Genomic DNA, 72,089 nt, shown 5'->3' with positions numbered 1-72,089 from the left:
CAGGCGGAACAGCTCTGTCTTGCAGGCCCCGCGGAAAGATGTCAAGTCCCGCAGGGCCCTGGTCTCTTGTGACAGAGTGTTCCACCAAGTCGGGGCCAGTACTGAAAAGGCCCTGGCCCTATTTGAGACCAATCTAACCACCTTGCCGCTCAGGACCTCCAAAGTGTTGTTATTTGTGGACATTAAGGTCCTCCCCACGGCATACCAGGAGAGGCAGTCCCATAGGTATGAGGGTCCTAGGCCGCATAGGGCTTTAAAGGTCAAAACCAGCACCTTAAACCTCACCCTGTACTCCATCAGGAGCCAGTGCTGCTGGTAAAGCACTGGTTGAATGTGATCCCATGGCAATTAGTGGTTACTGGCAACATGCTGAACTAATGGTCAGTTCTGAGCATTTTTTTAAAGTAACTGCACATGTAGCCCTTAAAATAATCAACTCTGGATGGTACCAAACCATCCATTTCTATTGTCAGGTTATCTGTAATCATAAGGATTTACAGTTGGTACATCAGCCTAAGTATTGAAAGATGCTCTGTGTCATGGTGGCTACTAGCCTCCAGTGAAAATTCTATACTTGAGCACCCTCCAAACTGCAAACCTGTTCATTTGGAGGAGTGCAACCCCATCTACAACTGACCAAACATTGTTTTTCTAAGCAGATGTACCTTCAGTCTTGCCAGGTTTACATTTTGGATTTCAGGCAACAGCTTAGCACTTCCACAGACTTAGATGTAAATGTGAAATTAGTATGTAATCTATACACTCATCCCAAGCATTGTATTAAATTAAGGACTACTAAGAATAGATCCACTGAAATTAACTTAAGTTAGTCATGCCCATTAATTTCAATGGGTCTACTCTGAGTAGGACTAGCATTGAATACTACCCCAAATCTCATACTGATGTTCAAGAGCATGAAAAACCAAATAAAACAATGTAGAACCCCACATCATTGTGGGACTGTGCCACAATGTGCATCATGTAGTATAATCAGCCTTCCATGTAGGAATGGAACCACTAGAAATCCATGCCTCCAGCTCCCAGCCTCAACAGCTTATTTAGAAGGAAACCATGGTTGACACTGTTAAGAGAAGCAGGGCAATTATCCATCCCTTTCTCCTGGCAAGGCAGTTTCTGTGCCAAAAGTAGGCTTGAAGCCAGGCAGAAATGGGTCTAGGCAATTGGCCTTCTCCAGGAATGCTTGGAGTTGCCGAGCCACCACCTGCTCAATCACTTTGTCTCAGAAAGGAATATTTGCAATGGGAAGATAGTTGTTAAAATCTTCAGAGTCCAGGGAGTCCTCACAACTGCTTCCTTCACAGCAGCCAGGACTCCCTCTTTCAATGAAATATCAATTACCAGCTGGATTCAGCTGGTCAAGACTCTTGTTTTGCCAGGTTGTTGTTGTTTTTTTGTCTTTGTCCTTTGATATGTATTAGAAAGAAACGTATAATGAATTTCACCTCAAATGTCACTTCACAATTAACTCCATAATTTCCATATATTTTAATTGCATTTTGGACAACAATAATAACTGAGGCTAATCTACTTCTGAATATTTTTCCCTGTTTCCCCCATTAAACCCATTATTTGAGAAATGCAACACTGCCATCTATTGTTAAATATTTTAAGTTGGTTTCTTTTAGCCAAATCAATTGACATCAGCCAGGATTCAGATTCAGATAAAATTGGATGGTCACAAGGGCTTCTTCTTCACCATAGAGGAAGGAGTGTTGTGCAATAGTTGTAAAACATTAACCATTTATAATATAAACCAGGTCTTGGAATATTATGCATCCATTGATTCATTCACACAGCACCATCAATGTGCATAATGCATCACAGAGTTTAAGAGGAAGTTATCTGCCCCAAGGAGCTTGTAATCTAAATAAGAAACAGCAGAAGAAACAGAGGAAAGTAAAGGCAAGGAAAGAATACTGCACTGGTCTAAATACAGTACACTTTCTTCCCAAATCTGGCTTGTAGAAAAAATGAGTGCAACCTATAATCATGCTCTTCTAGGTAGAGAACCCATGACTTTTGGGGTGCTGCCATTATTTGGGAGACTCTTGAGAGTCCCATGGACTGCAAGAAGATCAAACGCATCCATTCTTAAGGAAATCAGCCCTGAGTGCTCACTGGAACAACACATCCTGAAGCTGAGGCTCCAATATTTTGGCCACCTCATGAGAAGAGAAGACTTCCTGGAAAAGACCCTGATGTTGGGAAAGATTGAGGGCACAAGGAGAAGGGCACAAGGGGAATGGGATGACAGAGGACGAGATGGTTGGACTGTGTTCTCAAAGCTACTAACATGAGTTTGACCAAACTGCGGGAGGCAGTGGAAGACAGGAGTGCCTGGCGTGCTCTGGTCCATGGGATCATGAAGAGTCAGACATGTCTAAATGACTAAACAGCAAATAGTCAGACCAATATGGGGATCTTTTCTCCATTACGTGTGTTTTGCCTTCTTTACAGAGCACATTTCATTAGCACACAGGAACTAAAGGGATGTTCCAAAGACTACATTGGGGGGGGGGGGGGCTTTCTGCATTCTTGAAAGTGCCATTCAGGGATGAGGGAAGGTAAGATATGAGTCTGAAAGTGGCAGATCCTTCTATGAAGTAAAGCATATCTGGATATGAGCAGCTGACCAACAGGGAGTTTCCTACACATTTGTGGCTCTGCATAGGAAAATGGGATTTAAACATAATAAATGTAATAGATGAGTGAAGTGCTCTAAGGTCAAAAGGAGTCGAGGAGAACATCTGGACCAGTACTGCATGCTCAGAGAAGTCCAAGCAGGCTAGATCCTACTAGATTTTGCAATTCCCCCAAATTCTTTCTGTTCAACGCAAGTTATAAAATTCAAAAACTAATTTTACCTACTCCTTTCTTCTGTGGCCAATAAAGATACTCATCAGTACATCTTTTGAAGGACAGAGTAAAAAGATTTCATCATAGTGAGATTGACAAACCCCTTTCCTTGCAGTTAAAACCATAATAGTTCATGTGTTTGAAAAGAGTTCTACTGCCATCCTGTGCCTGAAAGAGAAAATGTATCACTCCAGAACACCAACGATTAAGCAACCAAGCAGTCTCACCTGTCCTTTAGTTTAGATTTTGCATTAAAGAGAAAGAAATTCTGCAATTGGAATTTACTCAACTGTGCAATTATGGAACCATTGCTGTCCCTTTTTTTAAAGGGCTGAGTTTAGAAAGGAACCGCTGGAAGAATGAGCACCTCAGAAGGTGTAAGGGCACTGTAAAATGTAGGCCTGAGTCAAAGGTGAAATAGCATAACCACTTACACATCACCAAAAAGAAAGAGATAAAATGCATTGTACAAAAAAAAAAAGGACAGGTGAGGACACCAATTCCCATAAAATTGGCACATGTAATATATATATAGTGATGCTATTTTAGAAATAATTACTATAACTTAAGTAGAAATACAGTGCATCTCATAGTGGAGAAGACTGTGACCAGGTGTCCTTTAAACTACACTTGGCCTGGACAGCTCTTCAAGGAGAGGACCTCTGTACAGTCCACCTGGCTACCCTAATATGAAGACAACAGGATAATAAAATGAAGGGAAACTTCCATACTGATTGTGGGACATACAGAAAGACATCTATCTCATTGATGGATGAGGGGTCTTGTAAAATGTTTGAGTTTCTGCTGGATTGACAGTAAGCAGTAGCAAAATAGGCAGTGAGCAAACCAGCAAGGCATTAAGCTGATTTGTGGACAAGGACGTGGGTGGAGACTGCATCCAGGGAGGTGATAAAGGGTAAAGGAAAGCACAGAAGCAGAGACAAGATGAGGCACAATCAAGGAGCAAGCAAAGGACGTGTAACACAAGCTCTGTCACCATAGGAACCAACACAGATACAGCAGAGCTGCAGGACTGGGCATTTAGCCCTGCCCTTGAGGTCACACGGTTGTTGTCATCCCTTCATGTGAGAAGTGGCCAGTTAACACCATACATTTAAACCCTGGAACCTGCTTTATACAGCTTCCCTTTTTAGTTGTTTGTCCATTCCACATGTTTCAGGGCATTTCTCTGTCACTTTCCAAACCGCTAAAAGGCTGCACAAGGGCAACAGAGCCCTTTTAACTAGTTTAACTGTTGCAAACCCTAGGTTCCAGTATGCATTTGAATTCCTTCCACAAAATAGTGACAGACTGGAGGTAACCACCATCTCAGTAGCTTCAACTGATACGTCTTAACTACTATTTTAAAATAAATGCCCGGGGTTGAGAGACAAAATGTAACAATTCTATTGTGTTCTATTTTTTAAAAGAACTGTTTATTAAGACTTTCCATATCAAAGAAAAACAAGGAAAGAAACAATTTAAAAATTGGCAGCATATATACCTATACATTCGGTTACAGTAAAACATAAGAGCAAAACAGGTATACAACAAAACATTTCCATGATTCACCTAGCTTTGACCTCCAATCTGGTATTCCCACCTAATGTTTTACATCGGGATATAATCTACCATTCCACCTACAGGGCAACTTTAAATAACACCCACTTATATACATACATGAACCCCCTGTGTCTTTCCAAATAATTCTCTCTTTTCCAAAATCTAATTTCTCCATCTGAATAATTCTAGTCCAAGATATAGTGCAAAACATGCTTTGCTCTGGACCAGATCTTATTGAGCTCCTGCAGCCTCATAAAGCTTATGGGCATTTATATAAGAAACATATTTCAGGCCCCTATGCATTGTGAGAAAGTATCAGACCATAAAACTGTAGCATTATTATCTACACAAGGCTTACTGTGGGCAGTTTTAGAGTTTACTGGCAGGATTCATGGTTCTAAGACATCTGGCTTTTCAGATGGAAGGATACCAAAAGAAGGGAGTTGCTAATAAAACTAAAAGGAAAAGAAATCTCCTGAATATTGTGATTATTTTCCCCTAAAACATGTGGCAGACGCATGGTACACAATGGGGATGATATAGGTGTTTTATTAAGCCACACATTTCCAATGGCCTACATAAGCCACTCTTGGCTTTACCACAAGCAAATAATGAGCTTGTCTCAAAGAAATGGCAACAAACCTTTTGTGCTCCATCATACATTCTACCTATTGTGTGTTGTGTATTATATGCTTATACTGAGCTTCCTAACATCCATACCATACAATTAAAACACTCTTATACCATTTTAGCAGTTATGGCTTCCCTCAAAGATTCCTGGCAACTGTAGTTCGCAAGGCTGGATTACTATAATGTGCTCTATGTTAGGCAGCCTTTGGGTCTGGTTCAGTAGCTCCTGCTGGTACAAATTGCAGCAGCCAGACTGCTGATGAGGACATCTCATTAATAACACGCGACACCATTGTTAAAACAGTGGCACTGGCTACCCATCTGCTACCATGCCAGGTTCAAGGTTTCTTGTGTTAAGTCCTAAACAACTTGGGAGCAGGGTACCTCAGGGATAGCCTGAACCCTTAGCTCAGGACTCAGCTATGCAGCTGCAAATAAAATATTTTGAATGTGTTGAAAAGTGCAAAATGTAATTGTGACACTAAATCGTCTGCAGAAGCATCCTTGGTCATTCCCCAAGTTGGTGAGGCTCATTTGACAACAAGAAACTGAGCCTTTGGTGTCATTTGCCCAGTCCTCTGGAATACTATGGAATCGCATAGAAATTGGAAGGGGTTAAATGTGACCTTTGATTTCTAAAGTCAGAATCCTCCCTAAAAGTACTGTTCACCACGGTGTGGACAACTGTCCAGAAGTGCAGCATGGTTGCAAGAAGGCTGCCAGTCAACCACAGTTGAGCTTCTGATGAGTGTCTCTGGTGGTGGAACATAAGTAAGCACTTTTCTTCTACTTAAGATTCCTCTGAGAACTTGGCATTTTTTACTACCAACTATTCTTTCAACCACAATGTAAATTGCACTTGTTTTAATTGTGATATTTAATAAAATGCTCTGGGATCATTCAGTGAAGGCTATGAGTGCAAATACTAAACAAAACAGTGAATGAAACCCAGGTATCTGACAGTAGAACTTTACCACAGCAGCATTAGTTTCTTTGTTGTTTCATTTTTAATTTTTTGTGGGGAGGGGGAACCCACCCTCTAGGACTGTGCTTATATAATCACTTGACAGTTTTATAACTGCTGGGAAATCTGTTTTGATTTGTTTCTAGGTAACTGCTGGATTAAAAACACAAGGAAGATCAGAATCAAAAATTGTAAATCTCTTCACAAAGAATATATATGTGCAACTCTGGAAAATTTACAATGGTTGCATTTTGTTATAGCCCTCGAGAAGTAATAAAAGAGCATGAAGCACAGAACTTCATTTATTACAATGTGTCAAATAAACGACCACTTTAATATATTTTAGCTTCTACCATAAGATTTATGGTTCACGTGAACTAAGATTGCTCACCACGCTATATTTTAAAGGAGGCTTCCTTTGCGTTTTGCCTCTCCCCATTCTGGTAAGCTACTCATTTTGCATGACCTCAGATCATCCTCATCCTTGCAATCTCACGTGGAGCAGCCGACTGAAATATATTTATGGAGATGTAGTAGCAAAGGAAACCAATGTCAAAGCATCTCAGAACACATAAAAACCAGTGTTCCTTATCATTTTTCTTCTTCTTCAACGTTACATAAGACAGAGCTGTGTTGTCTAGACAATCACCAGTGTTATCTGTCAAGTCTCATATAAAATCAATGGTACTGCCTTCTTTGAAGATAACGCACAACAAAGCTCTTTGAGGTGGTAATAATTCTAGCTGCTTCTTATCCCACCATATACTGTACTCATGCTCTCTTCCTGCTCTTAGTTCCCTCTCTATCATATGCACTGCTCTCTAACCCGTCCCCAACTGTGATATGATGGCCTCAGTCTGGCTAGCCAACTATTATCACCAACCCCACCACCAGTATTCCTTTGTAGCAGCCAGCCATATTTGGTAACCACATTGCTCCACTCCTGAGGCCAAGTTTCATTATAGGTGAAGACAGTCCTCATATAGTGGAAATGGTTTGAGAGGCCATTTCTTGCATCCCAGGGCATTTGTTTTCATCTGGGAAGGTGTATTCCAACCACTTCCACCACCAGAAGCATTTGGCTGGTACTGTGTACTTGACATCCAGACACCACCATGTGGCATACTGGGAGAAGGGCAAGGTGGTGGTGAAGTTGGCACAATGTTAGCACACGAGCAGGACTCATCAGGGATTAGATCCTGCTCAGTTTGGCTGTGTGCCCCTGTTCCGCACTGACATCAGCTGATAGATGGGGGTAGTTTGGGAAAATGGTCTCACAGGCCAACAAGGACCGCTTGGTGGGCCTAGGTCTAGGCTGCTTGGCCTTCTGAGAAGCCAGGAGAGTCGTGGTGCAGGAAAAATTGTACCACTGAAGAGTGCTTGCGGAAGGCTCTAGTTCAACACACACACACACACACACATTATAAAAAAGAAGAGGGGAACTGGGTGTACAAATATGACATTTCCTAGCATGCTACTATTTTGCTGACCTGAGTTGTTGCCAGCAGAGCACCACTGTTTGTTTGTGGCTAACTCAATCAGCATTATGCTAAACAGCATAATCGGGCCAGCATATATATGAAAGCATGCTATACATTTAAGGGGAAGGGTCATAGTTCAGTGGGAGAATGTTTGCTTTGCATGCAGAAGGTCCCTGGTTAAATCCTCAGCATCTCCAGAAAGGCCTGGAGAGACTTCTGTAAAACCACTGCCGGTCCATAGACAATACTGAGCTAAATGGGCCAATAGACTGACTTGGTATATGACGGCTTCCTACTGTGTATTCCTAAATTCCCTTTTTAGAAAGTTGGCCATTTACCTACAGCATATAGTAGTAGTTTTCAAATTCTGTGCCTTGTGGAACGATTTCCACATTGGATTCACTGCAGAAGCACCATCATCAGCCATATAACCTCTTGTGGGGAATATTATGGGGTATATCCTACAGTACATTTTAAGTTCTAGAGGCAACAGACCAGGCCTATTGGGTCTCACTGTGTTGCAAAACATATCTGACACTCCCCTAAAGCTGACCATTGCAGGACAGTGTTGATAATGGGTGGCCAAGCTCTCTTTCGGAAAAGCTTGTCCTTCCATTTTGACTCCCTTGTGGAGAGTTACCTAGGATCAAAAGAGCCAGGGGTAGGAACATACACTATCCCAAGTCAGACTATTTACCTTGGTGTTGCCTACTCTACACTCACTGATGCTGGTTGTCCAGAGTTTCAGACATTAGTCTTCCCCAGTCCTACTTGGAGATACCAGGGATTGAACCTGGGCTTCTTTGGGAGGAAGTGTGGAATTGAAGATGGATAAATAAATAAAAATAGTCTCAAACTTTTTGCATGAAAAGCATCTGTTTTGCTGCTGAGCTATGACCCTTCCCCCTCAGAGGGATCTTTATTTTGATTTCATTTAATGTGAAAATAACTATAATGTATTATGCATCTTTATTTTTCAAAAGTATATATGTAAATTAATTTGCCAGACTTGGGGAATAAGCAAGTATTTCATAAAAATCAACAGAAACAAAATGGTAATGTAATTAGCTGGTGATGTAATAATGTTGCTTTTGTTGAGGATCAGGGTTTGATGCATTTACGCTTTCCGCTTTATTTTTTTTGTTCCCCAAGGTGAATTAGAGAATTTTCCACTAGGCTCCTGGGTTGTAACCTTTTGACGTGGAGGGGTCGTATTATATCCTGATTTACAAGATGGAGCCAGAAAGATAAACCAGACTCTTTCCATGGAACTCTACTGCCTCCTGAGAATGGTCAATAACAAGCAAAATTTATGGACAACTACAACTCTAAATTTACATTTGAGGTACACCTCCTTAGTTTTGAAAAATGAACTCTTCTATCAGCAGTAAACCAAAAAACAGAGGTGGTGAAAATAATATTTTGACATTTATATGTAAGCTGAGCACTGGGTCATATTACTTATAGAGGTTTCCACATGGAGTGAGTGGAATAAAGTAGAATGTACCAGCATCAAACAATTACAATCTCATACCCGCCAACTTTTCTCTGATGAAAATAGGGACATCCAATAATAATAATAATAATACCCTGCTCATATGTCTGGGTTGCCCAGCCACTCTTGGCTGAACCCAACACATATAAAAACATAATAAAGCATTAAACTTTTTTTTTTAAAAAAATCCCTATACAGGGCTGCCTTCAGATAGCTTAGGGTTCACATAATGCCATACCCTCCAATGAAAATAGGGACATCCTACCATACCCTCAAATATTTCTCCAATGAAAATAGGGACATCCTAAAGAATCCAGGATCAAATCAGAAACTGGGCAGCTTCTGTAAATCTGGGACTGCCCCTGGAAAATAGGGACACTTGAAGGATCTGTAATCTGAAAATTAAATAAAGTCATTGGAAGATAGGAGGCTGCCTTATATTGAGTCAGACCAGTTTGCCCATCTAGCTCAGTATTGTCATCGGCAGTGTAAGGTAAAGGTAAAGGACCCCTGGATGGTTGAGTCCCATTGAATAACCCTGAAGGGTTGCCCAAGAAATCTATAGATTCATTGCATATTTTCAGGACAGATGTGTATCAAGTATAAGATGAATTTTAGGAAGAATATTGTTCAAGATGCTGTCTCCTTATTGGTTTATGCAGGCTAGCTGCTCTGCTGCTTGCCTGATATGGTATGGAATGACTGATGATCTGATTTTAAGCACATTTACTTGGAAGTAAGTCCTGTTGAGTTCTATGGGGGATGGGTGAATTTATTAGTTTCAGATTCTCTCCATTTGTCCTTTTCCCAGTCTTTAGTTTGGTTCTTCACATTTCCACATTAGTGGGTGGGGGGATTAAGTCCCATGAAGATTCCTTAGCATTTTAGTGCAAATTTCTCCTAGCATGCACTTGTATGCAATTTTGCTTAATACACACATTTTTGTAAAGCAATTTCCCCATGTATAGTACATTTCTGCATGCTATTTTCAGCAGCATATGCAAGGTTTTTTTTATGAAGACCCAGAATATGCATTTTTCCACACGTTATGTGGCCAGAGAACTGCATTGCAAACTTCAGAAAGGTGCAAATTTTGCAGGATGGCTGTACTTCAGTTTGTATATCCCTTCAGAAAGTACAAATAAGGTAGGTTTGCACTGAAATGAGAGATGAATCAAATTTCTTTCCCATCCTTGATTCCAATCAATTGTGCCTTCAGTTTCAAAAAAAAAAAAATCCTTCCATGTATGCGCGTGTTTGGAAAGAACACACACACACATATATATATTTATAGGCAAAGCTGATTAAACAAAATCAAAGTAAAAGAGCCATGGAACAAAAGTAGATCTCCCTATGAAAGAAACTGAGATCCATTTTCTTTCCTTGGCAAGGCCAGCACAATGTTAGACAGTTCAACTTTACTTTCCATACCATCATAACACACAAATAAACTCTGAAGCAAAAGATTCCCACAACTAAAAGAATTGCTAGCATAATCTACCGATATATAAATAACACATGTTTTAAAAACATGCACTTTTAAGTAAAAAAACAACAACAACTCCAATATTGATGTTGGAGTTTCTTTATTCTTAAATAATAATAAAAATTTAAAAAACAAAAACAAAAACCTAATAGCTTCCATTTGCATATTTTTTGTTTGGGTCACAAACCACAGTTTTAAGCTCCAAAGCTTTAAACTTTTCCTTAAGATATGACATATGCTTTGTTCAGGCTCTCAAAAATTTAGGAGGATTCTCCCCTATTTCCATGACAATCAGTGTAACTTTTGACTGACTCCGGTAGCCTTTGAAGAAAACGTTCCATGCAGGTATATGCAACAGAACTTAAAGTCCAATACAGTGGTACCTCGGGTTAAGTACTTAATTCATTCTGGAGGTCCGTTCTTAACCTGAAACTGTTCTTAACCTGAAACACCACTTTAGCTAATGGGGCCTCCTGCTGCCGCTGCGCCGCTGCTGCACGATTTCTGTTCTCATCCTGAAGCAAAGTTCTTAACCCGAGGTACTATTTCCGGGTTAGCGGAGTCTGTAACCTGAAGCATATGTAACCTGAAGCATATGTAACCCAAGGTACCACTGTAGTATGAAGCATGTGGGAGTTAGTTGGAGGCTCCTGGGATTTTCCCCCCTTCTATCTTCTTAATTGTAGCAAGCATTCTTGGGGCTGATTGCCTCCATCTTCAGTCTTCTGGGGCTTGACAATATCTGCCAGATAGCCAGGTGAGTATCTGTTCATACATTAATAAGGCTGTGAACTGCCCTAAGATCAACAGGTGAAGGGCCCAAAGAATCTAGAATGCCCTCCTTACTCTGTCAGAGATAATAATAATTTTCTTCCTGTAAATGTTCTGCTCTTCTACTTTTACTTTTTCTCTAGGTGTTATCAGTTCATCCTTCTGGACCACAGGTAAAAAATGTGAGAACAATAGTTATGGCCACCTGGTTTTCCCCTTCTAACTTCTTGTACCTGAATAATAGTTTGTTCCTTGGGCTGTTACGCAGGGTTTCACCCATGTTGGTATTTATGCTTTTTGTAAATATTTCATCTCTTTCTCTTACTTTTTCAGGAACTTCCTGCTCTTACCAGTCTGGTCTGGAAGGATGAGAGCACTTCCCCATAGAGGAGCCAAATGCAAGCTGGCTCTATCTTCTGTGCCCAGAGCGTCAATTATCTCAAAAACATTTACGGTAAGCAAATGCCTGTTTTTCTTTGATTGTACAGCTGGTGGGTTGTCTGTCTCAGTCTTCCCTTATCTAAGACAGGTGGCTCTCAGGTGTTTTCTGGAGCGAGTACGAACTTGCAACACCCTGCAACACATACATCTACAGCTAGTAGCAGTACAGTCCATATATGGCTGTTTGGTTCTTCTAAATGTATAAAGTATTTCTAATTTACTGTGAACAAGGCTATCAGAATGAAAATACTGTTGTGTTCCCTAGTAAAATTCATTTTAAAGAGCACATTCTTTTTTTACTTTAGAATATAGAAATCTGTTCTTCAGGTGAGAGTACAATCTCACTATAGCAATATGTTAGAATTTGCCCTGGGGAAAGTGTATTTGACATAAATAATAACAAATAATATTTCTCCCTGAAAACTGTGTGTAATAATCAGAACAGCATATGAAAGGCCTTCTCAACCCTTACACTTGTAGGCCAAATCTAATGAGGTATGTTTGTGTTGGCTGAGTTTGTAATACATTAAGGAGGTGTCAAGACTAGGTACAAAGGTAGGAAATGGTGGAAATGGCACAGAACACTAATGCCCTTGTTGCAATATGGGACAATGGAGAGTGACACACTTGTTCAAAGTTCAGGGGGACTTGTAATCAAAAGTCAGACTTACCCATGCACAATGACAAGTGGGTGAACCCTCATTAATTAAAGAGAGTGCACAAAAGTTCAAAAAGTAGGCCACAACCTTTCTTAAAAAATAAACTGCTGCTTTCTGATACAAGTTTGTAAGCAAACTCTCCCATAGCTCCTTTTCAGGAAATGTCTGTTGCTATGAAGGCCATAGCTCAGTGGGGAAGCATCTGTTCTGCATGTTGAATCCCAAGTTCATTCTTCAGAATCTCCTGTTGGACTGGGAGTAACATCTGTATGAACTCTAGAGATTCACCATGACTCCCTCAGATGACCTCTTTAATCAGCATTCATCCAGATTTGGTTGCAGAAAGCTTACGCGCAACTGATTATATCTGGTTTTAATTGAATGTTCTCTCTGCTTTGTTTACAGGGTGGTTAAACGATAATGAGCATCCATCCCACATTTGTTCTGAGTTGCCTATGGGGTATTGATATGTCATCCCATTGGCCATTCTCTCATCCCACTCTTTTCAATGCATTGCCCTGGTTCTTTTTTAAAAGTGGAGTAGTTGAATCCCTCCCACAAAATACTGGCAACCCCCTCAGTGTAGACAACATTGAGCTCCATGGACCAATTGTCTGATTCAGAATAAGACATGTTTCCAGTCTTCCTAATGCTGATACGGCATGCCAAGTTTAACTGAATGCTCCCAAAGGACAGAACACAGTCAACTCTTTTCCAGCCTAATTCATTCAATTTGTAAAACCTCTACATGTCCACTGTGGTCACCTATATCGACTACCAGGCAGAAGGAAATTGCAAATGAGATGTGATTGGCTGAGGGAACCCCTTTTGGAGTTCATTCAACAAGGAAGGTTTTGAAAGACCTGGGCCTTGTGCAATTCCCTCCAAACACCAGATGCTGCTTTAAGCTATTTGGCATCTAAAGCACAGGAACACCTGGGTGGCACAGCTGCTGTTTTGCCACCCAGGTACACCTGCCTGGAGTGGCATATGCCAATCATTTCACACAGGGAGATGAGAAAAGTGTCTGAGACCTTCTGTGATGAAATCAAGATCGCTGCTTAGGTTTTTATGATTTCCCACACATTGGCTCAGATCCCAAGATAAGATAACTTAAGAAGGATTGTTTTCCTGGTGAAATGTGATGTGCTTCTGAGAGAGAAAAATAATAAAGTTTGCATTTTTTTTTCATATCCCAAAGCAATATGCTGTAAAGTGATGCTGGGACATGGAGGCCTCCTTGCTTACATTTTACAGTCCTTGCTCCTCTAGCTTCTCACAGTGTCCTGCTGCACAGAAATCAAGATGGCTGAGTGCCAGCATGGAAGTAAAATGATGGAGAAAGCTATTGGGCACCTGCAGCTTAGAACACCTGGATTACACACCTGCTGCGATGTTGAGCCATCATCTGTCATGATATATGCCAATCTTATCACTCATTGAGATGGGAAGAGTATCTGAGAATCTTCTGTGATGAAATCCAGAGCACAACTGAGGTTCATTTCCCACACAGAGTTCTCTGCTCCATAAATGAATGATTGGCAGCTTATGTGATGGAGCACTTTGCCTTCCTCTGAACCAGAAATGTTCTGTTTGTACTCAAATCCTAAACACTTAAGTAACATCTTATAACTGAGAAGGGAGCATTTAACATTGCTGTCCCTCCAAAATCTTCTTCAATCTGCTGTAAGCCACTTTGGAGGTTTACTATTAAGGGGACAGGCAGAATATAAATAGTTTAAATAAGCAAAATACACAAAAATGCTCTCTTACATTATGTCCAACCCATCGATCCTGATCGATCAGTCGATCAGGGGGTTGATCTTGGTCGATCGCGAGCCCAAGGCAGCCTGAGCACAGCACGCTCCTCAATAGCCAGAAAGATAATGGCTCCAAAGCCGGGCATGAAAGAGCTCCGCAGCCCAGCTGGTTTGAGGATAGAGAGATGTGCTGGGTGGGGGAAAGGAGGGAGGCAAGAAGGAGCCAGGTCTCTGACGAGGGAAGGTGGGATCAGAACCAGCAACAGCATTGCCTGTGCAGGGGTAGAGGGAGGCTGGGGGAGAAGGCAGGATCAGCATCAGGATCACCTGAGTGGCTCTCATTGACAGGGGGTGGAGGGAGGGAGGGGGAGAAGGCAGGATTCAAGGAGTCAGTCAGCCATTGCTGTTTTTCAAGATGCTCCATTCCAGTCCTCCCTGCATATATCTCTCCCCCTCTTCCAAGAGACTCAGCCATCACTGAGCATGCTCAATTCTTCTATTGAAGGAGTTTTTCTAAGGGTTTTTAAAATAATAATAATAACAACAACAACAACAATAATACTTCTGCAAATTTTAGAATTCCCCCAAAACTTGTTGACCTCACTTTCTTGAATGTGGATTGTGGCACTTTGATTACAAAAGAACTGAGTGTGCTATTAGGATAACTCGGCCAAGTTTGCCTTATCCGTTAAGCAGTTGGCAGTGAATAGAGTTGAACATATGCAATGTAAGTGATGTAAGGAACACACACATACACACACTTACACACCAGCTGATTGAGATAGCAGTTCCAAGTGGAGATTTAGCTTTCAAATGTATGCAGCTCTTTGCCCATGGAGCACAGGAAGTTACTTGAGCAAATCTGCTTGGCCTTAATGGATCTTTCTGGTCATGTTGAGAGAGCGGAGGATCAGTTTTCACTTTTAAGCTGCCTAAATGGGAAGCAAAAGTGCTCTGGAAAGCCTGCATTGACAATAAACCCCACAAAATATACTGTTGGGACACTACAGTAGGAGAAAGACTTACTGCAAGGAATCAGCTAGGAATCTCTAGAGCTGGCACTGGAAAAGTGGTTTGCCACTTAACCAATCCATGTATTTTTTTATCTGCACACAGATTTGCTCCTTTTGGTACATTTTGCTGTCTTTTCTGGCCTGACTTACTAAAACTAAATGACAGAGACAGGTTTCCAGGAGGAGCCTTGAGCTTCCTATCAAAGGAGTTTGAAATTGGTTTGCGACTCTGGGAGCGCCATCATACAGTCCTCACTTCTCTCCCTTGGCAACCTCATGTGCTCTCCACTTGCTTCACTGGAGAAAGAGTCCTCAGTGAAGTAAGTGGATGGTACTAGATGGTAGCATCTGCCATTAAAATTGGAACTGTTGCTGGATGGAATATGGTCCAGAGTATATCTGAGACTATGGCTATTTCAAAGGACCTGATTTCCAAGACAAGCAAACCCAAGACACTTTGCTGCAAATACATCATCTGCTCCCACTTCATCTACAGATTGGCAGTTGGACATTATTACAGCATTGGCAATGGGATAGCATCCTCCTTTGCACCTGAAAATACCAAGGTAGCTTGGGGCTCATCCACACTTCCTCTTTTCCCTCTGCTTTGTCCTAGGGAAAACTGCTCTTTAGCACTCAAATCGGAGCAAACGGCAATTTGGGTTTTCTGCAGATTGACACTGGTTCCAATTTAGCACTAAAGAGCAGGTTTGCCCTGGGAAAGGGGCAGGACAAGGCATGGGGCAAGTGTAAGTGTGGATGAGCCCTTAGCAGACACAAGGCAAGAACTGGAACTTAGGAAATAGCATAAATTACTGGCTTTAGTCCATATGTGCTTTAGTCCATATGTGCTAGTTTTAATCAGTAGACTAATCCACCTAGGACTTGCCAATCAGAAGGTCGGCGGTTCGAATCCCCATGACGGGATGAGCTCCCATTGCTCGGTCCCTGCTCCTGCCAACCTAGCAGTTTGAAAGCACACCAAAGTGCAAGTAGATAAATAGGCACTGCTCTGGCAGGAAGGCAAACGGCATTTCCGTGTGCTGCTCTGGTTCACCAGAAGCAGCTTAGTCATGCTGGCCACATGACCCAGAAGCTGTCCGCCGGCTCCCTCGGCCAGTAAAGCGAGATGAGCGCCGCAACCCCAGAGTCGGTTACGACTGGACCTAATGGTCAGGGCCCCTTTACCTTACCTTTACCTAATCAGCTAATATTTTTCTTTAACTATAGAGTGTGTGTTTGTGTGTTTGTAATATTGCATTGGATATTAGCTTTCTATGCTGCCTTTCACACAGTTCAGTCCTAAAGGCAATTGCCAGCTGGGGTTTCCTTATATACCTATTTGTATGGTGACATAGGAACATGCACTTGCCATGCATAATTAACAGCATGTAGAATTCATACAAGTGCCTGCAAGGAAGTGGCTTCTGCGTAGGAAATCATCAATATGTGAACTGGTCCTTATTTCTAGATAAGAGTGTTGCATTGTGGCAAATCTCTTTAGAATCAGTGGTTGAGTGCTGAAGTTTGAAGCAGCAAATAGTAACTTCAGTTTAGTTTCTTGTTATCAGTAATTAGATAAAGTGGAAGTGAGCTCACATGTCATGCATACCTCTAAGATATCCTGACTTGTTTTAGAATAATTGCATTCTGAAGAGAGAATATTCCTGGATCAAATTTACAGTCCTACTTTGAGAAATGTATCATTGGATTGGCATGCCTCAGTGGTGCCTTTGCATTTGAATTTCCCCAGCCTATTCTAATGTACAAAAAAGACCATTCACCTACCACTAACTTTTGAATGCCGCTTTCTAAAACTACCTCTATAAACCAGAGGAAATAGTCTAAGAGATAGAAATTAAGCATGGCATTAATATAAAAACTGTAGATTAATGAAGCAATTTTGCAGGAAAGCAGCTCAGGTTTTCCTGTTTCCTTGGCAGCAGATGTAAGCTGTAAGGTTAACTACTTAGACATCTGTATCCTTAGAACAAGTTATTCCTTTGGTAACCAATGTAAACATGAGCATGCAGCTAAGGGCTCAAATACCTCACAATTCAATAAATGCAATTGAATGCAAGGAAATCATTTAATCTACTTTTTAAAGTTTAATCATCTTAACTTTAATGGTAGAGCTTACAATTATAGTTTTTATTTCTTAACCGGAAAGAAAACATGCCTTTGTCGTGACAGAAATTTATTCTCTAGCAAAGGTACTTAGGTATGAATTTGCTCCTTCAGGGCATTGTTTTTGCTGTTGCTCATTAATAATAATATATATTTTACAACAGTTATTAAACAAAACAATCTAAAAAGTTGGGATTGACAATTCCAATGCTGTTTTCAAAGTGTAGCTTTTAATTCTTCTAGCTAGCTGCTCTACAGGGGTGAATGACACACATACATGACTTGTATATTACTATTATTATTATTATTACTATTATTATTAATTACAGTACTATACATAATATATGCCAGCTCACTTATCTGATTTTAGGAGTACTGATAAAAAGGCCTACAGAATGAATAATCCTCTGGAACTGTGAATACCACCAGCATCCAACCTACCACAGAGGCAATAAAAACTGAACACCGCCCCTCCTTGTCTAGCCCCTGTTTGATTATGGATTTATGGTCACCTGTACCTTCAGATCTAACTATGTCTTGCAGCCAGTGCAGTAATAGAAATAACTCTCTCAGTGTGCAACCCAGTTCTTGTTAAGGTTGCTATATAATCAGATGCAGGGGAAGAATTGCATTGGGGTGGGGGGGGAGAGTCAGTTTGCATGTATTTCTGAGCTGCAAAGGTGAAAAATGCAATCCTACACATGTATACTCAGAAATAAGCCTTATTGAATATATATGGCGCTTAGCCCCAGGAAAATGTGCTGTCTGTATGCGGAATGTAAGGAAGAGCTCTTGTTTGTGACAAACAATAGGGTTTATTAAAAAATATAAAATACTGGGGTGTGTACCCAATTCTTCAAGTCTGTTCTAGGTTCTGCAGGCCTTATACATGGGGTCCCTTCCTTCTCCACAATTCCGTGATTCTAAGGGAAAATACTGAGGTGCTTATGGGGATGAGGAAGATCATGTTGCCTTTGCACCTCCTTGCTATCCAATTGACTCTGGAAGACATATGTGGGATTTAGCAAAAGGCTTGACTAGGTAGAAGAATTTGGCAGCCCAAACCAGAGAGTCATTTTTTATTTGCACCAGGAGTGTTGAAATGGCACCCAAGTACATGATGGGTGACTCTGTAGCAATAAAAAGTGTAATGGTAGTAACTCGTGCCAAAAGTGGATACTGCCAGTTTTTCAGATCCTGGTACACGTAATTATCTTCCATGACACTAGTAAAGCTTTCACAATGAAAGTATTTCCCACAAGTACAAAGGCAGATTGATTTTGACTAGCTATCCCTGTACACAGCTGAGAGGTAATGAGTTTAGACATGATTTAAGTACCCTAAGCAATGTGAAATGGCACAGGGGCATTAATGTCTTTTCCTGCTTGCTGAACTTCCCATGTTTGTTACTGTTTCAGTGACCTCAGTTGCATTCCTCTATGTTCCTGGACTACTGCGCGTAGCAGTACATTTTCTCCTCCGTTTTAGATGCCGTTAAGTACACGTGCTTCAAAAAACGAAGGAGGTGTGGATCAGCGGAATGAACTCTTGACGCTGTTACATGTGATCATCTGCCCCAAATCCTTTTGATGAAGAGTGGATTCTAAATTAGACAGATGTTCCCCACTTTCCCACACAGTCGGAAGTTTGAGTGGCAGTGCTTCCTGGGGTTGGCTTCCTTTAGAAGAGTGAGCACTGGAAACTTAAGTTATGTTCACATGGCCACTTATTCTACATGCAATGCACTCCCTTTGCTAGGTTTTGTAGCCACATTCACATGATATTAGGTACAATCCATGTTGATCCTGTACTTACAGTACTTGACAAATATTTCTGTTTGTTGCATTTTTTTCTTAAATCAGCTTCAGCCTGACTAGAAACAGGATGCAGACTTGGCAACAATGTAAACATTTGAGACAGCCATTGCATGTGCACAGATAAGAGCACATGTGCACATGACAGCTTCATGAATAGGAGTTCCAGAGGTGTGTGATCAGCACTGTGCAACACTGTGCAAAGCTTGAAAAGCAGTGAAGGAAATGATCTTACTGCCTTTTAATCTACTAATGTGAACGTAACCTTCATGTTTTTGTACTACCACAAATATACAGTCAGGCATAAACAGAGGAAGCAACACACTGATAGCTGATGAATCCTTAGCCTCACGTCAGATCCCCAGAGAGAGCCACTGCAAAACTCAACATGCTTTCAGCCACTTTCTCTTTGTTAGGGACCCTCTATTGTTTAGTCATTATGATTTGTCTTTGTGTTGGTGTCAAGGTGGCTATCTGTGATCCCGCTTCAATTTTGTTTGTACCTGCAGATGTTTTGGGGTTGACATGACTGTTTATCAGTAACAGCCATAATCCATGCCTATCTACCTCAAACGATAATTTTCCGTACAATGGAGAGCCATTGTTTGAAGTCTTGGAGTAGCCCAAGGTCACCTAGGTTCAAATCCCCACTTAACCACAAAGCTTATGGGATGGCCTTGTGCCAGTCAGTCCCATTCAGCATAACCTGCCTCAAAGAGTTGTTGTGAAGTTTAAAGGGCAAACCCTCTGTGCTGCCCTGAGTTTATTGCAAGGAAGGAAGGGTAAAAATGCAATAAACAAAATTCACTTTCCTGGTAGATTGGAAGAAAAGAAAAAGTAAAAACGAGTCATAATGAGGTGAAAGCTGTTGCCATGATTTTTTTAAAAAGCTGACCACATTAAAAAGGAGCATAAAGTCATAGATCTAGCTCTGCCCTGTTGTTATTTCAATTTGAGCATATGAACTTTTTCCTTCCTTGTAACCTGTACTTGCTTTCTGTAGCCAACTTTAGTTTTACAATGCCACCTGCTTTGGAACAGCAACTTGTACTTGGAACTTGGCAAAAGGAAATGTTTCTATTGCCAATTTTCAATTATTATTTTTAAAAAAAGTTTTGCGTTACTTCTTCAAGGCAGCACAATAGAATATCCTTGCAATTTTCTGTAGAATTGGTCAATCCTGACAAGAAAACATGATGATTTTTTTTCTTCCATTAAAAATCATACTGGGTTTTAATTGCAAACACAATGACTTAGTTCACATGTCATGAAAGAAACCACAAAATAAACCACGAGCCCAGATTTGGATGACATGCTAAACCAAGCCATGTAGGAGAGGAGCAAAATAGTTGCGATCTCCTCTCCAAGAACCCACAGGCTTGTGTGTTTACACTGAGCTATGGTTTGGCTTAATGGTTTATGTAAACAAGATCAGTGTGTATTGGTTGCCTGGATTAGAACTTTTCTGATTTTGCAGACTTCTTAAATATTCTGCTGGACTTTTATGGAGCAGGATTGGCTGATTCCATCCCAAATTTAAATGCTCTGTAGGATTGTCCCCTCATATGATTAAGTTACTCAGGCTCTCCAGTAGAACCAAGGTTTAACACAGCAGCAGCCATCTTGTCTGGATAACTGAATGAGAGGTACATCGTTATGTTATGCTTTTTAAATTTTTGTAAATTGCTTAGAGAATTTTTATGTAGCAAGAGCCTAGTATATTGGACGAATAACTTCTATTCATCTTGCCTTACTAATGTTTCACAATCCTTCAGCACCCACTGGGATGCAAGTAGGCTTCCCAACTTTTAATGTCAAATGTTGTGGCACAAGTGCAGGTCCTGGGGGCAGAACCTAGGTCAGAGGGCAAGGCCCAGTGGACATTTCCTTCATGCCTGTGGCTTGAGCAGGTGGGTATGGTCAGCTGAGCCTATGCCTCCTCCTTCTTCTAGGGTGAGGAATTTGTACAGAGGACTCAGGATAGCTACATAGCCAACTTTAAAGAGGACAGCCATCTCTTTTAAGGCATCATAGGAAGGGCTGTGTGGTGAAGCCCAGTTGAAGACAAAGAACCATAAGAAAAGAGGAGGGGCCTTGAAGTTACCCATCAACACCACTTGGACAGCAGACTGAGCAGGCACACAGGTCACCTGAACACAGTTCGTCTCCCTCCCCCTAAGCAAAGCATTTCCTCCTTTATTAAAAGCAAATGAGATACAGCACTACATGAGACTTGCAAGGACAGAATGCACTGAAGTACAAAAAGGTCCAACTTGGCCTGATTACAAAGGAGAGGCCTTAAATTCAGTTCTCCGTCTACTCCATCTACAAAAATAGTGCTTCTCTGTTGGTGAAGACCAGCAAGGTTAAAGCTCTACGGAAGTATTACTCACATCTAGGGCACAGCTAAGTACAGCCTGTGACGTTGGGCTTCTTTCTTTGGCAACCACACCATGCGCACATTCATTGTATGGAATGGCCAGTGTGCAAACTTCTCTACACATCAGAACATCTTTGTGTGATCAGAACATCTACCCAACCCAGTGCTCTGATCACACAGAAACTCTGATCACACAGAAACCTTACAAGAAACAAGCTTATGTTCTGGTTTTCCTGTACGAACAACCACACTCAGTACAAAGTTGCTATAGAAAAAAGACTCAATGTTGAGTGCAGGCCTGAACATGCAGCCCTGTTATCAGGGCTGCCCTACACGCAAGTAACGTGTGCATACTGCTACTGGCAGCAAGGCATCCTGTGCATAAAAGCACATCGCAGCAACAATATATCCATTTTTACAGGATAACGTCTGGCTCCATAAAATAATTCATTTAGTTGATCCTATTTGTATGGTTTGGAGGCAAGGATTGATATTTTGAATCTGGATAATACCATATGATTGCTTGCTCTACTGAGACGCATTAAAAGCATCTGAGAACTAAAGTACAGTTGTAAAACAGACCAGGCTCTGCCAACCCAGGTTCCTGTGGGGTCTTTTGTTTTGCCAAAAACCTGTCATCAGTGCACCTATCCCAAGCAGGGGCATGTTGCTGCTAATACTTCTGTGGGTCTGGTTACTGCACATGCACCAACAATGGTTTTTCCAGAATGGCAAAACCCTTCCTAAAAATATTGAACATAAGCTGAAATGCAAAACCTCCTTTTCCTGCTTGCGCCCACCTATATTTCTAAATGATTCCCATATGCTTTGGGATTCACAATTGTTGCCGGAACACAACAGTGGTGTGATTGTTGAATGCACTGCATCAGGGCAGATCAGGTCAAGCTGGATGTGTCAAATTATCTCAGGTTTCCAGCCAGAAGGCAAACTGTTCACTTTTCCACCTACATATATGTTCTGCTTGTCCTCTGCTGTGGTGACTAATGAGTGAAGAAAAGAGTGTATATAATTCTACCATCATGCTTTTATGTATTCACTGGAGAACATATTTTCAAGTAAATTCTAAGTCTAATGAATTTCACAGATCGTAAACTGTACAGATCTAAATGGGAAGTTTTCTTCAAGTTGGCTATCATGTTGTTAACTCTCCCCATCAATTTGCAGTCTGCTAATGTGTGGTGCTCGTGTTTCCGCCTTCCTTCATCCTCACGTTGAATCTATAGAATCTATACATTCACAAGGATAAGATATTAGCAAAAAGATAACATGATGCAATAGCATTTTTTAAAACTTGGTGCTGTGACCTCAGCAAAGGGAAACATTCCATGCTCACAAAAACTTGGTTGTTAGAAGTCTAATAATGCTTGTAGAATGAGATCCAAATCCACTTGTATCTTACCCTCCACATGTTGAAAATACAGTTTGGGATATAATTTTGAGGAGGAAGATGGTTAGAAGGAAAAGAGTTTAGTAGCTGATCCACACTCAGCATTCCAATGTTCTACATTTATGATTGGGAATATTCCTGTTGTCATGCCTTTAAAATTGCATTTTCTACCAGCTTTTGAAAACAAGAACCTTTATTTATGTAAGAAAAAGATGAAGCTTATTAAATGACAAAAATTTTCTAAGGCTTCTTTAAAAAAAAAAGGAAAACGGAAAAAATAAAAATCCTGACTCATGAAAACTACAGCAAAGTAATCAATAAAATATGAGGATGGTTATAAAAACTATGCACAACTAAGGGAAAGAAGGCGCATTTTTTTTTAGCAGTGAGGCTAGTCCAGAAGTGTCTTGAGCTTGTTTAGTACAAATAGGAATTTTCTCTTCCAGATAAACTGGATAATAGGTTCTGCTGAGTTGCAATATTATTTGACTTGGTGAAAACCTGACTGAAACAGGTCACTGATTGGCTAGCGCACATAACATTGCTACAGCTCCTTAAAAATCCCTAAGTTTAGTATCTGGCTTGATTTTTTTTTTTAATAAAAGGCAGAGAAAATATGGTGTATAAATTTATATATATACTTTTTAAAATTATTAGGCTGCTGGAAACATGAAAGGAGGAGACTGGTGTCTGAACCAGCATTGAATGGATTGATATGTATGTCTCATGCAAACTGAAAAGTGTGTTCACATGTGGGCAAAGAACTCCTCTTGAAATACTGTATCTGTCTTCGCAGCAAGAGATACTTCTGTTTTGCTCACAAATGGTCTGTTAAAAACACCAGAGTTTGTGTCCATGGAACATGTTGATGAAGTGTCTTCCTGACAAGGTTCAGTTAATCAAAGGAACTTAATGTTGCAAAATTGTTCATATGGCACCAGCAGAGATTTGCAGCATGATGAAAGCTCCATTAAAAAAAGAAGTAACTTTGCCACTTCAATTAACCTTAAAATAACTTAATTGGTCTCTAACAGGCCAAAAATGTGAGAACAAAGAGATGCTTGCTGAAAGTTAATTTTGTTATAGTACCACACTGTGCCGCGAATATTATGGTATACATTTAAACTGGAGTTCCACGCCTCATTAAGACAGACACTTAGACAACATTTTACAAGGCATTTAATCATTTAAGAACCAGAAGAAACCTCAAAGTTATGAAAGTTACAACAATGTAGAATGTACTTCACCAAGCAGAGAAGCTGAGCAGGAATAATTTTCATAACCATGTTGCAAAATTGGATAAATACTTTATGAGCTGAAGATGAGTGAAGTTGTATTTTTTATTCCAGCAGAGACATGAATGTGCATTGAATTAAGCCATGAAATGACTTCTTCTCAAATAGCTGAACTTGCCACGGTGAGGAACAATTTCAAAATAAAGCGCTTGAAAAATATAGGATCACTGGATTTTTTAAGTTGGAGTGTAACACTGGCTCCCCTTATACTATGCCTTGCTCTAAGCTGGTCCATGAAAGAAACTTGACATTCAGAATCTTGGACCCCTAGAATTAAGCAGTTACCCCTAGAATCATGTGCTTCTATGTAGATTGATGAGGAGGTGTGAATGTCAAACCTTAGTACAGTGGCACTGAAGTGGTTGGTTCTCTGTTTTGCCCATACTTGTGCCATCCACTCTCCTGAGACTGGGCAAAGAATTTAAGTGAATATAAACAAACCACAGTTCCCAGGAGGCAACAAGATCATCTCCCCCCCCCCTTCCAATGACGCTATGTTTTCAGTCTGGTGCCACCTCCAGCCCTGTTGCCCATCCTGCAGTGCGTCTCTGGTCTCTTGCATCCAACAGGAGATGTTCCAGCCTCTTCCAGCTGGTACAGTATTCAGATTTGCTGCCTGTGTTTGTGGCCAATCGTGGGCTACATGGCTGTGAGTATGAATGAGCCCATTTGAGCAGAAATTACAGAATAATCCTGATATGCTTTTTTCCAATTCTGTCTGTTTCTGAATAAAATTTTGTATTTAACAACTGTTGGATGTTTGCACTAGAGAAAACTCTGGAATTATGATCTCTCTGTGTCATGCTCACTAAGGGGTCCCCACTCGTCACACATTCCACCTAGCAAAATCTCACACAGAACTAAAGTAAAGCAGAGATTCCTCCAGAGTACCATAGTACATACTTTCAAGGGTAGCCATTAAAATGTCCCTAGGGTAATCTACCAGCAAGTTACTTTTAAAGTTCAGATTTCAAAGGCATCAGTGTACAAGAGATATGAGCACTTGTTACTGTTAAGTGCATCAGCTAGACTAAACAAATCATGAGAAAATAATGTTGCAAGGCTCTGACTGGAACTGTAAATTAACGAATAATGGATGTGAGGCCAAGATCTTCCTTACCATTTATCAAGACTCATTCTGTTAAAGTATAAATGTTCCTTGAAAGCATCATAAAGGGCACTGCTTTCCATTGCTAGAATTTTACAACTAGTAAACATGCAAGCTGGAAGTTAAGAACTTGAATACAAATACATGCCCCCCCCCAAAAAAAACCCACACATCAGCCTATCCAACTGATAGTAGGCGAGATTAGACCTTTTGGCTATTGAGGACTGCACACTGTGCCTCTTGTCAACCCCTCAACCATGCCAGAAGACAATCTTAACAACCTTAGATTTGTTCCGGCCACCACCAACCTGCGTCACATGTAAGGACTTCTGACGTCAAGCGTGCTCAGTACATCCAGAACAATTTAAGAAGCTGTTGTTTTAAAAGAAGGGCTGGAAAGAAGATGAATGGAACCAATGGGGAAGGCTATAAATATTATTTTGGTATGTCAGTGTTTGCAGAGATGTTTTACAAGTATTGAAAAGGTTCCATGGATTTCCCGAATATTTGAAGCTTGGAGGACACCATCCAAATGTATAATGGAATATACAAATTGGTCTTGTTTTCTCCCACTTAAAAGGAAAAGTGTGACAGGAAAAGCCAATTCATTATGAGCATTGCAATCAATCAGACTACTATGCAATAGCCACTTGAAAATTTGGGTATGTGAATCCACTCTGAAAATTAAGCCTGCTGAGTCCTTCCAATTTTTCCTTCTGTGTTAGAGATTAAACAAATTTCCTGCAGAACTGAGCCTGTGAGAGAATACTTTTCATGAAAGCCATCACTATCTACAGAAATCACTGTCTCCTCTCTTAGTGATTACTCAGAAGGACTGAAAACAGGGCAGGGGCATGTTTGCCTATTCATAGTGTGTAGCAAAATCTGATTGGGTACATTAAGTTGTGATGTCATCACATTTATAAGACTGAACTTCTGATTGACCTGGATGAGTGGTCCAAGCAATCACAAGATGATGGGTTTGCTGTTGTTGTTGCTTAAAAAAAGAAACACAGTAAACAATGTAAGAAACATGGGCAAGAGCACTTTTAGTGAACTCTCAGGACTGTTCAGAAGCATGCATTAAAAATGATTGCTTGTTAGTATTTGTCAGTGGAATAGCTTGCTTCCTAAATTTATCCCCTGCAAACTTTGATGAGGAATCTTCTGCAAATATTTGATATTCAGCATCAGCAAAATATTCCATTTGAATGTTCAAAGGCCCTCTTGAGGGGTTTTGTGTGTTCGCAAACAACATGCTCAAAGAATCTGACATTTCTGGAGCAAGTACCAAGCTCTTTACCTTTCCCTAGTCTGGTTACAACAATCAACAAGCATTTCATCAGGAGTAAAAAGTTATCATTGTTAAATAACTTCTATGCAAGCCTTGTTTACTTGGCAATAAGGAATGTCACTGAATGTCCAAATCCTAATAAAGGAATTTTATTTTGTTTCATAGTTTTTGCCATTATCATATACTTTTGTTTCTCTTGTGATATTAAATATAACTGGGTACTCACACTCTACCCCACTTTTCTCCTTCTGTGTGTCCCCCCCAAAAAACAAAACAAAATGCATATGCTTCCAAGGCCGATATTGATCTAACCTACACAACTCACAGGATTGAGAATTAAAAGTGGAAGGGGGTCCTGAATACCTGTGGTGGTTCTGAAACTTTTAGGTTTTACATTTTATTTGTTATGATTTCTAGGTTGTGATATAGTTGAGCAATGCTAACTTCCAGACTCATCAGCTCGCTGGCATGGAGATATAGGGTGAAGGGAAGAAGCTAGCTCAGGGCCAGCCCTGTGATGAGGCAGAGGGAGGCAGCTGCCTCAAGCGGCAAATACTGAGAAGTAGGGAGGAGACAGAACTGTGAGTGCCATGTAGCCTGCCCTATACCTGCTATGGTAGCCTACTGCCCTCAAGTGCAGTGGAAGATATTTCCCCTTTATCAGTACTGGAGTAAGATTCAACTGTCAGTCCAATTGGCATCTATATGTACCTTGAGGGAGGGCAGCATCTTGTCATTCACCTCAGGCAGCAGAATGTCTTGAGCTGGCTCTGGGTCAGTTCATTTATTCCAAAAAGGAACTGAGGAGAAATTTATTTTCATCATGACAGAGGGCCCTATTGTTTCAAGAGGACTTTACCATGAGTTATACTAACTAGTTCCTCAAAGCAAATAAAGTATTTTATGATGTGGCTTAGTGGTTCCACTTATGCTTCTTCAGGAAGTCAAAAGACCACAATACAAACCTTAAAAGAATTAGGGTGTTTTTGATTAAATGTATGAAGCTTGAAGCTATGACAAGCTTTTGTTTTGTTTTTTTAAAAAAATTCTTGCTTAGCCCTCTAAATTACATTCCAGAGACCTATTTAAAATGAACATTTCCAATAGAAAAGAAGCCACGAGAAAAGGGATCTGAAAAACCAGCATGTGTGTTCATGCTGACTGATGGACCAGGATTATTTTATTTTTCTAAATGTTTTAATAATTTCAGGTTATATGAATAAAGATATGAACATACAACACAAAAGAAGATTTTTTTTAAAGAATAATGCAATTATGAGTACTGACCAATAATAACAGCATACTCTTAGTTCCAGACACTGATAAACTGTCTAATTTTCTTTTTTTGCATAAACTTGCCATCTTGTTTGCCTGATATAGTTTGTATGTTCTCACATGTTGGCGACTTCCCATGATTATTTTCATTCATGCACAAATGCTGTTTAAGGACACCAAAGAGCAAAACCAAAAATGTTGATGATGTTTATATGTACTACCACAGAGCCTGTACGTTTATGCTGTTTGCCTGTTAGTTCACTTAATTTATATCCTTTAATGTGTTCAAGGTGACTAATGAAGTGCAAACAAATTAATCTAAATCAATACATAGAAACTCCCTTTGTTGTAGGAAACTGATGGTGTCATGTGTCCTCAGCAATGATCCAAATAGGCAGCCATTCTTAGTTCCTTCCCCTATGACTAGAAGCTGATGTTTCTGTGCCAGTTTCAGGGTTCAACAAATTGTTCAAAAAAGGTTGGTTTTTGTGCAGTAATGAAACTTTCATGGTAGGATAAAAGTATAAAGAACACAATGATATTCACAGAATGGAAGAGACACAGAGAATGGAATAAATAAAAAAATTCCTTCCTGTAGCACCTTAAAGACCAACTAAGTTAGTTCTTGGTATAAGCTTTCGTGTGCATGCACACGAAAGCTTATACCAAGAACTAACTTAGTTGGTCTTTAAGGTGCTACAGGAAGGAATTTTTTTATTTTGACTATGGCAGACCAACACGGCTACCTATCTACTACAGAGAATGGAATGGTTCTTAAGAACGATGATGGGACAGGTATGAAAACAATGTGCTAAAAGCACTTTCCATGTAATGAAGATGGCTCAGGTTGTCACCTTTCCCTCTATTCAGCAAATGTAGATGTAAACCAAAGCATTCATCCCATACTTATATACATTAGGAAGACAGATTATTTTAACATCCTGCAATTCTCTGTAGACAGAGACATTCTGGCTAGAATTGACAGGTATTATTTGTATTAAGGCACAGGCAGTAATCATTCTTCTTTCAAGGGGTTGTCGTTATACAAGAATTGTTGTTGTTGTTGTTATATTAAGAGAAGCAACAGCATGTTTCTATCTTTTAAAAAATCAGAAGGCAATTGTGATGAATAGTAACTCCCCATTTTGGCACAAAGCAGAGAACAGTCTTGCTTTACACTTTCCAGCCACAATTTACAGGCACACTTTCTAGGGCTGCAACATCAGTTTCTTTGGTTGTTGCTTTGCCCTGGCAAGCCATGCTCCTAGTGATTCACAACATCAGAAAAGTTTACCTAATGAAATATAGCACATATTGCAAGATAATTCATCAACAATTGGAAGATGTTTCAATACTACCTTCCCTGTACCCATACACCACTCAGGGTAGCTTGTAACAATTTTAAATCACAGTCCAATGAAAATATATTAAAATACAAAGAACAAAGCAATAAAAATACATAAATTCAACAAGAAATAAAATGCACAGAGTTAAAAAACCCATTTAAAAGCATCATCATCACAGGTAACAGGAAATAAGTTTATTTTCTTAAGTCCTAAGTAAATGTAGGTAATATTGTAAATCCAGATCCATCCAGTACTCATGCAAATGGAACATGCTGTCTGAGTCAGCAATCATCTCTTCACCAGTCCCAATCTGATTTCAAAACACTCAGAATTAGACGTTATCCTTAATTGCGGGGAACATTGTGTATTCTTTCCTACTAATCATATTTGTGTTCTCCTTACTTGCCTTTAGCTAGTGCCCTGGCTAAAAATACAGCATGGGTTGCAGTTTAAAGAGTGTAACAAGCAACAAGCAAATTAAAGCATTCAGTTTTCCATTCTCATTAAAAATCATTCTAAAAAGGAATGACATGCAATTCCTTCCCCCCCCCCCTTTTCCTGTTATATATCAGCACATGGTTTCTCAATGGGTGAGATGCTCTGTAAATCATAGCATTAACTGTACTTTGCTATTTTCACTGGTTCAAAGGATGAGAAAACAGGTTATGCCATGATTCCAGTTTTATGCCCTTCTAGCACTTCATTTGTTGCAAAGGTCTCATCCCTAGTTCCCCAGTCAGCCTCTTCCGCCAGCAAATCCTGGTCTTCAGGATGCATTTATGTGATCAAAGAACCGGGTGGGTTTGTTTCCCATATTTGATTCCACATGGCCTTTGATCATGTACAACAAACTCCACTTAGGACAAAAGAAAATTATCTTAGTTGACAACACAAAGAGTTGACGCTACTGTGGCAATTGACACTGAAAACAGCTGTTACCACAGCAAATCCAAAATATAACTTCATTCTAAATCAAGACTGTTTGCTATCTTTTAAAAGTATATTTCCAACACATGTTTCAGACTATGCAGCCCCTTCTTAGGAGTATTTTTAATATAATTTGTATCATGAAGCTCACAGCAGAATATTTGGCTATCCAAGACTTAATGGTTGGCCATGATGTTGTCACCTACTTCCAGGGTCTGGGCATCTCTGGGAAGTGCCAGCTCTGCCTAGGTATTCCAGGATGGATTAATGCTATACTCAAATGACTCAATGGTCCAATGGCTATTTAAAATAATTTCTCGATATATACGGTATTAGGCTGGTGCAAAAAAATAATACTGTGATACTACTACTAAAAAATGTCAAAAAAAAAATCCATATCTGACCCTCAATAACTTTTGAGAGAATGAAAAGTCAACTGATTTTGAGGGACCGTTTATGCTTAAGTAAACAAATATTTACACTGACATTTAGAGAAGGAGTCTGAGTGTAAAGTGAAGATTTTTAGGACTGCTACTGATCAGATTTTATTTAATCTGTGGCATTGTGCTTTTAAATTATTGTGGTAATGGTTTATTTGTTGTTTTGTTCATGTATAAATTGTATATCACCCTGGGTTCCCTAAGGGTGGCTTCATAAATATAATGAGTAAATAAATATTGCTGGGTATTCTTCATTTGTCTTTGGATTTTATTTTACATAATGTTGGGGGGTTTTCAACTTTGCTTAAATTAGAAACCAGCAGCTTTGCCAAATAATCTCAATGCATACAAAACTATAATGGCACTCCTCAAGGTAAATTGTGCTGATGTACCATGGTGCATCAAAGGTCACAGCAGAAAGTTTAAACCATTTCCCCCTTCCACTGGTTGTAAATATATATTGTGATTTGTTGATAACAAGAAAAGCATCATGCCTGCATAGATGTTTATATACTAAAATTATCTTTGCATAATAGCTGATTTCTAATTTGAACTTTTGGCATGGTTTTTATTGTATGGTTTTATGTACAATTGTTGTAAACTTCTCTCATTCTTATAAACAGTGATATATAAATATTTTAATAAATAAACTAAAAATAAAAATGAATACTATATATCATGAAACAGGGGGGGAAACTAAGTTGAAAATTCTTGTTCTCCTATCAATTTCTGCAAAGCTAGCAAGAAATTCATGGTAGCTTTTAAAAAGCATAATTAAAAAACATAGTATAGAATGTTTATAATGGCACCATGTGGAAACTCTTCTCTTTCCATGTCTCTTGCATATTATATTTTAAGTTCTCTAGGTGGGTCACAAAGTGCTGCTTCTCCTAGAGCAGTGAATGGCTGCAATCGTGTGAATCACTTACTTGGAGATAATGATCCCATGAAACTTCGCTCAGAGGAAATGGTCCATGAGTTGCAATGTCTGTTCCATGGCACAATCTAATGCCACATGTAATTCTTATTTAGAAACACCTGCTTTTTGGCTTGGTCATAGCTTCCCCATAATACCATTGTTTCTAACCTGAGTAGGAGGAGAGGAAAAAATGGAACCATTTAAAAATATTTATCAGAATTATAGCATTCAGGTCGTAATTGAAATAACTGGCTTCCCAGAAGCAGGAGATATTCAGCTTAGGATATGATGGTGATTATAAGGCCAAATCTTACATTTAATGCACTCTGCTGACTTACTGGATTTCCTTTCTGTCCATCACATTAAAGTCTGCTGTTACAATGAAATAAAACTTTTCTTACCTTGCATGTACGTCAATGGCAGGAGATCACTTTTCAAAACCTGTTTCAACTCCCTGATGACTCAGCCCCTCAGCATTTTAATGCCCACATAATGAAAGGAAGTAATCCCCCAAGTAAACAGACAAATTGCACCAAATTTATACAATAACTCTCATTTGACATGGTTTAGTATTAACCTGAGTTATGACTTCTCTCTTTTTTTTGTTTACAGTTCATGACCCATTCACGCTGAAAAGTATAATCCATGGGGAAATGTTTGAGCTTAGAAAAATAGGACATTTCTAATATATATGTGTAGTGCCCTATGCAGGAATGGGACAATGATAATAGTAACCCTAACAATTATAATTTATGTCCCATTATACTCGAAGTCTCTGACACTGATTGCCTGAGCTGAGTTGCTCCGGTAACAAAACAGCTTGCTGCAAAACCAAAATGAAGACTGAATATTTTGAGAGTACCAAAATGGGCAGATCCATCCATCCCCAATGACAAGGAAAAATATGAAATGCTTTATTCTTAATATAAAACAGGCAACAAAAGAGTAGAGGTAGTTACTCAACTTTACATAAAACAAGCAAGTCTTGGAGACTAGGACAGGATAGAGCAAAATTCAATTGTTAATGCTGGTATGCCCATCCATACTCATTTTTACATAAAAATAAGTCCAATGTTTTAAATGAAAATTATTTTATTATTATTTATTAAATTTGAAGATGTATGGGTAGCATAAAAACCTGTCTTCCAGGGTAAGAGGTAAAAGGACCCCTGACCATTAGGTCCAGTCATTCACAACTCTGGTGTTGCGGCGCTCATCTCACTTTACTGGCTGAGGGAGCCAGCGTTTGTCTTCAGACAGTTTTTCTGGGTCATGTGGCCAACATGACTAAGCCGCTTCTGGCGAACCAGAGCAGCGCACGGAAATGCCGTTTACCTTCCCGCCACAGCGGTACCTATTTATCTACTTGCACTTTGACGTGCTTTCGAACTGCTAGGTTGGCAGGGGCAGGGACTGAGCAATGGAAGCTCACCCCTTCGCAGGGATTTGAACCGCCGACCTTCTGATCAGCAAGCCCTAGGTTCTGTGGTTTAGACCACAGTGCCACCCACGTCCTTCCAGAGTAGCACAGCCTATATTACCTTCCTATCACAGCACCAGATATGTGTTGGAGGCGTAAGAGGGTTAAACTGAGGCTGTTGTTTAATTCCAGAATTCCAGAGAGAAATTCAAGTAATTATTAAAGGAATAGCTAGTTGCCAGCTGTAACTGACCCCAATGACAATGGCTCTGGGATATGTAAAACATCAGGTTCAGAGTAATATACAAATTTTGTCCATTAATCTGTTTACAGAAGCACCTTATATTGACTGCAAAGGTTTGGAAAACTATTGAACTAATTCTTCCATTGAGCTTTATTCTTCATTGGAATCAACATTATACAAAAGAATCTCCTTTGATGGATATTATAGATATAAAATGTTCTTATTTGTTATAATTGTAATCATTTTAATTGAATGAAACTGAACCTTACAATCATATTAAACCCCAGTTTCTTAATGGAGGAAAATGTTACATTGAAATCAGTGATGCTTGTTTCCAAGTGTGGCGTTTGCCCTCCTAGGTGTGTGACATCACACTGGGTCATAAGGAAAGGGTTAACTAAGTGTAAAATGATTAACCAATAGGAACCCAAAGGGAGGAGATAGAGTTAGAGTTAGAGTAGGAGTTGTTAAGAGGTCAGTCTGGAGTTAGAGAAGGGAGAGGTAGGATAAGTCTGTGGGTTGGGCTAGTTTGATGTGAGAGAGTGAGAGAATCTGTTAAGAGGAGTCAGTTAAACAGTTGGGATAATCTGTAAGAAGGTATTAGGAAAGTATAGGCCGGTAAAGAAACTAAGATTAAGAAACTGACAAGAAAAATTATCTGAAACCATAAACTTGTTAATGCTTATAAAATAAACTTGTTTATTTGGTTTAATGTTAACAACTGTCTGGACTCAGTGTGTACCCGAGAGAAACGGGTTGGTGGCAGCGGGGAAGCGATCACAGTGGTGGCACAGGGATCAATAGACCGTCAAATGTCCGGGGACCCTGTGTGATCGCCACACCAAGCCACAATCAGGATCCAGGCAAAGTTAAGTACATCCTATCAACTTCAGTGGGAAAGGTTTAAGTAAGTGCTCTGCCATTAGTATTAGTGGAACTTCAACAGCATAATCCTTTGCCTGCCTACTCAGAAATAAGTCCATTTGGGTACAATAAGACTTACTCTCAGGTAGGTGTGTAAGCTGTAAGAGATCTCTCTTGTTCATAGGGAATGTGGCGAAGTAATTAGAAGCACTAAGTCAACACTAAATTGTTTCACATATTATTTACAATTTGACAGGAAGGAGGAGGAGGAAGAGAGGCGGAGAGAAGGAAAGAACGGTTTCCACCATATCCCAAGATGCCATGAACAGCCAAGGGAAACATAGATTGTCAGTCAGTTTGAAATGTTTTGAGTAATTTCCATCTTCTTTTTACAGGCCACACATTTAAGTAAGGTCCATGAAAGTCTTACAAATATTCCATATTTAGTGTAGCAGGGAGCTTTCCATTTCAGTTATTTTGTATTAATTTTCATATTAATTCATACCCCAGCTCTAGGTTTCAAGACGGATGGCTGTATAAATAAATGATCCAAAATAAATATTGGATTAAATGAAATGTATGCTAAAACTTCAGACCCACTAAGCATAGCAGATGGAGACCACAACAGGAACTAGTACAAACTGGGCAGGCTACACAAGCCAAGGAAGCAATGCCATTCAGTCTGCAGGTTTCTTCTCTTTCAGTCGCATTCCTCCCGAACATGTAGTTTGGCATGACTTCTTTCTTTCATTCTTTTTTCTTTTTTTCTTTTTTGCTTTATAAAATGTATTCACTACCTTTCTGTCAAAAAGGATAAGGTGGCAATGTACAATAAAACATGGCAGTATTAAAACAGTAGTCAAACAATAAACAAAACAAAATTCAGCCCAACAGTGTAAAGGGAAATGTCTGAACTAACTAAAAATAAGCTCCCAGTAAAGAAACATTCAAGTACTGAATAAAAATCGAAAAGAATGGGGAAAATGTAGAGATTATCTTAAAAAGCAGTGTTCTCAGATTAATACCTGGACTTGTTTTGATTAACTTTTGCAAAACAAATTATGCTGTAAAGGTTTAAAATAAAAAGAAAAGGGGGAGAAATGAAGTGAGAAGGAAATAGTTTACTAAATATGAAAGCAGACCCACATTGTGGACGAAGGAAGTCAACTAGAAGAAAAGAAGAAAATATGGTTATATGTTCATTATTTGTTTCGTACTTGTTTTTGGATTTTCTTTTTAAGTTTTCTTTTTTTAATGTTGTGCTTGTGTTGCAATACACACACATACACACACACACACACACACACACACTCAAGTACTGTACATAAAAAAAGTCTTATCAGTCCATATAAATCTGAGCAATGGGAAGGTTGGTGTGTGGTCCATGGACTAGTGTAGGGGTCAGCAAATTTTTTCAGCAGGGGACTGGTCCACTGTCCCTCAGACCTTGTGGGGGCCGGAATATATTTTTTTTGGGGGGGGGAATGAACAAATTCTGGGAATCAGCATGTTTTTACATGAGTAGAAAGTGTGTTTTTATTTAAAATGCATCTCTGGGTTATTTGTGGGGCATAGGAATTCATTCTTTTTCTTCTTCTTTTTTGTTCAAAATAAAGTCCACCCCCGCCCACAAGGTCTGAGGGACAGTGGACCAGCCCCCTGCCGAAAAGGTTTGCTGACCCCCTGGTTTAATAGGTTCTCTCCATGAACAATCCATGTTGAGGTAAGCAGCAAATTCTGCACTAGTTGAGACTTCCCAACTATTTTCAAGGACGACCCATTCCAGTAATTAACCCACAAGGTTAATATGGGAATGAAAGACAAGAGGCTAGATCTGTCCGCAAAGAATGGATGCAGCAGTTTTATCTGGTAAAGGGCACTCTTTGTCGCAGCAACAATCTGTTCATCCAGGAGTAATGCTGGTCCAAGAGCATTCACTTTCTTTCAGACATGTAGCTATACACATACAGGTGCAAATCTGATTTTTCAAGATGATTACTCCATTTATAGTTAAGGACATCTCCCTCAAACCATGTGAACATTCGTTGTGTCCCCTCTGAGATCTGTCTGGCATCAACTTTGCTTTCATTTTGACACCAGGTTAAGTCCTGGTTATTTGCTCAAGTGTTCAGAAATTGTTGATCTTACAACTTTATTGATTGCTGATTGCATTTCACGGTTTTCTCTGCTCTGGATTTTATTTTATTTTATTTTTAAAAACTGTCATTGTCATTTTAATTGTTTGTGTGCCCTGTCCTGAGATCACAGGGCAAGTTGTAAATATCTTGACTAAAATAAATAAACTGGTTGAAGCTGCTATGTAGATATGTCGTTGCAGTAAAAGTACAATTCTCTGAGAATAACACAAGGGCAGCTTCCCAGAGAATTGTGTCCCTAGTTTTCAGACGTCATCACATTTTCAGAAAACATTCAGCTCCCTAGAAACTTCTTGGAATTGGTTAGGACACAAGCCTCATTTGTACTTTTCTCTTTTTGAACTTGCTTCCTCCACTCTACCCCTCTTTCTTTCTTTCTTTTTACCACAATCCTCATGAGAAAAGAGAGATGAGTCATCACAAAAAGGGACATCTCTTTCCCTCAAGTATTGCATGTAAAGACACATGCATGGTATGGCAATGGCCTCAAGTGGCTTCTTTCTATCATCACATGATGTGAGTTCACTAGTAACAGCTTGAAAAAGCACCAGCCATATAATTATGTAAATCAGATCAACAGCTTTCATAAGACTAAATGTTGCCAATAGATCATTCTGTCCATAACATAACATGTTTAATATGTCTTTGGTCACACTGGTTATATTATGTTAGGTTTATCAAAACTGATTCGAATTTAAAATAGCACTCTGTTAAAATTGAAGATTTTGCCACTGTAATGGGAAGCTATATTGATGGTTTCTGCTCTCCTAAAGCTCTTTGAGATACTTTTGCCACCATTTGCTGAAACTACATAAATGAAATAGACCGTTAGAAGGGTGATTTAACGTTAGTGGCTTATGTGTAGATTCAAATGTGGTTTTTGTAAAAATTTGGTTTTGCTGACTTCAAATCTAAGATTTAACACTACCTAAAGCCTGGAATAGTTCAAAGGCTGCTAGGCTGAGCAATGGATTTGGAACGAAGTCAAAAATGCAGATGGGATGAAGCCAGACCACTAGTAATTGATTCCAAGTACTTGGTGTAGCAAACTCAAAAGATGTCTCACACTTCTTGCTATCATGAACATTTGATACCCAAACTCAGTAAGGACACTGCACCTTTTCTAATGGCAGCGAAGATATCTGGCACCCACCAAATACACATGTTCATCTGTGGCATAATGTATTTTCTCTGCTACGTTACTGGGGGGGGAGTCTCTTTTTCTAATTGTACTTGCAAAGTTATGTAAAAATTCGATTTTTAAGAAATAACAGTTTGAAAAATAAGTAACGACATTGCAGTCTTCAAGTCAATCTGATACCTATTGTTTAAAGCTTTTTATTCAGCTTCATCTGACTTGTACAACAAAAGATATCAATTCATGCTTTCTGCAGTTACATTCCTTTAATTTAACTTTGCTGCTAAAAAGGCAAGGATAATCCAAAACATATTATCAGAGAATAGCAAATAAGCAAATCGAGTTATTTTTCTTTGTTATTTAAAGGAGGTTTACAGGCAACAGCCTGATTCACAGCTATCCAAATATACTTAGAATAGAAGGAATTTCCATTTGCACTTTAAAACTGAATCTATTCTTTTAACAAACACACACACAAATTCAGAAGAGTTTTGCTAGGCAGGAAATCCATTATGGAAGCATGGATGCATTTCCACCAAAATAGAGAGTCCTAAAGTACAGTGGTACCTCGGGTTACATATGCTTCAGGTTACAGACGCTTCAGGTTACAGACTCTGCTAACCCAGAAATAGTACCTCGGATTAAGAACTTTGCTTCAGGATGAGAACAGACATCGTGCTCCGGCGGCACGGCAGCAGCAGGAGGCCCCATTAGCTAAAGTGGTGCTTCAGGTTAAGAACAGTTTCAGGTTAAGAACGGATCTCCGGAACAAATTAAGTACTTAACCCGAGGTACCACTGTATGTGATGTTTTTGTAGTTCATTGCTGTAGAAGTCTTCTTCCGAAACAGAGCCTATGTAGTTACAAATTCTTGATAGGGTGCAGGTAGAAGCCAACTTCCCCATTTCTCATTTCCTACTCTTCCCCTTTCTGTATATACTTCAGCCCCAGAATATTGTGGATTCTAGAAGGCAAATGCCACCCATAAATAAGAAACATTGTTTCTAGCATGATGGCAGCTAAGCAGCAATGGTGAGGTCTTCTGGCCATCACTAACATGTGCCATATGTCCCTGCCCTTTGTACACTCAGCCACCCGAGATTGAGCAATAACAGGTCTGTGATGCCCTTAGATGTCCGGGGCTGCACACGCGCTACACTGACTGGCTCAGCGTGTGTCTACCCTATGCCGACAGGTGCGGGTAACCCGTTGAACCCCATTCGTGATGGGGATCGGGGATTGCAATTCTTCCCCATGAACGAGGAATTCCCAGTAAGTGCGGGTCATAAGCTCGCGTTGATTAAGTCCCTGCCCTTTGTACACTCAGCCACCCGAGATTGAGCAATAACAGGTCTGTGATGTGCCATATGGTTCAGAATCACCCAGAAAGCTCAGTTTAATAGGAACCCAGGATCTAACTCACCGGGAGCAAGTTACATAAATGCCACATTCCAAAAGCATGTTTTCATTGATATTATGTGTCTGCATGTTTGACATACAATATTCCCTCTTTTCTTTATATCCACGGGGTTTGTTAGTTTAAGGCGGTACCCAGATGGCAGCTTTCTTAATGCATGATTTAGCACTGTTGCTCTTAAGTAAGAAGGGGAAATCCTTCAAGGCAGAGGTACCTACTTGCATTCATTCTCTCTCCACTGACCTACTAGCACCTGATATGTCATCTGGATTAGCAAATTTACATGGGACTTGCAGATCCCAGGGCCATTCCACACATTCATGGCAGCAAACATAGGTTTGACATAGAATGGGTATATAGACAGGGACACCACTCTCTTGGCTGAGAATCAGTGTAGTTTTAAGAACTTTCTCAGTGAATGTTGGGGAAAATGTTTGTTTGTTTGAGAATTTACACCTAGCTTTCGTGTTGGTGTATGTGCTGCTGATGCTATGGACATACATATGATCACATTGCAGACTGGGAACATTACACACACCCTATAGTCATGGCAGAGAGAGAGAGAGAGAGAGAGAGAGAGAGAGAGAGATCTGGAAATTTAATTCCCCCTCCTCACTCTCAGAAACAAGAGAGGGTTTTAGATCTGAATGAAGGACAAAAACATAAAACATTTGCAAGAAACAACCAAGAAAGATGACCCAAATTCAAAGCATTATCTTTGTCTTAAACAAACAAACCAAAACAGAGAAATTGTGAATTGCAAAATTTTGAATACCCGTCATCCTCCTTGGCTTCACTCAATTTTGTTTAAAACACTCTTCCATTTTCTTCTAGTTGTGAGGGTGGGAGATGGGGAGGGGCCTCACAAGTGGAGTAGCCTAGGGCCTCTCTTCATCTAAATCTGGGCCTACCTGTGGATAATCCTGATGCCTTTGTATTCCCAATGACGTTACCAGACGTTACCAGAAGTATAACGGGGTCCCAAAAGGGCTTGAGAACAGGCAAGCTATTTTCTGAATTTCGGGAAATGGCTCTGTTAGCTGGAGCAAATTATAAATCAAGCTGAAACAAGATGAAAGCAAAAAGTCACCATCCACCTTCATGCTGACCCACCTTTGCTACCCCACCAACTGATACTGGTGGGCCCCCTGCTGGGGTATGCACTTCAAAAACAATATCTGTAACCTAAAAGCCAGATTTACTGAATTAGTTGCACTAGCAGGAGCTAGCACTAGGAGCCCGGCTACTGCAATGGGGCTTCCTCCATCTCCTTCTTTCATGTTCCCCATCAAATGGCTTGGGGGGTCAATAGAACCCCAGAACAGTGTGAAGGAGGAAGAGCGAGGAGAGTGTTACCTCAGACAAGCACTGATGGAGCAATCTCCTTAATGCTACTTTGAATTCCACCCTCTGTCTGGAAACATTTAAAGATATTGTGCTAAAATATATGTTATTACTCAGAAAACAGAAATCTGCATAACTAACCTTGGAGCACAATTGTTACTTAAGGCTCTTTCAGATAATTCTTCCCCATTCTGTCATTTGCTCTGCCTTTACTTTAGGTGTTGTGCCTCAACCTAGGGTTGTCAGTGACTCTAAACTACTACAGGTACGCTATATTATTATTATCCATAACCAAGAGAGCCAGGGGCAATTCTGTACTGGCACAGTTAATTGAAGACTGAGATCTCTTACATAATATATAGTCTTGGCAAGCACCACAAAAAGACTCACAGAGAGTGGAGAGGTGTGGAACAATTTCAAAACTGATGTCTGCATCTCATCAGTTATACTATTTACGGCAAGAAAGGAAAATTTACCAGAAGAAAAAAACCTGGGCTGCAATCCATATCAACACATTGCCATGCTGAAAAATATTCAGGAGAAATCTAGAATCAGTCAGAAATCTGGACATCAACATGTTTCTTTCCTTTTCTAAGCATTGGTTTAACGTAAGTGCAATGAGTAAATGCATTTCTCCCCCTACTTTGGCTAAATGACTTGCATAAAACGGTGCCTGAAAAAAGCATAATAAAATCATCTAATATTGTAGAGTTGGAAGGGACCACAACAGTCATCTAGTCCAACCCCTACAGTCCTTTCCATCTTTCAAAAATATTTTAGTCTGATTATGCTTGGCAGGGGGTTGGACTCGATGGCCCTTGTGGTCTATTCCAACTCTATGATTCTATGAAATCATTGCACAGCTCCAAATAGCAATGGCATTTGTTTGCTTCAGGTGATTGGTCTCCTTGGTGGTGGGGGGGGGGATATACAATCAATAAATCAATAAAATCTTATGTGTGTCCATAAGGATTTCCTGGGCAAAGTCCTCTGGTTGCCCATTTTTCCATCTGGACCTGCTTACCTGAAAAGTAAGCAAATATCAATAGACAATTATAATCACAGGAATAGAAGTGGGTCCCAAAAACACAGATCTCAGGAGTCAAATGCCCAAAGGTGCATCTTCAGCAAGGTATAAAGCATTTCTATATTTGTTCATTTCATTGAGATGCTTGTTGTTAGCATCCATCTGCCTCAAGACACAATAGAGTGTGCCTCGGGGGGAGTCAAACCACTGGAGAATCACAGTGCCTGCTGTGGATGTAGAAATTGGTGACTCATAACTGCTGCCTCCTGTGTTGTTTTTGCTGCATTAGGAGCACCAAAGTAAACTCTCCAGAGCACAAGCTTGGACAGTGTGTCATCTGGGCTTCCCAGATGACATGACCCCACTCTCAGCTTCACTGATGTAGTCCAAAGGAAAGCAGAGCAATTCATTTGGCACCAGCTTGGCAGCAGGATTTGCCAGAAGGAGGTATATAAGATGCCAGCTAACTGTCATGGGGACTTCACTCCAGATTTGTGTAGGGTTCACCCTTTAACCTTTTCTTTTCCCAAAGATATCCCACTAAACAGAGGGTATGAATTTTATCTCAGGGTTTACTCCCACAGACTTACTCATGAATGAGTATAGCCATAAGACAGCCAAGGTTTGGGATCAGAGTTCTCCTTCTCCTAGATAAGCTATCTTCCCAGGTTGACGGGCCCCATCTGCCCCTCATTATCCTATACAGCATATCCAGTAAGTGCCTTCTTGGCTGTTGGACCCACTATTGGTCTTGTCCACTCAATCCTCCAGAACCTGTATTTATATACAGGGCAAGTCCCTAACTTGCTGAGAGTTTGGGACCCATCAGCTACCCTCACCTGGTTTAGCCAGCCAGTCGAAGCCATTTCCTGGGCTGTGGCTGCTGTCACGTGCTCACAGCTTTTAGGAGCCACAGGTCATGCTATGCCTGGACAAATAAGAGGATTCTGTTTCCAAGGATACATTTTCAATATCAAGGAAGTGTCAGAGAAGGGAAACCAGACTGGAAATTCAGACTGGAAACAACTCATTTGTAACTTTGTGTTCATTGTCTCATTTTAGTTTCTTTCACTCAGTTTACGCACAGCAATTTTTTCCTAAGTACATCTAAATTTAGTATAGGTCAATAAAAGCTCTAGGTTTTGTTTCAAAATAGCAAAGGTAAATCTAATTTATTGTTGTCCCTGATCTGCTGTTAGAGGGATTCTTTCTGAAGCTGAAAGAAGAGGGAGAAATGCTGGCTGTTGCCTTGATGTAAGAGGTGGACAGAAAATTAATTTCTCCAAATCTGTTTTGTAGATTAAGAAATAAAATTGAAATTTCTGAAAAACTTGGTTGAAAACTTTAGACATTACTGTTTATGAGGGACTGCTTCTAGAAGAGCAAAACCACCACAACTAAAAATATTCACTTCTCAGCTACTTAATTGCATATATCATACATTCATTCATAGGAACAGTAAGCCTCTCCTCATCCAAGAGGGGAGGTGTTGTGGGCGGGACACGATTTCTGCATCACGCAGGGCGCGTTACGCCCCCTGCCCCACTCACCTGGCTGGCGCACCACGCCCACAGGTAAGTACCTAACCGGGCAGCTTGGAGGGGGCGTGGTTTGCAGTTTAACTTACTGCTGTGCCAGCCATTCCGCCTCATTTTCCGCGAGTCAGCTTGGAATCAGCTAGGAGTCATCCAAAATCATCCATATTGCACTCACAAGCATCTGCTTCCCAAGAATCAGTCAAGACAAACTTACTGGTTCAACTCCAGCCTGCATCTCTGCTGGTGTCTGTCCAGACATCCACCAATTTACTGCTTCCTGACTTCTTGTAGCTGGGATATGGTAGCTGGGTAGCTGAACCCATAACCTATTGGGAATCTCAGGTACGATACAAACGCAGTGGAAGTTGCTTCCAGTACCAGTCACCCCATGGAAACAGCTTTAGGTCCATATGGTTTATTGTTGCAAAAGACAAGCCTCAGTAAAATAGTTCTGGACATAGTTATATACAGCTTGTAGGTTTTTGCAGATACAGATTTAGGCAGATACATACAAGTTCAGATGCATACATTAATCACAAATATATCATTGGAGCAGTGGGATATTACCGTAGCAACTGCCTTGGCTGACCTTGGACCTGTGATTTAATCATCCATTGGATAATTTACATTCATGAAGGAAATTAACCCCTTCCCAGGTCCAGTTACTATGTTATTCCCACTCTCAGAAGTGTGGGGAATGACATCCCAGCAGGGCGTTTCTCTATGTTAGCCCATAAATTGTGGAACTCTGTCCCTACATAGGTGTGTTTAGCATCTTCTTTGTATAGCTTTCTACATACACTGAGAACACACCTCTATACCCTGGCCTTTGGCAGTTCAAGGTATTTTGTTGTGTGGGACCTAGTTATTTTGCTGAATTTATCCTGTTCTGTTCTGTTCTGTTTTTATAATTCTAATGATGGGGGTCATTGTTTTGATAAAATTAATAATAAGAATACCTTTATTGTCAATGTACAACCTGTGTACAATGGAATTAAACAAGCCTCCCTCCCCCCACCCAAACACTCAATCACATTGAACTCTGTGTGCTTATCGCTCAACACACCACCTTGCAAGTCAGTTGCACTATGTTATTTTCCGTTCAACAGCCTAACAGCCCACGGATAGAAGCTATTTTTTAGCCTGTTGGTACGGCTGATTACACTTCTATATCTCCTGCCCGAGGGTAGAAGATTAAAGAGGTGATGGCCGGGGTGTGAGTCATCCCTGAGAATTTTTCTCGCTCTCCTAAGGCAACGATCCCTTGCGATGTCATCTAGCAGACTCAAGGGACAGCCCATGATATCATGTGCTGTAGAGACTTTCTGTCCGTGGCTGTCAAGCCAGCATACCACACTGTGATACAATATGAAAGGAGACTTTCTATTGTGGACCAGTAAAAGGAGTTTATCAACTGTGTTTTACATTACTCTTTCACAAGACCCTGAGGAAATGGAGTCTCTGTTGGGCCTTTCTGACCACCTGAATTATGTTGATTTTCCAAGTGAGGTCCTCACTAAGGTAAACTCCCAGGAATCTAAAGGAGGAGACTCTCTCCACACAGCCCGCCCCCCAATATACAGTGGGGCAGGTTCCCCTCTCTTCCTCCAGAAGTCCAACACCATCTCCTTTGTCTTACTAATATTTAGGTGCAAGTTATTCTCTAAGCACCATGTAGATACTTTTTGAACCTCCCCCCCAGTACGCTGTTTCATCTCCACCTGCAATTAGGCCCATTATGGTAGTATCATCTGCAAACTTAATAATTACTGTGGATGGATCAGATGATATGCAGTCATATGTGTACAATGAGTACAGGTAGAGACTTAGCACACATTGATAACTTTATGTTACATTGTTTTAACTCCCTCTCAAACCTTATGGAGAAGAGCAGGTAAAGAAAGCATATACGTTAAATAGAATAATCAATAACTGAGCAATAGGGGATCAAAGTTTCAGTTAAGTTGGCTGCTATTCAATATGAAACAAAATTCATTTTTTTATTTAATGTTAATAATTAATTTTCTTCCGTGATCATCTTTCTCTGAAAACGTGAAGACATGCAGTAGAAACAAGTTTGGCCAACACCACCTATAGATACAAATGTAGAAGTGTGAGGCACCCTCAGTCAGAGAGTACTTATTTGGAAGAACACATGTATAAAAAAGGCAATCACATTTAGACCTCATTTTCACTTATCCTGTTTCCTCTGGAGCAGAGTTATGATTTGAAACAGGATATGCATCATACTGCAGCTATCAGAATTATCTGATCTACCCTGGATTTAAAAGGGTTTGGACACTGTGGTGACAGCTGAAAATAATGAGAATCTTTGGAGCGGCCAGGAAGGAAGGAGAAAGGTCTGATCCTTGAGCATTTAAAATTTACAGTCAGAGAAGTGATGACTGTGGTGTAATAACATAAGTGTCTAAAATCTTCTTTATGGCTTTACAACCAGAATCTTGTGACCCATTCTCATGCATAAAGGTTCTAAGAGCAAAACTCTGCGCCATCTGACAATGAGCTACTTTGAGTTACATTTCTCAAAGCATTAACGAAAGGGTTTGATGAAAACATGACCCTCCAAGAACCCTATGCTGTAGGTGGTGATAAACATGGCTTCTTTTACTGTTGTTTTTGGATCTGCGCTATCTATTTCAACACAATCAAGTTCTCAACAACCCATAATGATGGTAGGCTGATGCTCTCCCACTGATCCCATTTGACCAGGCACATGTTTTACTGGCACAATGTGGAAGAGATGGTACAAAACTTCCCCATCATGTAAAGTGATTGGTCCCATGGGGTTTGACTGGTCTGCTTGGATTCCACATCATTCAGAGGTAAATTGGTCCAGTGACTCAAGTATACCATGTGGGTCAGACAGAATCCATGGCAGTTAGTTCAGTAATGAAACTCATACAAATCACCAAAGCACTCCAGAATGAGTCCTTACACCTTGGACAGATTGGACTTCTGAAGCCAGTGGTGCTCAGAATTTTACCACATGTCAGGCACTGATGTTTGGTAAAATGATCAGCATCCCCACTCCCCACAGAGATGGGAAAGCTAGTGGTTGTATCAGGTAAGCTAGAGTCAGCCACATTTAGACTTCAGTTTCACTTATGCTCTTTTCTCCGGATTAGAAAACTCTCTGTGAGAGGTCAGACTGACATGACACTTTAAAAGCAGTGGGGGGCATGATTTGGAAATGCTCTTCTTGACATCAGCTGTGTGAAAAAAATAAGTTCTGCATGTTTGCAACTGATCCTATCTGTGGACAGCATTCATTGGATACTGCTCTGTGATGTCCCCAATTAACCTCACTGTCCTCTGCAAATTCTGGAGCAATTTTGTACTTTTAAAAAAAGGATAACATTACTATTTCTATTGATAAATTTATTACAGCAAAAGATATATGTGGATATGTACCCATGGCTTTTTAAGTGAAAATTAAAAGCAGGCAGCCTCTCTGAAATGAGCGGGGAGAGCGGGTTAAGAATAACAGCTGAACCAGCATTCAGCTTGCTGGTATGTACTTCTTCTAAATCAGCCTTTGCCACACTGGGACCTCTGGTTTGGGGCTGATGGGGCCTGTAGTCCAAATCTTCTCGAGGATACCAGGTTGCTGACGCCCTTTCCTTTCAGCTGAGAAATCCACTATAAGTTCTCTTTCTTTACTATGTTGTCTTTAACCATAAACTTCCCATAAACAAGCCTTACTTAGTTTCCTAGGTGGTTGTGAAGACAGAATGGGAAAACCCAAGAAGCTCCTCAAAGGAGGAGCGTTTACTAGTGACAAATAAATTAAAATGAATTTTGTCAGTCTTTTTCTTCTTCTTTTAAATCTTTATTTTAAAGCGCATCTGTGATTTTATTAAATGTCCTTTAGTGTGAATGTTAACATTCACAATTTACGTTCAGACATGATCACTGAGCATATCAATAGTTATGTCATTCAGGGTCATGCCTTGAAACAGCTATGCCTCCTTGATAATGAATTGAATGTAAGACTAAACTTAAGAAGGAAGCATATGCTGCACTTCTAACCCCACCCCATCGGAATGTGTTGGGACAAACTCCAAACACCTTCACGGACCTATTTTTCAGCTGTTACCTCAATTATTCAGAGTGTTCCTTCATCTGTTGACATGATCACATATTGCAGTTTTCATTTATCCTCCCTGGGCCCAACTTTCCTTCCTGTAAAACTGCATATTCTAGAAACTGAACTGTTATGAAACCACAAGGATAATTCAATAAACACATTCACTATAACAGCGCTCTTGCCAAGTATTGCCATGGCTACAATGTAAAATAAATGGCTTGTTAAAGGAAATAACAGATAATGCACCTGATTTGATTCTGCATATAAATCCCCGTTTCAATAGAAGTTTCAGCAAAAGGACACTGCTACTGTTTCCAAGGCCACATTCACACAAATAGCTGGTTAAGTAACCTTGAATCAGCTGCCCTAATCAACATTTTGTATTTTGTGTCTAACATCCTGCTGCCACACTCTAGAAATAGAACACAGAAAAGCAGAGCACTTCAGGCCCATACTTTGATTTGTGCACAGATTGGGCCTGAAAGTAATTTCTGATCTACTCAGGTGAATGAAGTTTGCCATATGTGTAGAGCTGAAAAAGGCGCAGGAAAGAGCAAGCAAAAGGGGATGGAGCAACTCCTATGTGAAGAACAGTTAGACCATCGGTGGAGGGGGTTAGCTTAGGAAAAAAGATGAGGGAAAGAGGACATAATACAGATGTATAAGTCAGGCAGCGAAGCTGGAGGCAGTGGCAGATCTGTGGATATCAGGCTGGGATAGAAAGGGACGATGAAGAAGCAGCAATGGTCAATACTGGATAGTTGGAACACCACTTCACACCATGCCCTTGTTGTTCCAAAAGGAACAAGTGATCTTCACTTGTTAAGTTGCTAAGCAGCTTTCTTCTGGAGTTCTGGAATTCCCAGAGGCATCTGGTTGGCCACTATGAGAACAGGATGTTGAACTAAATGGGCCATTGGCCTGATCCAGTAGGCTCTTCTAATTATAGAATTGTAGAGTGGGAAGGAACCCTGAGGGTGTTCTTATGACTCTCTGCCATTGGTTGACTGCTGGCATGTAGAATCACAGAGGCTTAAAGAGAAACTAGTCTGATACTCTTTGTTTTGTGATAGTAAGGTGGTTCATGGGCTACATGGCCATTATAATCTGGCCTGTGGTGGGAGCGTATGCAAGTGTTAGGATAGGTGTTAGGATAGGTGATTTGAGAGGTGGAATAGGATAGCATTCTTCATTCCCATTTCTATTCAAAATTTGAATTAGTCTTGTGGTTAAACTTTTTCAGTGGTCTTTGGGGCACCATGTCCTTCAATGAAATCTGATTTTAAGCTGTATTTCAGTCAATCGCTGGATTTTATGTTTTAATGTATTTATATTTTGATGTTAGCCACCCTGAGCCTGGTTTGGCTGGGGAGGGCAGGATATAAATAAAAATAAAATTATTATTATTATTATTATTATTATTATTATTATTATTATTACTATTATTATTATTGAAATAGTCCAAATTTATGCAGTGAAAATAGAGGAATGTGAAAAAGCATGAGAATAGCAGATAATCATATTGCAAAAAAAACCCAGCAAAGGTCATATTAAGGGATAATATCTGCCCAGTTAGCAAATTTCACTGATGTAAATAACGTGTGGTTCTTCAGTATGATCCAGAAAAAGTAATTACACAGGCAATTTAAAATGTGCATAAACTTTAGCATGGAAGCCAGTAAATATAATCTGATATACCTCTTGTTCTTCTCTTCTGTTAAGGTTTCAGAAACAAAACATACAATCCATTCTTTGCAGTTTGTTTAATCGGATAAAAACTAATTATTATGGTACTTGTGGCTTTTATTTGAAAGAGTTTGGCATGTCTTTGGGAAAATACAATCCGCTTCAAATAACTTTGCATTGTTCATGCATTACATTTTTCAAAAAAGATGCAATGTAAAAGAGCCAAACACTTCGAACTGCATGTCCATCAATGTTTAGTTTGAAAATCTATGTATTGGAGAGTCTCCTAACCATATTTACTCAGAAGTAAATCGTATTGAATTCAATGGGGCTTACACCCAAATAAGTGCAGTGTTTGGCCCCATCTGCAGTAAACATTTAAAGCAGTATCATACTACAGTGGTACCTTGGTTCTCAAACATAATCCATTCCAGAAGTCCGTTCCAAAACCAAGGTGTTCCAAAACCAAGGCACGCTTTCCCATAGAAAGTAATGCAAAATGGATTAATCCATTTCAGACTTTTAAAAACAACCCCTAAAACAGCAATTTCACATGATTTTACTGTCATACAAGACCATTAAAATGAAAGCAATAAACAATGTACTGCAGTCACACAATCAATCAGTAGCTGAACTGGGTTCCACACAGTCACAAAAACAAAACAAAAAAGAGCCACAAAAACACAAAATAAATAGCAAAAACAGACAGACCTAAGCGTAACACTCAAAACAGAAGTGTGGCACTCAAATTGGAAGTGTGGCACTCAAATTGAAGAAGAAGAAGAAGAAGAAGAGGAGGAGGAGTTTGGATTTGATATCCCGCTTTATCACTACCCTAAGGAGTCTCAAAGCGGCTAACATTCTCCTTTCCCTTCCTCCCCCACAACAAACATTCTGTGAGGTGATTGAGGCTGAGAGACTTCAGAGAAGTGTGACTGGCCCAAGGTCACCCAGCAGCTGCATGTGGAGGAGCGGAGACGCGAACCCAGTTCACCAGATTACGAGTCCACTGCTCTTAACCACTACACCACACTGGTATAACACTCAAAACGGAGCACGGTTTCTGAAAAAAGTTTGCAAACCAGAACACTTACTTCCGGGTTTGCAGTGTTTGGGTTCCCAGTTGTTTGAGAACCAAGGCATTTGAGAACCAAGGTACCACTGTACTTTAAACAGCCATGGTTTCCCTCAAAGAATCCTGGGAACTGTAGTCTGTTAAAGGTGGTGAAAGTTATTAAGAGAGGCCTATTCCCCTCACAAAGCTACAATTCTCAAAGTGGTTTAACAATCCATCCCGCTTCCCATGGAACTTTGTTCTTTTAAATTAGTCCTACAAAAAAAAGTCTGCAGGATGTTTTGCAGATAACTTTTAGTAAAAGGTCTGGGGGAGGGGGAGTTATTGTCCACCAAAATGCATTAATTATGTAGTCCTGAGTCAGTTACCATGAAATTTTCTAAGCCCTTGACTTCAATTGAGCCAAAACACTTTAAGGCATTCATGCTCCTAGAAAATGAAAAGATAAAGTTCTAAACACCAAAGATACAGCCACAAATGTGTTAGGTGGTGTCTTGCACTAACCCTCTACGCATGTTCTAATTTTAGCACAAATGATGTAGTGTGATATTTCCACTAAGGCAAATGTGAGGAACTGGGCAAAGCCTTTGCAAATTGCCTTGTAACACATTGGTCAAATTGTGTCCCTCCTAATCTGTAACTACATTACATCATGAGTCATTCAAAGGAAAGGGTAGAGTTTCCTGTTCAATTCATTATAGAAAACAGAGTAACATTTAGAAAGTAAAGAACAAGAAATGAGAACTGTAACTCTCAGGTACAGATCTTTTTCCCATATGATTTTCTCTCATTTTTACATCGTTCTAACTAACTGGCTGCAACTTTTTTCAGCTAATTTTATTTTTTAAGTTACGGAGCTCTAAAGACAGATGTGACAGAAATCTCAAAGGAGCTCAAGCAGCAATATGCATAAAGCAGGAATGGGCAAACTGTGGTCCTCCCATCAGTCCCAGCCAGCGTGCTCAATGGGCAGGGATTACGGGAGCTGTAAGCCAACAACAGATTCCTCATTTTTGGTATATGGCATCATATAGGCTGAAAGCAAGAAAGTTCACGGGGCAGCTAGGCTTACAATATATTTAAAACTATTTTGTTACATGCCAAGTGACCACCAAATTGTTTTTAACCCATATGATTAGGTGTAGCAAAATTATGATTAATTATGCACAATATGCGAAAAAGAGTATATTGCACTTGTAATATGTATAAAAAAGTCAGGCCTCATGTACTATATTTCTGCATCATCTTTACAGATATACATACATCAATACATACTCATATTTATACAATCATAAGTATGGTTGATTTATTGGTTTATGTGCTGGCTACATTAAGAAACTTGGGGTGTGGAGGCTTATGATATGTATATAGTGTCATACATATAATAATTAATATAATATGTAAAGATTGCTCATAATATAGTGGAAATAAGTTTGAGATTTTCCAAAAATTCCATCCCTATCTGCACTCAACGCTCAGTTCCTCTTTTGTTGTGTGCCTTTCAAATATATTTTTGCAAAGTTTCTCTTGGTGAATACTGCATTTTTCCTCCCGTCAGACTACTATATGGTGTTTTGTTATTATATGATCTAGCTAAAAGAGGAACTGCCATTGTCAGAAAATTGTTTTGAGGGTTCTTAGCCTCCTGCAAAGGGTACTTTTTCTACTTTCTTCAGCTATAGCAGATCATGTTTAAATTAATCCTCCTCAATGCGGCTTTCATATGCTAACTGCTGCAGTTGAAAGGCAATGTTTTGCAAAATACAAAAGCAAGGCACCAGTTTGCAAAGCGTTTAAGCACATGATTAATTTGGGAGTGGGGATAAGTATGTGCTTACAACCGAACACACCTTTATGAACAGCAGATAACTTAATTGAAGGGTTCTACCTGTACGACCAGTCTCAAAATCTGCTTTTACTATTCAGCTTGCATTTCCATTTATGGTTACAAATTGGATTAGGAAGGAGCCTGTTGGTTTAATTCATTTCAGGAAATCTTAGCTGAATGAATTGTGACACGCTATGAACACTATCAAGTTGTCATTCTGATTTCCTGACTTGGCTCATGAGAGGAATTGGCTTCGGTCAATCATCTTCCTAATGGAAATGACAGAATTCTTTTCCCAGGAAAAGTTGTTCGGGTGTAGCAAAAGGAAGGAAATGACCACAACTTGTTGCAATGGGAGTGGGACAACACCCCCTGACACTTTTCTTTTATATCAAAGTTGGCATCTTTGAATGAAAAATCAATGAGTTCAACCTCAGTCCAGACAAGACTGAGATGCTCAAAAGGCCAATTGACCTCACGTGGATGGCTCATACTCCCCCTCAAAGATCACAAGCATACTTTAGGGGCTACCCTGGGACCAAGCATTGCTCTTGGATTGTGTCCACTGTGGCCTACAGTGCCTTTTTTGATGCTTCAGCCAACTGAGGCAACCCCTCGATCATTACAACCTATCTGGCCACTCTTACGCTGTCTTTCAGGCTGGATGGGTCATTGTAAACGCTACAGTTTTGGTAATAGTTGATTCACTGCTGCCTCTACTGGTGACAAATGGTACTTTTAAGCCAGAACTCTCCAATGACCTTGCATCAATATGCAAATACATTTTTATTTCTAAGGACTTTGGCCCATAAGTTGCCTTGTAAATATTCCGGAACTGGTTTAGAATTATTGCCTTCATTTATCTATTTCAGGGATGAGTAGTCTTTTTCAGTCTGAGGGCCACATTCCCATCTAGGAAAGCTTCTGGCGTCTACTGGCCACTTGAATGTGAATATTACATTGCCTGCACTCTCACACAACCCTCTCTTGTCGTCCAGCCAGGCAAGCAAGAAGCATCATCATGAAGACTTTTTATTACTTTTCCATCAGGGACTTTCATCTGAAGTTCCATTTTAGAAGTTATAGTTAACATACCATGCTATGCAATTAGTGAACAGGAAAAAGATTTTAAAAATAAATAAATTGTCCAGTAGCACCTTAGAGACCAACTCAGTTTGTTCTGGGTATAAGCTTTCGTGTGCATGCACACTTCTTCAGATACACTGAAGCAGAAGTCACCAGACCCTTATATATAGTGGGAGGGTGGGGTGGGGTTTTTCTCAGAAGGGTAGTAGATTGGGAAATGATTGTGCCTTCTCTGTGTGTATGCCTATGAGAGTACATTTAGACTTCAGTCCTGAATGCACATTCTGGGAATAAGCTCAAATGAGTGGGACTTAATTCTAAATAAGCATGGAGAGGATTGAACTGCAAAGGGGGGAAAAGAGACTTTTAAAATATGCTTTGATACTAGGGGACTTAAGCACTTTGTCTCCTCCAAAGGCAACATATGACGACTTTTAATGTGTTCAGAAAAGTAAACTCTGCAATGTGTGAAAAGACAATTTGGGGTCCTGAAAATACACACAGTGCTGTGTTACACTTATTACATAAATGCGAGCTACAGATACACTCATACCTCCAAATCACATTAACAGCACTGTGTCTTTTATAAGTACTGTCTCCTGGTACTTATACAAAGCTACTCTCCATGGTCTCCCTTAGCTACACATGGAACCCATCTGCTTAGATATACAACATGCCTACAAGTAGCCATGTTAGTAATTTATTACAATGAGTTTCAAAGAGGTGCTCCTGGAAGGTTGCGTGAAATTTCAGCAAAATATCAAGTGATCTTTGCCAATGCTTACTCTAAAATATAGCACTTCACACGTGCTGACATCCCACAATGCCAGCTAGACCAAACAACTCTAAAGGGCAGAAAGAAAAGCAAATTCTCCTGAGCACCAAATATATGCAGACTACAGAGAAATTCAGCTGAATTTGCTATGTTATTACAGCAGTCTGATGACAAGCTATTTCATTAGTAATATCTGATATACAAGTAAAGATGGAAGAAAATGATGTGTTCTCATATCTTAAGTTTTTCCTTACATAAACAGGATCTATTGCATTTACATGTGCCATCTTAAAAAGACAGAGAGCTAATATTGAAGTAAAATGTTCAGGCAGGGATAATGGGGCAATTTGACCTGCCTTATTGAATGTAAAAAAATGGGTTTATTCATTGTACTCTGCTAAAGTAAATTGTTGGACCAGTATTCCCATAAAGACAAAAGGATCAATCAGTATAAATTAATAATAATGAAAAAAGAAAATGGAGGAGATGGAAGATGGAAATGCTTACACACTGCTTGATGTTTATGACCACCATGAGCAAAACTGAGAGTGATGAAGGATGAGAGGGATGAAGGAGGACAGCTGGAATAGAGCATGAGACTCTTAGTGTCAGGTTCATGGGTTCAAGCCACATGTTGGGCTTATAGTTCCTGCATTGCACACAGTTGGACTAGATGACCCTCGTGGTTCCTTCCATTTCTATGATTCTAGTCTATGAGTCACATTTAAAGGCGAACCTACCTAAATTACACTTTGTGACACAATACACAGATGTAAACACAGCCATCCTTTCAAAGTCACTTCTTCAGATTTTGCAATGCAGTCAGTTCTCCAGCAGGGTAATGTGTACAAAAATGCATATACTGGGCTAAAGCAAGATACAAATGAATATATTTGTGAACATAACACACACAAATGCATTCTATTGGAGGAAACTGCTTTGCAGAAAAGTGTATAATAGGAAAAAAGTCATACAAAAGTGTGTATAATAGGAGAAGAATAATAATAATAATAATAATAATAATAATAATAATAATAATAACTGGAAGCTGATGTGGAATTATGGAGGACTAAAATTTGTTTGTTTTTTTAAGAGTTCAGATAGGAAAAATGTGAAACTGACAGATCTGCCCATCCCTATGGTGTCATTAACTTATAAACCAACAGTTTCTACCTGCAGACGTCTGAAAAGTTCATCCACAACAGAATCTTGGGTTTATCTGGTGTTTTTATGGAACTTTATAATAGGAAAGAATTTCATCACAAGGACTAGACTTTACTAGCAATTTTTCCTCACCCAGAATGGATGTTTTCCTCTTTGTTTCTAGTCAGAGATTCTCATTTCAGCATTTCCCATCCTGTTTACAAAATTAGAAGCAGTCCTGACTTTTGGCACCACAGTTTCATATAGATAGATATATCTTCAGCATCTTTAGCAGTTCTACATGGAAATTTCTTTGCACAGGCCTGTTGCCCTGCAAGCATTTTACAGACAACAGTAGCACAGTGAGCAAGAGCTTTGAAGCAGACACAATCAAAGCAAGGGGTGTGGTTGTGTCTGTGTGTGTACTTGCATGCTTGTGCATGTATTTATGCATGTGTGAGCCTATATGCATTTTGCATTCATTTCAGAAGCAGCAACCTAGCATTGCTTACTCGTTCTTGTGATTTTGTGACCTATACACCAGTGCGAAATGACAAGGTATATGTCCTGATCAAACTCAAATTAGCCACTATGGTGTAGCACAATTTCAGCTATAATGACACCCCATCCATATTCACATGCTCTCAAGTGGAGAAAGAACTCCTTCTCTCATAATACTAAAACCCTGGTTCATCCAATGTAGCTAAATGGTAGAAGATTCAGGACAGACAAAAAGAAGGACTTCTTCACACAGTGCAGAGTTAAACTATGGAATTTGCTACAAAAAGATATGGGGACTATCAGCTTTGAAAGCTTTATACAGTGGTACCTCGGGTTACATACGTTTCAGGTTACACACTCCGCTAACCCAGAAATATTATCTCAGGCTAAGAACTTTACTTCAGGATGAGAACAGAAATCATGCTCCGGCGCCACGGCAGCAGCAGGAGGCCCCATTAGTTAAAGTGGTGCTTCAGGTTAAGAACAGTTTCAGGTTAAGTACGGACCTCCGGAATGAATTAAGTACTTAACCCGAGGTACCACTGTAAATGGATTAGACAAATCAATGGAGGATAAGACTTATCAGAGTCGGTTTAATCTGGCCCCTGTGGCAGTTTATTTCCTGGGGTAAAATCCTAAAAAAACCTCAACAATTTCAATCCTAAAAAAAGGTCAACAACTTTGGTTGGGCCCTTCATCAAATCTGGCCCTCTTTGAAAAAAGATTGGATACCACTGGCTTAGTGTATCAGAAGCTATAGGCTACTGCTGTACTCATGAACGGTTTGTGGGATTTTCATGGGCATCTGGTTGGCTGCCGTGCAAACACGATACTGCATTAAATAAGCCTTTGACAAGGCTCTTTTTCTGTCCTTCTGCTTTGTCTCCCTTGCTCCTTGGAGCTTTAAAGTCCCTAATTAAAATAATTCTGTTAATTGCCTTAGGCAATGAAAAGGAACTGAGACTACTCCAAGGCCATATTGGATCTGCTGCAAGAGATCATAGGGGTTTGCCTTACTCTGAATCTATATCATGCTGAATTTGAAAATGCCTGCATAAAGGAATAATGGCCTTTCTCTCTCAGAGGTAAGAGATGCATGACCAGCACCAATGTTAAAGGTGATGGTTTTGCTTGCATGGAGGTAGTGCTCTGGAAAAGGCTTTACCTGGTTCTTTCTCAAGATCAGGGAGTTCTATTGAAGTGCAGGAGTCCTGCAGTCTGGATATGGGGTCGAGGAAATCAGAGTGAGGGCCGGCATAAGACAACTTTAATGGGTAGAAACAGTCAACCATTCACACAGCAGTCTTAGGTCATCTTCTGCTCCACTGACCCTGTGGGTTCACAAATGTGGTGCCCACAGACACACATGTGGCCACAGAGGCCTTCCCAGGTCTCTCTGGGTCTCATCTCCCTATCCCCCCTGAAATTAGGCATGAAAAGAAGCATTCTCCTTTAGCCAAGAGAATTGGGGTGTGGGTGGGTGAGTGGGTGTTGCCCACAACAGTTTTATCCAGTTTACAAATGTGTCCACGGTTCTAAAAATATTGGCAACTCCACAAATTACTAACTTTTTGGAAAGGCCTGGCCAGTGTTCCAAATAATGTTTAAAGTGTAAACTATTGTTATCAATGCATTGGTGGGAGTTGGCTGTCTTATATATATAGCATGGCTGTGGAATCACTGACTGATCGTACAGTAGGGCAAGGCTAAAGCTATGTCCTGGCACAGTCATAATTTGTACAAGTCCTGCAAGATTGAAATCAGGGTACCTACTCCTAAACCAGGGTGATTGACTGTCCTTCCGACTTCTGAATATGTCGTGAAAGAGCAGCTTGCTTTGCACCCACTTAGCAAGCTAACAGTGCTGATCTCCATGCTGCAGAAAGCTTTGACTGCTGTTTTCTCCATACTGAGCTGAGGCTACAAGCACGGAAGTCAAGGAGGTCCCCCTCCAACATCCTCCCCACCCACCCCCCGTTAACAGGTCTAGGGTTGTATGATAACATTTGATTGATGGATCACTTTCCCACCTCCCAGTCCCAAGTTGGCAAACCTGATCCTCAGTGAAGGCATAATACATAAGGCCAGCACAGCAACTTTGATGGTGGTCGCATAGAAACAAACAAAAAGCAACTGAGCAAGTGAATGGGAGTTTATTTAGAAACTGTAGGAGCCTGATGTCATCTGTGGGCAATGCTTGCCCTGGCCCAGGCTTCTAAAATATGAGACACACATGTTGCACATGGTGTTTTCTCATTTGAAAATGGCACAGCCACTGCAGATTTAAAACACTGGCTGTGATCTTGGAGAGTATCCAAGAGTTATATAATTTATCAGACCTCCCCTTGCCCTTAGACATCTGGGAGGTTTGCTTCATTTTTGAGGCTATGTGCTCCTACAGTTTCATTCGAACAGTTTCACTTCTGACCTCCCAGCCCCCACCCCACCCCTTGCACCCACCCAACCGCGAGAGTGGCTTAGCTCATGCACACAAAACCCACTTCACATAATTCCTCTGACTGACAAGGGACAGAAAATGCTCAGTGTGACACTTTCTTGTAAAAGCATAGCGGGGCGGCCTGCTGCATTATGACTCCGGGATTAGAAAAGACACGAGCAACTTTCAGGAAAGGCCAAGCTCCTGCAAGAAATATGATGAGAAAAGCTTTGTTAATGCAACTGAAAGGCAAGATAATGATTTATTGACAGGTTGCTTTCATTTAAACAGGCTTTTGGCCAGGCTGCTTCAGTTACAGGTGGTGATACACGCTGAGGAAACAATATGTTTTCCTCAGAATTGAGGTCTAAGTTCGGAGATAAAATATTAAAAGGGGAAAAAATACACCCCAAGTAGGACAGCTGACAAAATATTGCAATGTACCCCAGTCCCTAAAAGGGTGTTCCTATTCAGGGTTCAAACCATTCTGGAACAGGAGTCATATAGTCCTGTTTAGGCATCATGCCATAGAAGAAAGCCTCGGGGGGGGGGAGGATTTCCTCTCCCCCCCCCTTTCCTTTCTATTGCTGTATGTATAGAGAGCTCCAGCTTGGAAACTGAGCATTTTATTGCTCTAGAGCAGGGGAGGAAGGACATGAGAGTTTTGGAAAGTAGGAAAGGGAAAAGCTTCCTTCCACCTGAAACATCCCTGTATGGTGCAGGGCAGCTTCCAGACCTACGTCCCCCACCCTTCTGTGTACAATATTGACTATAAGCTATTAGAAGCTTGAGCAGGCACATTTCCTCTCTGCCCCACCCTCCATTTCCCCCACCCCAACTGAGAAACCATGTCTCAACTGCTTTCTGCCTCAGCTGACAGAATCACACGCCCAGCCCAACTCCTGATTCCTTGAGACTAGGGGTGGCCCTCCAGATGTTGTTCTATTTAGCCCCACCCACAGGGGTGGCCTGTCTCATTTTACCACTGAGGAATGTGCCGGCCCCTGCTGTGCCCCCTCCCACTGCCAAACACACCCACCCCACCCCTTCCACCACCACCAGAATGCCCCCTTCTCACTGAACTCTGTGAGGGAAAGTCATTCTGAAAGGCCTTGACCCTTGTCTTCTCTGCTCCAGGGGAAGGGGAAGAGAGCAGCGATGCTGTGCACCGAAACTTGGCAAGAGGAGGCTATTCCACTAGTGGTGGAAGTGGTGGGGTGGGTGGGGCAATCTACTGCCAGAGGCAGCTGCTTCACCCCACCTCATGGGTAAGACAATACTGCCCACCTAGCATAATCAGTTATCAGAGGTGATGGGAGTTGAAGTCTACCAGAATCTGGAGGGGCACAGGTTGTCCAGTCCTGCTTTGGGCCCCTCTTTTTCTCTCACACACACACTTTTCTCTCTCTCTCAAACACACACACTTCAGGAACACTCCAGGTTTGTTGCAGAGCTTCCTTTTCTTTATTCATGTACACACTTCTCTGTGTGCTATGTTGAAACAACTCCTTTGTTGTGATATGACTCCATTTCACTTCCAACCTGATAAGCACTCAGCCACCTGCATTTGCTAATGGGGGAATTATGTGATGCTGTGGCGGGATGCTGGTGGCGCTGTGGTCTAAACCACTGAGCCTCTTGGGCTTGCTAATCGGAAGGTTGGTGGTTTGAATCCCCATGACGGGGTGAGCTCCCATTGCTCGGTCCCAGGTCCTGCCTAGTAGTGCAAAAGCATACCAGTGCAAGTAGATAAATAGGTACCGCTGTGCCGGGAAGGTAAATGGCATTTTCATGCGCTCAGGTTTCTTTCACTGTGTTCTGTTGCGCCGGAAGCGGTTTAGTCATGCTGACCACATGACCCGGAAAGCTGTCTCCCTCGGCCTGAAAGCAAGATGAGCGCCACAACCCCAGTCACCTTTAACTGGACTTAACCATCCAGGGGTCCTTTACCTTTACCTTTTACCTACGTGATGCTGTACCAACTTTTTTGTATGTCTTTAGCCGCACAGTTTCATATATCTTTTGTAAGTGAACAAAATACAGACATATTTAATGGAAATCCAAAGGGTATATCGGTATGTTCTATGTAATTCAGATCTTATAATTACCTGAGCTATGGAAGGCTACATTGGCTGTGTACATACCATACATTTAAAACCTGAATTCTAAAGCTCTGTAACCTATCCTGGGACCTGCTGGTGAAGTGCGGGGAATAAATTTATGATTATTTCTTACTATTGTTGTTGTCATTGTTTCTCAGTCAAAGAATCTTGGGGGCTGTGGTTTTCTTGGAGTTGTAGCTCTGTAAGGAGTAAATTAATAGGATACTTTTGGGAATGTTGTGTTTTAATGAATGTCCTTTAAATGCATGGTTTGTATACAGGCCATGTGTGCATCATTTGATATTTGTGAGGGGGGTGGTAAGGGAAATGCTATTCAAAGAACAGGACCCAGCTAGATAACAGACAGTGTAAATAAGTATATCTGCAAGTCAATCTGTTTTTTAAAATCCACATTAATAGCAGCAAACACACTGAACACTGATGAAAAGCCAAATGCAAATGTACAAAAACTTTAAACTGTTCAAAATCGTCTGTTCTTTCCATTGTTATTTTGACATCCTGACCTCTGCTACTGTAAAAACCAAAGAACATCTCAACACTGGGTGATATTCCAAAAGTGTTGGATTATTTTGCTTCAAGCCTACCTTGGAGCGAAATAGAAACTGAAATATTTATGGGCTGAAGTATTGGTTTTTCATCTTTGGGACCACAATTCATGTAACTCAAGCTGTATCTGACATCTTAAATAAACTCAGTTGTCTACAGACACCCACCCACTAGTTGGGCATGACATAATATGGCTGTCATGAAGAGTTTATAACTGAAATGAGAGACTTCATGGCTCTTTTTTTTCTGAAGTATAATTTCTCAATCAGGATGGAGAGGAGGAATTAGAGATGGCAGTGTCTCTGGCAGTGTAATCCCCAAAGCAGCTAAACTGTAATCCTCAAGCCACTTTGGTTTGGGGGTACACTTCTCAACTGCTTCACAACTATTTTTACTCAGAACTAGTCTAAATGCATCTGCACCAGTTGACAGCATATTAGCAAACTATCTCCCACTTTGGCCACATAAGAAAATAAATAAGTCATGACAGAAGAAGAAGAAGAAGAAGAGTTTGGATTTGATATCCCGCCTTTCACTCCCCTTCAGGAGTCTCAAAGCGGCTAACATTCTCCTTTCCCTTCCTCCCCCACAACAAGCACTCTGTGAGGTGAGTGGGGCTGAGAGACTTCGGAGCAGAATTTTCTTCTGGATTAGACCAAAGGCCTATCTAGTTCAGCATTTTGTTCCACTGTGGCCAACAAAATGCCTCTGGAAAACAAGTACAAGGGCAGTAGCTGTCTCTTATTGTCCTTCACATTTGTTATTCACACCACTTGTCCATGCAATTCAGTGTTGTCTTACTCCAGCCTCCAAATGTTTTATACTACAACTTCTTGACCATCTTTCCTGAACAATGGCAGTGCTGGCTGCAGCTGATGGGTGCTATAGTTCCAAATATATTGGGTAGGAATGGATATATCAATCAATTTTGGTTTCTCTCAGTTTTCCATTTCTCCAATCTTCAGTTCTCATTTCTGTAACAATTTACATTTAAAAAACCATATGACAATTTGTCAGCATTTTTGTGAAAATTTCTCTTAATAAACACATTCCTGTATGGAATTTTGACTTTTGTACACATTTGTGCATGCAGTTTTCCCTAATATAATGCATTTTTACATGTTGTTTGGTTGCAGAACATCATCGTACATCATCGCAAAATTCAGAGAAGAGCAAAATTTAAAGGATAGCAGGATTTTGGTTCACATATTGCTTTGGGAAGGGCAAATTATGTGTTTTCTCTTTAAAGTGGAAACAAAATCTATTTTCTTCTCCATGCATCCTCCATTTCTCCTCCAGATTCTGAGGAAGACTGCCATAGACAAATTCACACTCTCTTCTCACACATTTTTTCATGTTTTCAATCCTCTCAACACATGAATACATGAAATACATGAAATTGCATGTATTGAATTGCAGGCTTAACTGTTGATAGCCAAACCAAACATTTTATATGCAAAGACAAGGACTTATCATCATAAAAGAGCTGGCAGTGCAATGGTAACCTTTCTAACAGAACTAGAAACTCACCCTCAGTCAGTTCACATTTCATGTGTTATACCTTGCAGTTACAAGTGACTGCCAAGACAAAGCATGACATCTCTACAAATAAATTTGCATTTTGAATCAATATCGAGGAGAATGAGACTTCAGTCAGTGCAAGGAATCAGACTTTTGATCAATTGTCGAGATCAGCTGCGTCAACTGCAATAAAACTGAAATAAGAAGCATACTGACATTATTCAAATAAGCCAAGTTCTTCAGTGCATTTACATCCAGTGAAATTTCAGTGCAGGAGTAACATTTCAGGAGTAGACAGTGTGACTGAAGGCATTCGGCATATAATCATCAACAAAATATTTGTTTTCTGTTCTTTAATGTGTGTTTCAGTAGTAAGCTCTGGTTGACAAAATGCTTGGAAAGCGCAGTTACAAGACTCATACACCTTGGCACGCTGGGCTATAGGACCATATGTTCCCACTTCAAAACTTGTAAATACCAAGGGAAGAACTTTCATGTGGGACTCAGCCAGCAGATCTTTTTCATCCTCATGTAAATCTATAAGCTACGGAAAGGTGAGTAATTTAGGCTCCAATGGAATCACACAGTTGAGACTTTTCACCCAAATGAAATATAAACCAAATTAAAACAAAATAATTGGATGGAACCACTTGGCTTCCTAAGGATCTTGGGACGTTTTGTGAGACTACAGAGAAACCTGTGGGTCAGAATGGTAATCTGCACTATTGGGGCAGCCAAAGAGATTGAAATCTCCACCAAAATGCAAACACTACAAATATCCGAGAAGTAGTTCCATTTCTAGTCGTAGAATTATTCTAAGTGAAAACACTGTTTAACTATCAGAGTTCCAGTATGTTTGTTCTGTATCAGTGCCATGAAAACTCAGCTGAAAATTCAATTGCTGATTTACATTGGTGCCCAGATGGCAGAGAAGAGTACCTGTAACCTGCATATAGATCATGTTTAGTGCTCAGATTCAGCATTTCAGAAGTCTCCCATTGAGAAACACATCCTGAAAAATGCTGCTAGCGATTTCCCCTCCTTGAATTCCCTTTAAAGCAAAAAGCACCCAATTGACCGCAACTTTTGTTTTAGGCTTTTTACTTTAGGCAAAAGTCTTAGTGACTCTGTTCCTGGGTCTTTTCAACCAGCTTCTGCAATGAAAACTCTTGGTGGCACTGAAGCACCTCCACTTTGGAAGAAAGGTAGAGGCAGCTCAGAAGTTCATCTAGAAGCTTGGGGAAGCCAGAGGCCCACCTGCTTTTCATTTCTTGGCATTTGGCTTAAGTGGGAAGCTAGCAGAAGGGCCTCTCAAATCCTGATCCATGCAGCAATAGGTACAGTTGGTCCTGGCACTTGATGAGAACTGATGAACCTATACAAGTGTGTGAAACTGTTTTGTGGAAAGGGGGAATAATGGAAAAAGTTGGGTCATCTAAAATGCATGTAAAATCAAGCGGTATATAAATTTTGTGATGAAATAAATGAAACACAGAATCTGCTAGAATCTGAAGAAGTGCACATGCACACAAAAGCTCATACCAATAACAAACTTAGTTGGTCTCTAAGGTGCTACTGGAAGGAATTTATTTAGAATCTGCTATGATTCCATATTATTATTATTATTAGATTTTATTATTAATTGAATTTATTATTATTATTATTATTATTATTATTATTATTTGAATTTATATACCACCCTTACCCGGAGGTCTCAGGGTGGTTCATAGAATAATCAGGGCAGTTCACAGAATTGTTAGTTATTGTTATTGTTATTACCACTACCCGCCCATCAAGTCCCAGGATGTATTACAACATTAAAACAACATTAAAAACAATTTTCATACCATAGAATCTGCTGCCCATCATTACATTTTGGACCAGATTCACCTTTCAATCCCCAACTGGGACAAGGCACTTACAAAGCATGAAAGCCAATTGTACTTTGAGTACAAATGAATCAAGCTGGTTGATTCAGCTGCAGCTGATTCATCTATTCAGTCTACCTCGTTCTGTGAGCCAACACAGCTACAAACACTCTGAACTAGTTTAGAACTGGAGAACAGGCACCAGGTTTGAATGTGGGAAAGATTTATTTCAGACAGCTTTGAAGGTGTTTTTATGCAATGAAATGAGCACATGAACATTTGGAGATGCCTCTGACACAGGTAGGGTGGTATTTACTAACTCAGCAGACACTCTATGAGGCGCCTTATCCCTTTGCCTTTTGGCCAACATTTATCAATTTTTCTGGCTTTTTTACCCTCTGTTTTAAATCATGAAAACATGTTGTTGTTTTGTTCAGTGTGCCATTCCATGTAAATGCTTAGCATTATGAGAAATGTTATTCCAGCTCCTTTCCTCTGTTTATACCAAAGAAGCAAAATGGATGCTTCAGAAATTGTGGGTTTTTTAGCACTGTATTTCATGCATTTTCAACTAAATATCTGGCATGACCCAGGAGGCCAGCTCCTGGAGAAGTCACTAAGACCTGGCTCTGTGCAGGCTCCCAGGCCTCATCAAGAATAAAGTTTGATTCATACAACTCCACTTCTGGTGAGTTGTTTCATAAACCACAGATGGCAATACAGACATTTGGCCCGATTCATGCATCTTGCTTCGAACTTGTCCCACCCCCTCCACTTCTTAATTGCTCTGTTATTTAAATGGGATTGTTTTTATTATGTGCTTTCATTGTGAATGTAAACATTTTAATGTTTGTGTAATGGGTTTTTACACTTTGTAAACCACTTTCAAATCTGTTTTGGCATTAAGCAGTATATAAATATAATTCAATAACAATAATAGACTGACTTTCTGGCACAATGCTTCTTCTTCTGCATATTTATAGGAGTAATTATTTTTCTATAAATATAACCATCTTGAAAATTCTCTTTTCAACTAAAAAGCAAACTTTAATATATGCGGTCTCTTCCACAGATCAAATGTCAAGTTTTGATCATAAACAAAGCATTTTGTTGGAGGGTTTGGGGGATTTTTTTTTTAATAAGTTGCACAAACACAAGGGTCAAGAGCATAGCCAGTTGTTCTTATTTTTAAAGGAATGAAATACCAAATTCTTAAATAGAGAACATGCACAAGCTTCCAAACTCTTAAAATGTTGCTAATAGGGAAAAACTGTAACTCACGCTTCATGGTGGAGGTTTTGCCACTACAAAGGAACTGCTCTGGCTAAATTAAAAATAAGATGGAAACAGCCTATGGCCTCCACTAATGTGGCCCTAATTCAAGTCCAGTTCAGAAGTTCGTAAATGCATGGAGGGGAATCTTACATCTCAAAAGAAGTGCCTTGGATAGTTATTCCTTGCAATTGGGATCCCTGTATGGTTGGAGGAACAGCCGGGTAAGTAAGCTATTTGCATTCAGCTGAAACATGGGTAGGTACCATCATGTAGGCATCTGTGCTTGGTGTATGGACAGGGACAGGGTATGAAGTCATAACTTGTGAAGGAGAATTTCTAAATAGGGCTTCATAAATGAACAATTCAGTAATTTCTCAATAAATCCATTTTTCAGTAAGTGAGACTTAGACCCAGCATTGAAGCACCTGGGCACAATCCAGCCACAGTAATAAACTTTTGGGTCCCATTGATTTCAGTGGGAGCAAGTTAAGCATCTGCTTAATTGTCTTGTTAAAACAAATAACATGATATAAAAATGCTTACATTTGGCAGAATTGTGCCTACTGTGCCTTCTGCTGAATGCCTTTTGTTTGCTGATTCATAAACTGAATTTGTTGTCTGAGCTTGTTAAGTTGAAAAAGAGAGCAAATCTACTACACCTTGGAAGACAAACTATTTGATGGGAGGCATGTATTCAGTTTGTTTATCATTTCAAAGGTCTGGTTTCATAAATGTACTGGATTTCCTAGTCTGCTCACAAACTAATAATCTAATTAGACTGGGAAGTCTTTTTTATTTTCAAAATAATTGCCAAATTAAACTAATAACAGTGCTGTGCCTGAGAGCTGAGAAACATAAATTCTAGAAGATGATGGTGATAATAATCATGTCATAATAGGTCTGGCATTTTGATGTGCAAAATTAGTGTCCGACGGCAAAGTTAGTATCTTGCGTTACAGCACAGGTGTTAATTATGGCTTTATTCATATTACTTGGCATCTGACTTAGTGAAGCTTACTATGAGAAAATGAACCATTTTGATTCTGGTATATCCATGATGCAGAGATCATGAAAACGTCAAATACAGTGGTACCTTGGTTTACGAACTTAATCCATTCCAGAACTCCAACTTAAACCAAAGCATTCTTAAAGCAAGGTGTGCTTTCCCATTAGGGGACTCAATTTACAAATGGAACACACTCAACAGGAAGCAAAACATGCTCTGCTTCCAAGGCAAAGTTCACAAACCAAAACACCTACTTCCAGGTTTGCAGCATCCTTAATCCAAGTTGTTCATAAACTAAGCTGTTCTTAAACCAAGGTACCACTGTAAATTTAAAAGTATGGACATGTGCCCAGTAATCACAAAAGATGCATCTTACGATGAAAAAAAAATCACACCAAAAAAGTCAGATTGCCTATATAACATTGTTCTCTAAATGGTGCTGCATTGACCAAGGAAAGATGAGATCTTGAGAATTAAAGGCAGGAAACCATATGTGAGAAATGTGAAGAATTTGGAATCACCATGAAGAAAATGCTCAAGAGCACCCTCTCCCTTTCCTGTTCAAGACCCCCTTCCAGAATCCTTTCACACAGCCATCAGCAGACTCTTTTCATAGGACAGTCCACAAATCCCTTCTCCCCTCTCACAGGATCCGCCGGAAGTCACACCACATTTGCTTTAGAAAGCATCCCCATTACCTCAAATTTTAACTTTTGATGTGGCAGGCAATTGATAGGGATTTCAGCTATCACATTATTCTCAATTCCAAACAGTTAGGGAAGTCGACAGCAAGACCCTCTTGCAGGCGTACTGTTGATCACTTTTGCACATTGAAGCTCTAGTCTTCCATTCTAATCCAAAGAAATTTGACCTCACTGAAGAATTGAAAAATTTGGCCTTTTAAAAATAGCTCATTCTTCTCATTCTCCAAGCACATATGGGATATGTCCAAAAATGCTTGCAAAGCATGAAATTAAATCGCCCCCATCCTTTTTTTAAATTCAAAAGTAATCAAACAGAAACTAGCCAAAGCATTTTTTTGGCTTGAGAACAAGGCTTTCAAATAAGAATTTCCAAACAAAGCATTACTTCCATCATTTTGTAAAATTGTAAACACCTGAAACAAGAATGTATACTGAAAGTACCTCCTGTAGTGTTTATAAAATAACCAGAGTCAGCTACTACAATAGCAAAATACTAATGCTATGTAACTGAAGATATTATATCACAGTCTAGCTAGATGCCCATCAAATGGCTGGACTGAACATGGAAATCTGTCCATATAGATGGGTTGTATCTGAGTGAGTTGATTGGTTACGTGCCATGTCTACTTTCATTTCCTATTTCCAAGCAGTTTTGAACTCCACTTTGCTCTTGTTCTCTGCTTCCTTTGTGAGCTTTACTTACCGTAATATTATTTAAAAATATGAAAGGATATCATCTGCTAACAACAGGCACTGTGAAGGAAAAGGCAGGCCTCCAACCTGAGCTCAAAAAATTAGTAATTTATTTTGTGATGCACACCTAATGTGTTCAAACAAATGTCTTTTTACAGGGGCATGAAACCAAATGACACATATGTATACTGTTTATACTATTCCATTCTGTTTGAATGGTTTTATGGATTTTATAATTGTAATGGTTTGATTTGTTTTATAATTGAATATTCTATTGTTGTAATCTGACCTGGGACTTTATAAGGAGGGAGGGTGGAGGTGAGAGTAAGAAATCTTATCGATGTAACATCCAAGCAATGCTATATAATTGGTAACAGCCACATTTCAAAAACAAGGGTGAACAATGTTAAACAATGTCAACATGATACTTTAAGTGTAAACCATTTGCCTTTTCTCCAAAAGTAATAGCTTTAAAAATAATAATAAGTAATAAAATTAATTTAACAAAATCACACTCTTAAAAAATGAGGCCTCAAAGTAATATAATATGAAGTTTGAATAAGACATGGTAAACAATGCCCCTAAGATAGAACTTAGTCAAAATGTGTTTGCTGTACTTCATTCTGTGCGTGACTCTTTGTAGTTGCCAGAGTTTGGTCGCTTTGATGCTCCTTGCAATGAGTTAAATATACCTTCTGTTACTCCCTTGGAGCTCTCCGGGCCACATCCTGTTACTTGGCTCTGCCCTTGCATCGCAGTGCTCACCTTCTGTTGTCAGATATTTCGGTTTTTAAGCATTTGTGCTTTTTTATGTTTGTACATATTTTATGGGCTAATAGCTGTAAATAAATAAATGAAAATGAAAATGAAATGTACCTTCTGTTACTTCTGTATCAAAAGTTGCTACTACATGTCAATGCTGCACTTTCATGCATATGCATCCGGTCATTGGGCTGCAATGGTTCTGCTTCATTCATTGCTTGTCATAATCTCTTTTCTTTGCATTCCACTTGGTCTTTCTGGAAATGCACCTCTCACTTTCTGACTCCTTCAGCATGTAATAAGCAAAGTGACCATCTTCAAAGCTGAGCAGTACGGTAACTTTTTCTCTTTTCACGGGCGATATCCTATAATTTGGCAACAATAAGGTCAGTGTCTACCTCTTTTGATTATATTTCCCGCTGGGATATTTTCCTAATTTTGACTAGGCCTTAAGATAAAGGATATTTGAAGCTAGAGGTGACATGGTGAAACCCATATGTCCACAAAAAGCCTTTAAAACAGTAATGATGAAATGGGGTGTCACTAAACGGCCTCAGCCCAGTATACCTGAAGGAGCGTCTACACCCCCATCATTCTGCCTGGACACTGAGGTCCAGCGCCGAGGGCCTTCTGGCAGTTCCCTCATTGAGAGAAGCAAAGCTACAGGGAACCAGGCAGAGGGCCTTCTCGGTAGTGGAACCTATCAGATGTCAAAGAGATAAATAACTACCTGACATTTAGAATACCTGAAGGCAGCCCTGTTTACGGAAGTTTTTAATGTGGGCCTTTTTAATGTATTTTTAATCTTTGTTGGAAGCCACCCAGAGTGGCTGGGGAAGCCCAGCCAGATGGGCGGGGTACAAATTATTATTATTATTATTATTATTATTATTATTATTATTATTATTACTGTTCAACCCACTTCAGATTTGTCATGTGATTTTTTTTCGATTACCTGAGCAGTCATGACATCTATTTGCAAGGTGCAATTGGTATAATGACAGTGTGTTTTTCTATTGGGAGTGGAAAAATTAATTGACATTAACACCAGTGTAGCCAAAGTTGAGAAATGGGGAGTCTGAAATAACACTTTCTCATTTTGGAACGTACAGAGTAATTATATACAAAGCCCAAGCTCTACAAAGTGCTAATACAGCCCTTCTCACCATCCCTTGGATCTTGGCACCCACAATGCTGTTGTAGTCTACTGAAGATCACTGCTGTGCCTCTTTTCGTAGTTGTCATCACCACTCTCCCTATTTACCAGTATGTTCGAAGGGAAGGTGCTCACAAGGAGGGCAGGAGGGGGAACCCTGCAGGCCTTGTCAGATTCATTACCATGTTCCCAATATTACTTACGGCAAAAATAATCAAGAACCACAACGGCAACATTAGAAGTATTATAAATACTATTCACTCATATTTCTTCTATACAACGATCCATCTGCTTTTCTGAAGACAAAAGCAATGAGACAACTGATGCAATCTCTCCCTTTTTTACCAGCAACAGCAGTAAATGTACCAATTATACAAGTTTAATGATAACACTGGTGCCACTGCTAAGGTCAGTGAGAACATATAATGAAACAAAATGAACAGCCCTGCTCAGACATTTTTGTGGGGAGAATAGACTCAAAGAATAGTCATCCTAGATAAGACTAATGGCCCATCTACTACCATATCCTGTCTCTAAGATTATATCAGGGCCAGACATCTTCTAGGAGGAAAGGAGCAAAAGGCCCATCACAGACAATTATATTCTTCAACTCAAAATGAGTGCTTGCCATTTTGAATTATAGATGTTTTTACAACCATGCAGGCATACTGAGTGACATTCTTAGGTTTCTTTATTATACACTGTATAGTAGAACATCACATTTTGGACACAAAGAGGAGGATGCTTCTGATCCAAATTATTATGGAGTGTCATGTGCCATATTGCTTTTAGCTCAGAAAGCAAGGTTTAGGGTTGTTGTTTTTTTTTAAAAAAAAAAAACTTAAATAGCAATGTATAAAATTTTGAATGGAATATTTCTGATGTCTACAGCCAGAATGGAATGTTACATTAATGAGAATAGGAGGAAATTGACACAGAGCTGACAGTCCCAGTGAAAGTCTGTTTAAAGTAAATTGGAAAGCTAAACAAGATGAAATAATAAAAGAAGGCTGGCTCTTCAGTGTGATCTAAATCAGCACAGCTGCATTATACTAATGGGGCAGTATTAAACTGGAATGTACTATAATAAAACTATCTAATTTCAAACCTATTGAAGTGTTAAAGTCTGCTGTCACCTATCACATGTTTTTAAATGCCCACTGATTTCCAATTTGAATGACAATAACACAAGCAACAAGAGTTTTTCTGCCTACTTCTTTATCTTACCCTATATCCTGGGTTATGATTATTCAAGAATAACATTAGAGGGTGGGAAAGGACTGGTGCATTGATTTTTTTCTTCAAAACTCTGTATCTTTCCTTACTCTAGGCCAGGCACAACTATTTTCTTTACCAAAGAATACCTTAGTCTGAAGAAAAAACTAAAATCAGTTGAATGAATACAGAAGGCTGGAGCAAATATTTGAAACCTAACCACTGTTGGGTGAAGCAAGAAAATGGAGCATGTCTGACTGCCCTCTAAATCCTCTACTGTGATTTGGAGTTGTGAAAAATGCTCAGTATTTACTCCTGGATTTCTGGTTTCAGCATTTGGCATTGAGAATGAACACATACACCCACTCCAGAAGAAACTGCAGAGGGGCTGTATTGATTTCCCAATACCACTCTGGACTCCAGATCAGGTGCCTATGCTTTGGTGCACAACACTGATGTCATCACATCACATTTCAGAGCTTGGAGGCAAATGATGCTGTATCCTTCAGGATGATAATGAGGATCCCTCTACTGATTCATGCTGTTTATATCTGGGATGATAGGCACACTTGTAAGAATGTTCCTTCAATAACTTCAGCCAGGTGTTAGGACATGGAGGGGTAGAGGGCAGCATTGCCTGTGGCACTCCTGATCATCATTGTGGTGTGGATGTGATTCATTGAAGGCACCCCAGGGTGCCACGGCACACTGGTTGAAAACCACCGACTTACACAGTAACTTGATAATTACTTAGGAAGTAGCAGTTATGATGTGTTGCCCATGAAAAATGAACAGTAGTACATTTTTTAAAGCTGTAGGAATTATTTTAGTTGAAGCTTTAACTTTAAAATTGAATAATAAGGAGTTAGTGATGAGAATTCAATGTTCTCTCATGATTGCCAACATTATGGTTCTTTTGCTTAAAACGTGCTTACACTGTTTCTGTAATGTTTTTATTACATCATTTATATCCAGAGAATGTCATTCAATATAGCAGAACACAATACCCATTTCTGAATAGACATGATGTGGCAAGTTGGTAAAAGCAGGCCCACACTGGCCGTGGATCACTGATCAGTTCAATCATTTTTTGAACTTCATGTTTATAATGCTATTTTGAGTTTTGGAGGAGATTAGGCTGATTGCCTGGGCTCTCTTCTAATTATTGGAATCGTCAGGCTAGCTTCCTGGTGAGGTGATAGCGTGGGTGATGGGCTATTAGGGGGAACAAAAGAAGGGGCTCTATTCCATATTCTAATGGGTAGTTAGAAGGACAAAGGCAGATTGGAGAGCAGACAGTTGAGTGGTGTGAGTTAGAAGCTAGAAGAAAAGCTGCAGACTGGGAAGCCAGAGAGAGTCAGAGCAATGTTTTATTTCTGTTTGAATCCAAGGTTATTGATATATCACCCAGTCTTAATCCCAGATTAATTTCCCCTGTATATTAGTTTGGACCACAATGAAAAAAGGAAGTATGAATTGACAAAGCACTAATCTCTTTCTTTCTTTCTTTCTTTCTTTCTTTCTTTCTTTCTTTCTTTCTTTCTTTCTTTTTCTTTTCCTGTGTGGCATAACCACAAATCCCATTTTAATTCTAAAAGGTAAATCCTAGCATTGTTGTTTTTGTTGTTTTAAAAGGGAGGGTGGGCTGAACATGAAGTGCCAAGGTACAATAATGCTAAAACCTTCATCTACCCAACTGTTAACACATTAAGTAAATGAACAAATATGCAACACAAAAAAGTTGATGATGAGGTGATCCAGTGCAGAGTTATATGAATTTAAATCTTACTGGAGTGCCTGACGTGCTCTGGTCACGAAGAGTCGGACACGACTAAACAACTAAACAAAAACAACAAATCTTACTGAAACTGATGGGGCTTTAAGGCCCCACACAGAGTGCTTAACTTAACAGAGTGATTAACATCCCCGATCCACCACACTGAAGCAGTTTTGGATATGG

The 72,089-nt window shown here is 39.9% G+C and overlaps 1 long non-coding RNA gene across 1 annotated transcript; it reads right to left on the bottom strand.

Moving 5' to 3' along the window:
* Positions 1-28,602: 28,602 nt before the first annotated feature.
* LOC310704852 lies at positions 28,603-40,264 on the bottom strand. Its single transcript, XR_014525067.1, has 4 exons — positions 40,198-40,264; positions 39,624-39,774; positions 31,484-31,641; positions 28,603-29,497 (listed from the first exon to the last, which is right to left on the bottom strand). It is a non-coding gene; the product is annotated as an uncharacterized lncRNA (long non-coding RNA).
* Positions 40,265-72,089: the final 31,825 nt, after the last annotated feature.

The sequence above is a fragment of the Podarcis liolepis genome, assembly GCF_965112155.1.
Source record: "Podarcis liolepis genome assembly, chromosome: 4".
Classification (NCBI taxonomy): domain Eukaryota; kingdom Metazoa; phylum Chordata; class Lepidosauria; order Squamata; family Lacertidae; genus Podarcis; species Podarcis liolepis.
Note: the sequence above shows the minus strand (reverse complement) of the source record. Positions and strands in the feature narration are given on the sequence as shown.